Source organism: Ranitomeya imitator, chromosome 2 (assembly GCF_032444005.1).
Source record: "Ranitomeya imitator isolate aRanImi1 chromosome 2, aRanImi1.pri, whole genome shotgun sequence".
In the NCBI taxonomy this organism is placed as follows: Eukaryota; Metazoa; Chordata; class Amphibia; order Anura; family Dendrobatidae; genus Ranitomeya; species Ranitomeya imitator.
In genome coordinates, this window is record NC_091283.1 from 361,132,163 (window position 1) to 361,204,251 (window position 72,089).

General features: G+C 44.1%; 1 protein-coding gene across 1 annotated transcript; it reads left to right on the plus strand.

Annotated features, from left to right (window-relative positions):
* Positions 1 to 9,387: 9,387 nt before the first annotated feature.
* Positions 9,388 to 46,290, plus strand: LOC138663846 (oocyte zinc finger protein XlCOF22-like). The gene is made up of 6 exons (XM_069750198.1): positions 9,388 to 9,521; positions 9,650 to 9,829; positions 9,913 to 10,036; positions 10,120 to 10,217; positions 36,355 to 36,445; positions 41,029 to 46,290. The coding sequence occupies exons 1-6, from the start codon at positions 9,456 to 9,458 to the stop codon at positions 42,540 to 42,542; spliced, it is 2,073 nt and encodes a 690-aa protein (XP_069606299.1). The 5' UTR covers positions 9,388 to 9,455; the 3' UTR covers positions 42,543 to 46,290.
* Positions 46,291 to 72,089: the final 25,799 nt, after the last annotated feature.

A 72,089-nucleotide genomic window follows, 5' to 3' on the forward strand; every position in this document is an offset into this window, starting at 1 on the left:
CAAAATTGTGCTGATGTAAAGGAGACATGTGGGAAATGTTACTTATTAAGTATTTTGCGTGACATATCTCTGTGATTTAAGGGCATAAAAATTTAAAGTTGGAAAATTGCGAAATTTTCAAAATTTTCGCCAAATTTCCGTTTTTTTCACAAATAAACGCAAGTTATATCGAATAAATGTTACTACTAAAATGAAGTACAATATGTCACGAGAAAACAATGTCAGAATCGCCAAGATCCGTTGAAGCGTTCCAGAGTTATAACCTCATAAAGGGACAGTGGTCAGAATTGTAAAAATTGGCCCGGTCATTAACGTGCAAACCACCCTCGGGGCTTAAGGGGTTAATAACCTATGTTAATTCTCATTGTGATTATTCAATAATCATAATGCATATTCAAGCTAAAGGAGGGGTGGAAGACAAACAAAGAGATTAGGATAAAGAAGAGAATGGGGGGTAGAAAGAAGAGGAGAGGATTGGGTAGGGTAATGGGGTAGGTTGGGGAAAGGTGTGGCTATCATCCCATCCTAGCGGTCAGGACGCGGACTAATGGATGATCTAGTGGTAAACGAGAGCGAGTCATGCACTACATCAGGCTTCAGAAATCCAGAGATCCAGGTCAGGGGTTTCTCTGAAAGCTATCCAGGGGGCCCATGTGATATAAGTTTTATCTACATTGCCTAGAGATTGATTTATTAACTGCTCCATCCTATAGATGTCATTGAGTTCCGCCACAAACTCCGCACGTGAGGGAAATTTTTCTTGTTTCCAAAAGCGTGGAATCAAGTTCCTAACCGCGGTAAGAAAGTGTCTGAGGATGCTCTTTTTATATCGAGAAATCGACAAATCACATAGGGATAGTAATGCTATGTATGGAGAAGGTTGGATCTGAGTGATGGACATCTTGTTATGGAGCTCGAATATAGCCAACCAAAGGGCTTTTATGGGGGGGGCAATCCCACCAAATGTGCATATAAGAGCCAGTCTCCTTTAAGCATCTCCAACAAGTGTCAGGAGTAGTGGGGAACACAGTATGTACCATAGAGGGACATCTATACCATCTTGTCAAGATCTTGTAGCTCCTCTCCTGTGATACCGCGCATAATGACGATCTAAGCGTGAAGAGAAGAATTTTTTCTCTATCCTCAGGTGGTAATGGCCTTCCCAGGTCACCCTCCCACTTCGAGAAGAATATTGGTGATCCATGCAGTGGAGCCCTTCCCCCCTGGAAGATTTTATATAGCAGCGAGACAGTATGATCTGGAGGGCTTGTTGATGTGCAAAGCGTCTCAAAAGGAGTTAGCGGTCTGCCAATATTGGTTTGTTTAGAGATTGCGTAAATAAAACTTTTGAGTTGTTCATAGAAAAACCAATCAGCAGAGGGTGCTTCCTCCTCCGGAAATAATTCCTGGAGGGATTTCATCCTAGTCTCATTTAGATAGTCATGGAGAATGGGTTTGGAATCTTTTCTCTTGTTTAAATACATCTCTCTTTTTAGCCCCGCAGGAAAGGCAGGGTTGTCGTAGATTGGGATCAAAGGTCATGGGAGAGTTGTGATCTTAAGGTCTGAGTTTTTATTTTTAATGAGAAGCGATAAGTTTCGTGTAAGGAAGGGTAGATAGGCGCCTGGCCCCGATCTACCCCCGGACCAGAGAATAACCTGAGAGTCACAGCCATTCAGATCATTTTCTAGCTTTACCCATTTTTTACTATTTATGTTGTGATAGAGGTCCAGTATACATGTTCCTAATGAGGCGTAACTATAGACCGCAAGATCTGGGAGGCCCAGGCCACCCGTCAGCTTTGATCTGCTTAGTAACGTGTAGGAAATGCGTGCTCGATTATGAGACCATATGAACCGGGTGATTATTTGTTTAAGGCGAGAAAAGAAGGAAGCTGGCAAGTATAGAGGTATTGTTTGGAAAAGGTATAAAAGGCGCGGTAAGAGGTCCATTTTAACTGCGTTGATCCTGCCTAGCCAAGACAGCTGGAGCCTATGCCATTTTTCTAAATCTAGGTTAACCTTTTGTAGGGCTGTTGTAAAATTGGTCTCAAACAATTTGGATGTCTGGCTGGTAATCTTAACGCCTAAGTAGCAATTGACCATTTTTTGTTCAAAATTAAAAAAAGAAGGTTGAAAACTCTGCTGTGCATAATAATTTGGAACATGCATTTTAAGTGTTTATTTTTTTTTTTTAAAGATACAGTTTTCATAGGCCGTTTGTTCCAAAACATTGCAATTATACTAGAATAGTAGATGACTGGAAAATAACAATGACTGCAATTCAGATAGGTAATTTAGAGAAAATATGAGGAAATATTATTTGCATAATAAATTGGAACACACTGTGTATATATTGTGAGGCAGTGACCCCTGTAACAGGTAGGGGGCGCTGCATGGTCTCCCCAGTATGCGCACGGAGGCGTATTGAGGCCGTGAGAGTGCGTGGCAATTGTGTGCATGGATGTGATAGTGAGACAGTGTCTGGCATTGTGGTTAATGGGAGGTATGTGTCACAGGGATGGATGCTCCCTGCGATGCAACCCGGAGTATCTTGTCTTTAGAGCGCGTGAGCACTGAAGATGTTATTTAGTGCACCTGGGTCCGGGTTGCGGGTAGCTATGAGAGATGGGAGGGTCTGGCTACCCACATATCTCACTCTGAGTGGGGGGCTCACTGTATCTTTTTCCCTGCAGGAGTTTGAGGACCTGCAGTGATGTCATGGTCATGTGACCAGTGCATGTGATGTTACCTCACCTGTGGGTGTGGTTACAGGCTACCAAAAGGAGGTGTGTTAGCACATGGGGAGAGTGTTGGTGAGTCTGTCAGGATGGACAGACTTCCATGTGTCCAGGCAGGACACTACAGAGCAGTCCTGTATGCTCTCTGAGTGTGGACCTGAATGGTCTACATGCAAGGCCCTTGCAGATACCTCAGTTTTGCTTGTGCTAAGCCCTGAAGAGCACGTGGTGGGACTTTGCTTCTGGTGACCTGGGTATTGGACGGTCCCAGCTAGGGTTGGACGTCCTGCATTGTACCCGGACAGGCCACCTGTGTGATCCCGAGTAACCTGGGTGTTGGGAAGTCCTGGGAGGAGGACTGGATCCCTGAAGAGCACGAGGTGAGGACAGGGATCTGCAGAGCCAGAAACAGGTCCCGTGTGGTACTGCCAGTGGAAAACGTGCAGCACTGACGAGCAGGTAATACCAGACTGTGTGTTTGGCTCCAGAGCGAGCCGGAATATTAGACTCGACCAAGAGTGTATGGTCACCGTCCTGATGAAACAGAGTGACGCTGTGAACATTGTTACTTTGATTTACCGTGATATGAAGATTGTTGTCTTGTGTTTTCTGCCACTGGGGTTTATGGAGTAATAAACCCAGTTGAGTTTTTGAGGAGAAAACGTATTGCTGTGTCTTTTGTCGCTGCCAAGCGAGTATTCCCCAACCCGCAAGTAAGTGCAATCTTACTATATATATATATATATATATATATATATTCCTATGAATCTTTGCACAATGCAATGGCACTTTTGAGTTGACTATTTATTAAGTATTAGATGGTGGCCCGATTTTAACGCGTCGGGTATTCTAGAATGTGCATGTCCACATAGTATATTGGCCAGCCACGTAGTATATTGGCCAGCCACGTAGTATATTGCCCAGCCACATAGTATATTGCCCAGTGACGTAGTATACAGCACAGAGCCACGTAGTATATTGCCCAGTTACGTAGTATATTGCCTAGTGGCGTAGTATATTGCCCAGACACGTAGTATATTGCCCAGTTACGTAGTATATTGCCTAGTGACGTAGTATATTGCCCAGTGATGTAGTATACAGCACAGAGCCACATAGTATATTGCCCAGTGACAGGGTGGATAAAAATCAATGTTTTTTTAAAAAAAATAAAAAAAATCGGATTTTTTTTATTTAAATCGGATTTTTTTCAATAAACTGCTTTTTGAGGAAAATATTTTACCATCCAAAGGTTCTTCCATCATGAGATAAAGCTGAGTTGTTTAACTCAGTAGAATAAAGGCTGTATATGTGTAACATTCACAATGCCATGCTCTTCCAGAGGTTTCTGTAGGATTAGTGGGCAGTTTCTCTCCTATATTATCACAGACGCTCGCTTTACTTACGCAGTTCTCAAAACTGAATTTGACTCCGCAGAGGTCCCAGCCTCTTCTTCACGGCAAAAATGTTACAACATGAACAGAGTTGATAAAAAGACCTTAATCCTATTGTTCTACAAACCTATGAATACAGAATCAACCCCTTCAGTGCCAAGTCCAAGAAGTTAGACAATATGTTTCTGATTGTTTGGAGTGGAATAGATCTGCACAACACAAGAAGAATGTGAATCTAAAGGTACCTTCACACTCAGCGACGCTGCAGCGATACCGACAACGATGTCGATCGCTGCAGCGTCGCTGTTTGGTCGCTGGAGAGCTGTCACACAGACAGCTCTCCAGCGACCAACGATCCCGAGGTCCCCGGGTAACCAGGGTAAACATCGGGTTACTAAGCGCAGGGCCGCGCTTAGTAACCCGATGTTTACCCTGGTTACCAGCGTAAAAGTAAAAAAAAAAACACTAAATACTTACCTACCGCTGTCTGTCCCCGGCGCTCAGCTTACTCTGCACTCCTCCTGTACTGGCTGTGAGCACAGCGGCCGGAAAGCAGAGCGGTGACGTCACCGCTCTGCTTTCCGGCTGACCGACGCTCACAGCCAGTGCAGGAGGAGTGCAGAGAAGCTGAGCGCCGGGGACAGACAGCGGTAGGTAAGTATGTAGTGTTTTTTTTTTTTACCTTTACGCTGGTAACCAGGGTAAACATCGGGTTACTAAGCGCGGCCCTGCGCTTAGTAACCCAATGTTTACCCTGGTTACCAGTGAAGACATCGCTGGATCGGTGTCACACACGCCGATCCAGCGATGTCTGCAGGGAGTCCAGCGACGAAATAAAGTTCTGGACTTTCCTCAGCGACCAACGATCTCCCAGTAGGGGCCTGATCGTTGGTCGCTGTCACACAGAACGATTTCCTTAACGATATCGTTGCTACGTCACAAAAAGCAACGATATCGTTAACGATATCGTTATGTGTGAAGGTACCTTAAGTGTGAGGAGGAGAAAGGGCAAGCAGACAAGATAATGAAAGTGAAACTTTGAGCACAATACTGCAGCATAGCCACAGACAGACAAGTCTGGATCTATTTGTGTGTACGATCTGAGGTTTATTACATTCTTTCCTTATAATGGCAGCAGGCCGTAAAAGAGACCCAGTTTGGGAATATTTTCATGAAGCTCCTTCGCCTATCGGTAAGGCAGGCATGCGTGCAAAATGTAAACGATGCAAGAGATGCAAGGCCTGGTGGCGCGAATGAGGCAACATCATGAGAAGTGCGGTGATGAAGATGACCAAAGAAACACTTCTGAACAGGCAGGATCTTCAGGTTGGTAAACATTTTTATTGAATCCTATTTCTAGAGACTGAACTATCATGTGTGAGAAAAATTATATTTCTTATTATTACTACATGTTACTGTGATTTGATACAGTTATGAAGAAAAACAAATATTCCTTTTGGGGCAGGGGCAGTGATGTGTTGTGTACAATAAGCAGAAATTGTATAAACAATAAAATAACAGCATTGACTTTTTTTGTTTAGGGGTATTCGTGGATTCTGGAAACTATCCACCTCCAAGATCACCATCATCCTGTTCTACAGTTTCAGAGTTATCCATCCAGGATAGTGCTTCATTAGCAGCAGCATCATCATCAGACACCCACAGCCACATATCACCATCACCCAAAAGGAAGAAAAAACCTTTACCTCCTGGAACCACCATAGATAGGTTTGTGATAAGAACTAGTAGATTAGAAAAAGAGTTGATTGATGAAAAAATTGCCCAGTTTATTTATGCAACAAACTCTTCTTTCCGGCTGGCTGAGAACCCACATTTCATTAATATGGTTCAGTCACTGAGACCAGGATACAGTCCACCCAGCAGATCTGATGTTGCAGGGAAACTGCTGGATCAAGTGTATGACAGAGAAATGGAGCAATGTGCAACAGCTCTGGAGGGTAAAATTGTTAACCTAAGTATTGATGGATGGAGTAATGTCCACAATGATCCTATTGTATGTGCTTGTATAACAACTGAAGAAGGTAAAGTCTTCCTTGCACAAACAACTGATACGTCAGGAAATGCACACACAGCAGAATACTTACAAGAAGTGGCAGTAAAAGCTATTACAACATGTGAACAAAAATTCAAATGTCTAGTACGCAGTTTGGTCACTGACAATGCTGCAAACGTATCCAAGATGAAAAGAGATTTAGAAGAGCAGGGAGGGAATACAAAGCTGCTAATAACATATGGTTGCAGTGCTCATTTGCTGCACCTCTTAGCCAAAGACTTAAGTGTTCCAGAAATAAAGGCTAATGTTGTTGAAATTGCTAAATACTTCCGTAATAATCATTTTGCTGCAGCAGCTCTGAAAAGGATGGGTGGAACCAAGCTAACGCTCCCACAAGATGTTAGATGGAACTCTGTGGTGGACTGTTTTGAGCAGTATATCAAAAACTGGCCTATTCTGATGACACTTTGTGAAGAAAATCGAGATAAAATAGATGGCACTGTCACGGCCAAAATCCTCAACATTGGGCTTAAGAGAAATGTTGAACATGTGCTGAGCTTCCTGAAACCCATCTCTCAAGCTTTAAACAAAATACAGAAAAATAGCTGTTTTATTGCGGATGCTGTTGAAATTTGGAAGGAACTGAGTGAACACTTAAAAACAGAACTACACATGGACAGAATTAAATTACAAGCAGTAAACAAACGAATGGGATAAGCACTGACTCCAGCTCATTTTTTGGCAAATATTGTCAATATCCAATACCAGGGTCAAAACTTAAGTGCTGAGGAAGAGGAGTTAGCTATGACATGGGTATCCAGCAATCATCCATCTTTAATGCCAACTATAATAAACTTCAGAGCTAAGGGGGAACCATTCAAGAAATATATGTTTGCTGAAGATGTTTTAAGGAAGGTCACATCAGTAAACTGGTGGAAGTCATTAAGCGCTTGGATTTAGAGACTGTTCAAGTAATGATTTCACTTTTAACAGCAGTAGCTTCTTCTGCAGGCGTTGAAAGAATATTCTCTTCCTTTGGACTCATTCATTCTAAATTGAGAAATCGGTTGGGACCCAATAAAGCAGGAAAGCTTGTTTTTCTTTTCCAGATTATGAATAGGAACAAAGAAGAAGATGATGATGAAGATGATGACCAGTGAGCTACAGAGGACAGCAGGGACAGTAGTATTTAAGTTTTTCATGTGTCGGCTGGGCTGACAGTCTAAGTTTCTTATAATATATATATATTTTGTGTAGCCAAATTGGTTAACAAACATGGATGTTTGTTTAAGCAAATAACTTATGCTGTAATGTTGTTATTGTTTCAGTTGAATAAATCTATTTAAATTGTTATTAAGGTCAGGATTATTTTGCTCCTTCCTAAGTACAACAGAGCAGTGGTATCTAAATATGAATGATTAACCCATTAAACTGGGGAGAAAAAAGTAATATAAAAAGTGATTCTAAAAATCTTCATCTACTTGCATGTTAAAGTAGCAAGAACTAGTTTAGGTAGAAACTTTGATTTAAATCAGTGATTTAAATCAAGCCTTACTGACTAGTGATTTAAATCAGTTAGATTTAAATCAAATCCACCCTGCCCAGTGACGTAGTATACAGCACAGAGCCACGTAGTGTTTTGGCCAGTCACGTAGTATATTTCCCAGCCAGGTTTGTCACAGGTGAAAAAATAAAAAATAAACATATACTCTCCTTTCCGAGGGAGCCCTTGTAGTCCACGGTAGGTTCCAGTCCCAGGGTTGGTATTAGCACAGGACCTGTGATGATGTCGCGGTCACATGACCGTGACGTCATGGCAGGTCTTTGTAGCGCAGCGCGCAGGGCCTCTGATGACGTCACGGTCACATGACCGTGATGTCATGGCAGGTTTTTGTCCGCAGGGCCTGTGATGACGTCGCGGTCACATGACCGTGACGTCATGGCAGGTCCTTCTGCCACTGGAACCTGCAACGGAAGATGGCCGGCGCGAGCTGCAACGGAGGGTGGGTATAGCAGGTTTTTTTTTTTTTTTTTATTATTATTATTTTTTAACATTACATTTTTTACTATTGATTCTGCATAGGCGGCGTCGATAGTAAAAAGTTGGGGACACACAGGGTTAATAGCGGCGGTAACGGAGTGCGTTACCCAGGGCATAACGCGGTCCGTTACCGCTGGCATTAACCCTGTGTTAGCGGTGACTGGAGGGGAGTATGCGGGCGACAGGCACTGACTGCGGGGAGTAAGGAGCGGCCATTTTCTTCCGGACTGTGCCCGTCGCTGATTGGTCGCTGCAGCCATGACAGGCAGCTAGCGAGACCAATCAGCGAATGAATAACCGTGACAGACAGAAGGACAGACTGAAGTGACCCTTAGACAATTATATAGTAGATTTGTTATTGATTGCCTGTTGGGTACTGTTTTGCCACCACTTTTGGTGAGTCTTTGTCTTCTCCCTGCTATCTCTATTATTTTACCTTGTTATGTTTTGTTTGAGTTAATAAAATTGTTACTTTTATAAAACTTGGTTGTTTTGGTGCTCTTGTTCTTTTTTGGTTGTTCTTTACATAATAAGTGAGTACAGTATATTTCAAGGGACTGTGCTATGAGATAATAAGTGAGTACACTATATACTAAGGGACTGTATTAGACATAATAAGCGATAATAACGTCTTCCTTCACCTCTCCCTGTTCCAAAGTCCATTATAAATCCCCCTTCCTCCCATTCCAATCCCGCACAACCGTCATTGTCCTCCTCCCCCGCTTATCATTATTGCCCTCTCCTCCTCCCCACCACCTCCATTATTGCCCCCTACCCCCACCCCCATCATTGCCCTTTCCACCACCTCGATCATTGCTTTCTCCCCCCACCACCCAGTCATTGCCCATTCCACCACCTCCATCATTTCCTTCTCCCTCATCACTACCCTTTCCACCACCATCATTGTCTTTTCCACTACCACCATCAATGCCTTTTCCCCCACCACCCCCATCGTTGCCCATTCCACCAACTCCATCATTTCCTCCTGCCCTGGTTGAATGGACAAGTGAGTGTGAGAAACAGAGTCCTACTTTACGTTTTCATCTGAGTCAGGAGTGCAGCAAGTGGGTGATGTTTATGACATTCCAGCTTATACAATCTGAGAATACAACATCTACACATTATATATCATTATATGTTCCCCTTATTTTCTCCAGTAATTGTATTATTACACATGATACTTTACTTCCCATTCAGGTCCCTACGATATCGAATCCTCTTAGTGGAGAGCTTCTATATAAAAGAATTTTCCTGATTGACCCATCAAGGATGGATAAGAGTTACAACAAGATATTACACCTCACCCTAGAGATCCTCTTCCGGCTTACTGGAGAGGTGAGAGATTCTGATAACGTCACGTTACATCATTCTTATCTATGGCAATAACAGAAGGACCGAAAGGAGAGGTGAGGACTCTGGAAACGTCTGTAGTGGGATTTATTAATGTGTCTCTCCATAACCAGGATTACACAGTGGTGAAGAAGACCTCTGGTGAGCGCGGCCAGGCCCCTGTGTCTGAGGAATGGGGAAGACCCCTGAGCCCAATCACAAGACCTCCACCTCAATTCCTAATACATGACGACATCAATGACCAGAAGATCCTAGAACTCACCTACAAGATGATTGAGCTGCTGACTGGAGAGGTGACACTGCTGAGAATGCTGGGGCATTATACAGTAATGCTATAATGGGATGAGAGGGGTGATGCTATTATTGTATGTGTCAGGTCCCCATAAGGTGTCAGGATGTCACGGTATATTTCTCCATGGAGGAGTGGGAGTATTTAGAAGGACATAAAGATCAGTACAAGGACGTCATGATGGAGGTTCCCCAGCCCCTCACATCACCAGGTAAAAGACAGGACTAAATACTCACAACCTCTAATGATCTGTATGTAAAGAATTAATTCATCCCCTGTATGTGTTTCCTCCAGTTCTATCCAGTAAGAGAACAACGCCAGAGAGATGTCCTCGTCCTCTTCTTCCACAGGACTGTATACAAGAAAATCCCGCTGTTCCTCAGGATCATCAGGTAGATGGAGAGATGTCATGAATAGTGATGAGCGAATATACTCGTTACTCGAGATTTCGTGAGCATGCTCGGGGGTCCTCTGAGTATTTTTTAGTGCTTGGAGTTAGTTTTTTAGCGCTGCAGCTGAATGATTTACATCTGTTAGCCAGCATAAGTACATGTGGGGGTTGCCTGGTTGCTAGGGCATCCCCACATGTACTTATGCTGGCTAACAGATGTAAATCATTCAGCTGCGGCGCTAAAAACAAAATCTCTGAGCACTAAAAAATACTCGGTGGACCCCCGTGCATGCTCGAGAAATCTCGAGTAACAAGTATATTCGCTCATCACTAGTCATGAAATCTCCAATAAGATGTGTAGAAGGCTGTAAGGGTCTTGTGTTCGGTCTTGTTTTATCCACCAGTATTGTCACAATTCCACCACTCAGTGTCAAGGAAGCAGGGAGTGTGTGACAGCTCAGTCATGCAATTTGAGGCAGGGGCATGATTAGCTGTCAGTATTGTAAGTTACAGTCCAACCGCAAATCATGGCAGTGGAGTGCTGGGTTTCTTCCAGGTGTCACCTGTTCTAGGTGATTACCTGGCTATTTAGGTGGCTGTTAGTAACTGATTATTAACAGTCATAGCCTTAGATCGGTGGTGTGTGTGTGTGCCTTGTTTATCAGGGCTTTTTTCTTGATCTTTTGCTGCCCGATCTTGAACCTTGTCTTTTGCTTAACCACTTTGTCTTGATCCGCTATCTTCCTGGAATTCTGACCTCAGACTGTGACCTGACTATGCCTTTTTTATCCCCTTTTGACTAATAGTGATTCAGCATCACATTTGTGACTCAGTGTCACATTATGACTGGCCTTGTACTTTTTTCCAAGCAGTATGGATACAATTCATACACTTTGCGATCAGGTGCCAAGGAACACTAGAATTGTTCTGGGACTGTTTTCTAGCGTTTTGAGTGCTTCCCAGAGCTCTACTCTACCATCAGTAGCTTACAATGAGATTTATACAAACGTCGCCGACTGTCATGGCGGCATCTGGGTCTGTGGAATCTCTAGATTCTTGCACTTTTCCTTGTAACTTCACTAATGGCTGTAATCGGCACAGTGAGGCTCGGGCGTCGATATAGAGACTTGTAGCTTCCAGACTGGTTACCAGGAGATAAATCTCTGCTGGGCAAGGTTGGTAATACTTTTTGGTCTCATGTTCTGGGAGAACCAATTATATCTTCTTTTAACCTATATATATGAGCTGGACTATTCAGTAAGTGCCTACTATACCTCATCTTAACCTGGTCTGGAGAGGTGGTGATATCCAGGCATTTCTGGTAATTGTTCTGCGATATTGGTGTGCAGTTTTTGGTGAAAACCTTCCCTTCTCCTTTGATGTTTTATGTAATTTCTTTGCCTCACTGGATTTCCACTTTTATCCTTAGTGTTTATTCCTGTGTGAGTTTTGTGTGACTAAGCTTCTGTTTCCCGTCTGTCTGTGTTAACCCATACAATTTTGTCCCCTTGTTCCCAGGGCGAGGGAAGGGGATCAGATTAGGGTGGTTTCACACTTGCGTTTTTGTCTGCAGCGTTTTTTCCCCCTATCTTTAACATTAAAAACGCATGCGTTTTTGTTTGTACGGGTTTGGTCGCGTTTTGCAACGCATGCGTTTTTTTCCTGCATGCGTTTATTTGCAGAAATGCAACATGTAGTATTTTTGAGAGGCGTTTTTTGGACTCATAAAAACGCATGCGTTTGTATGCGGGGTTTTTTTTGCATCAAAAAATGCATTATAGTCAATGGAAACGCATGCGTTTTTTGTGCATGCGTTTGCATGCGTTTTTGAACGCATGCGTTTTTTTAAGATAAGGTTGTCTAGACACTGATAAGCCATCCCCTAGCAGCAAGATGATAAAAGGGACCTTGGGGGAAGTTTCAGGACACTTCTCATCATACTCCCAAGAAGACAAGACACTTCCTGGACGCATTTTGGTGGACAAGACCCAGAGCAATGTGAGTATATCCTAGCCAATGCCTTTATTTTCAATTTTTTGGATCTACATGTCCTAATTTTTGCAATTTTTTTCTTTCAACATGCATCAGAATGTCTTCTGCGGAGTCGTCATCTGGTGATGAGTTTGAGCCACGTCAATCTGAAGTGGATCTTGTCAGTGAGGTGAGTTTTTGGCCCATCAGCTTGGTAAGTATTCACTGTCACATCGACACATGTGACAATTTGATTTTTCTATTTTTTTTAGAGCACTTCTACTGAGGGACAGACAGGGACGGAGCAGCGGAGTCAAGGTCCGGTGGGAAGACTGCAGCGGGTATGTATACAAGGCTGACTGTCCTCATTGTAATATTCTTGAATCTTCCTTTCTTTACACTTTATTTCTTTTAATTTTTCTTCTGGAATCCTTTACTAAGTTGACTTTCATATTCATGCCATTTCTCATCATCTGTAATTTTATTTTCCTAATGTGATTGAGCAAACTTAAATGATTTTCTTGTAATTTTAGGTTTCACAACGGGACGATGACCGGATCGATATTGACCTCCTGATAACACTGGTCCAGGAGCGAGTCCCGTTGTGGGACGGACGGGATCCACAGCATTCTGTAAACAGTACACTACGCCGCTTATGGAGTGAGGTGGCACAAGCGTTGTGGGATGGCTGGGAGAATTCCCCGCCACGGGTCCGTAATGCATTTGGTAAGTATTGCACTGCAGTGTGAAGCAGCAGACCTTGGCCGTGCTCTCTTGACTGTGTGTGATGAAAGAAATTTTTTGTTTCTTTCATCACACACAGTTGTCTTTGCACGGCCAAAAGTCCATTTTCTGACCATTATATATTTTTTTTATTTAACAGTGGAGAAAATAAGAACACGTTGGCGTTCCATGAAGGACCGCTTCAATAAGGACCTGCGTGAAGAGAATCGTGCTGCAAGTGGTTCCGGAGCAAGGCACCGGCTCTACAAGTACCAAAGAGTGCTGTCCTTTTTAAGACCGGTCCTTCTCCAGAGAGCGTAAGTATTTCTCACATGCTTCAGGTTGTATTGCATTGACATAATATGTAATTTTCTGTTTCCTTTTTTCACAGCACACACAGCACGACTGTCGCCCCAGGTTCTGGAGCGGTCCTTCAGCCGGCAGCCACGGACCCGTCCCAGCCATCCAGCAGCGCAGCAGCAGGTGGGCCTTCCACACTCACTGGAGACCAGGGAGCTGGCCCATCAGGTATTCCCCTTTCGCAGTCCTCTGTCACTGCACCCTTTTTTGCGGGCTCATCCCGGCAGCGACAGAGGGCTTCGGATAGGTCACTCATGCCCGAGTTTTTGCACTTGAGCTCGGTTTTACACGAAGCAATCAAGGCTTTAGGTGACAGAATGGATGTGTCTCATAACCTCTTAAATTGCCGGATCCAGGATGTCACCAAAAGCCTTGATCAAGTTAAAGCCGACCTCCAGAGGCCAGCTCATCATTTTTTTAATCAAATAGAGCAGGGCATGTCGGAACACCTTAGCCCTGATCTCCAGCTGAGTGTGATGCAGGCCTGCAATGTTGCTTTTGTGCAGGCTATGCAGCAGAGTCGCAATGTACAGCAGACAGTGGTGGCATATCCAACTGTGCCGTCACTGTCAGGATTAACCTCCATTCCTACCTCTGCTGCATACCACTGCACGGCCACCTCTATTCCATCCACAGGTGTAGTCCACTACAGCGCCAACACGATGACGAGTGCTGTTGGACATCCCACCGCCACCACCGTGACAACCGCTGCTCCGGATTGGACCTCCTCCACTGACACCTTGATGCCGCAGGACCCTGGCGTGGCTTTTCGGCCCGGCCCCCTCCCGATGCAGCAAGACCCAGTCATGGCGTATCGGACCGGGCCCCCCCCCGATGCAGCAGGACCTAGGCATGGCTTTCCGGGCAGGGCACCCCCCGATGCAGCAGGACCCAGGCATGGCGTATCGGACCGGCCCCCCCCTGATGCAGCAGGACCTAGGCATGGCTTTCCGGGCAGGACCCACCCCGATGCAGCAGGACCCAGGTATGGCGTATCGGACCAGCCCCCCCCCGATGCAGCAGGACCCAGGCATGGCTTTCCGGGCAGGACCTACCCCGATGCAGCAGGACCCTGGCAGGGCTTTCCAGGCAGGATCCACCCCGATGCAGCAGTACCCTGGCAGGGCTTTATGTTCCCCCCACCAGCAATGCAGCAGGACCCTGGGAGGGCATTGTGTTCCCCCCCTCCAGCAATGCAGCAGGACCCTGGGAGGGGTTTATGTTCCCCCCCCCCAACGATGCACCAGGACCCTGGCAGGGCTTTATGTTTCCCCCCCACTACGATGCAGTTGGACTCTGGCGTGGCTGAGCGACCCACAATCGAAATGGACTGTGAGATAGTAGAACCGGACCCTGACGTGTCTCCCTGCACCACGCAACAACATATGAGCCCACCAAGACTTCCCCCTACCAGGTAAACACAAATGAAAGCTCAGAAACCCCCCAAAAAACAAAAAACTCTTACTATTCCTCCCCCATCACCTACCGATGTGTCTGTATTGTCAGTTTTGTCTCACCCTTCCAGTGCGTCTCAAGCCTCTCATGTGTTAAGCCCCATCCCCGAACTTCCAGACCCTTCCAGTTTCATTGCCCCTTCTCCTGCCACCTCTGCCTCTTCGATGGTGAGCCAGGCTTCAGTTCTTAACACCCCCTGTTTACATCACTCTACCCCAAGCCGTCGCGGTACAACCCGTCGCGGTAAAAAAAAAAAAAGTTTTTACATTTGTTTGTTAACTAAATAAAAAAAATTTAATTTGCCACAATTATGTTTGGTTTATTGTGTTTATCGCCGCCGTCAATACACACCAATAAAGTTCGCCACACACTTATTGTTTGGGCCAAAACATATCTCCAGTAGTTTAAAATACAAGACTACATCTATATGTGTGTCTTTAGTATACAGATATGAGGTGGTCCAAAAAATAAAACATTTATTTCCATACTCTGTTTTTGTACCTAGTGTGACAGTACAAACAAAGAAAAAATGGTGGAAATCAATTTCAGTACTCTACTGAACAGGTCAGGTGTTCAAAAACTCCTAAGTTAAGACACCTGACCTATTGAGTTGATAACTGCTTAGTATATTCACCATATTCTCTTAGACCTAATCTATTACGCAACAAATGAGGTGACAATGGTTGTCACACGCTACATATCTATGCTCACCAGGCCATGTGTAAGAAATTGTGAATTCATGAGCATGTATATGTTTATCATGAATTCATTATTTCTGACACTTGACTCGATGGGTATAGATAGCGTGACAGTGATTGTCTCAGTCTTGACGCAATGACGTCAACAAGATTACCAATAAATCAACATGGTTACCAATAAATCAACATGGTTACCAATAAATCAACATGGTTGCCATTATTAGAAATATGCGGCCAGTGTTTTATATCATTATTTGTAAACCGAAATAGGGAGTGCAACAATATAAGAGGTCAATTATGATATTAAAATAATAACTATTACCTCATCATCTATCACCCACTCCTGGTTTTGGATTACAAAATGATATACATACATATCCACTGACCGTCTTTGGTAAACCTTTGTTTAGAGAGGAAAAAGATAGGAGACACGGTCAACACAACCAACACTCAAGTTTATTAATTTGAAATATTTTTATCAGTATATAATTATTGGTAAAGATAAAGATACAACAGGACATTTACACAACATTGTCCTGCCATGACACCCGTCCAATATCGGAAACAAAATAGGCTGCAAATTGGTCCCGCATAAGACCAATGGCTGCAGTTGACCGCATCGGGTGATGCTGAAAATCGGGCAGTGGGTGTGCAACTGGTTCATCCAGTTCAATGTGGGGTCGCTCCTTAGCAATTAGGTAATTGTGGAGAACCACACAGGCTTTGACCACCTCGTCCACTGTTTCCACTTTTAGATTTATGGCTGTTGCAAGAATGCGCCCTTTAGCAACCAGAATGCCAAAGGTGCACTCTACTGTTCTTCGGGCCCTGGTCAGTCTGTAGTTAAAGATCCTTCTAGTGTGGTCCAAGTCCTGACTAGAATATGGCTTCAGGAGATTTTCACACATCTGGAAGGCCTCATCCCCAACCATAGCAAATGGCAGCGGTGGGCCTTGAGTGTTGGGGAGAGGCTGTGGAGGGGGAAAATTAAAATTGTTGCCATATACCCGACGGCCCATATCCGAGCTCTTGAAAGTCTGGGAATCATTGCCACGGCCAAAAGCTCCAATGTCCACGGCGATGAAGCGACAGTCCGCATCCGCTATTGCCATGAGCACTACCGAAAAATATTTTTTGTAGTTAAAAAACTCCGATCCTGTTCTGGCACCAGAAACCAGCCCCAGTAGCATGGAACATTAAACCAAGAATTCGTGGATCGAGATAAAAGAACAGCCCTAGGTTAAATTATATATTTAATCTCCCTAAGGGCACACTAGACAATACTCTAGATACACAATGGTTATACATATATAAGGGTCAGATATCCAAATACAACAGTGGTAGGACAAAAGATAAAAGCAGAATATATGGGTCAGTTATCAGTAGACAAAAGGCCTTGCTTGCGGCGAACGGGCTGTCACATGTCAGGCTTATGGTCCCTACTGCTAGTGGACTTCTCGCAACCCTGGAAGGAATTCGGTCCGGTCCAGATATCTCGGAAATATACACCAATGTATGCTATAGAAAATGTACTAGGGGTTTTACTCAGATCGTAAAACCTCTTACTGATCCCACATATAAAGTGGCGGATCTTAAGATTTCGTCACCGGATAGGATACTATTGGGGTTTTTTTTTTTTAATTGAGAGTGTTCATGTCCGCTCCAGTTTTAATCGAACCTGATTTCCAGGAACCATTCCTTGTGGAGGTGAATGCTTTGGTGTAGAGGATGTATTATCTCAAGGTTCTAAAACTTTAATTTGCGGCCATGTGCATTTTATTTCTAGGAAATTGAGTCTAGTGGTTGGCCCTTTCTGCTACTTCAGGGACCAAATTATTCGTACCTGTGTACCTAAGATTGTGTCTTTTACAAGAGTTTAATGATTTCATTTTGAGTGGTCACCCTTGGTAACAGCTACGTGAAAGCCATTGCTAGGTTTTCTTCATAGCCATCAATGTATAGTGAAATTAGAGATTTCGTTTCTGCCTGTGAAGTTTGTGCATGCGCTAACGTTTGTCATAACCGGCAGGCCATGGAATTGGCTCCATTGTCAAATGGAGAAAAAACGTGGAAATAATTGCGTTTGTCTGATGGGAGAACTGTTATTTTGGTGGTGGTTGACTGATTCAGCAAAAAAGGCTACAGTAATTTTGTTCATTTATCATGGTTATCGAATGCTGAATCACTTTCTAGGTTGTTCAATAGTCATGTTGTGACATTGCGTGGAATTCCTCTTAACAATGTATCTGATAGAGGGAGGGGTGGTATTTTGTCTCCTTATTATGGAAAGCTTTTGTAAGAAATTGGGGATTGACTTGTCATTTTCCTCTGCTTACCACCCTAATATAAAACGGTCAGACAGAAAGGACAAATCAACTATTGGAAGAGATTTTAAAGTGTTATGTTGCGGCTCAGCAGAAGGACTGCTCCTCATTTTTACCTCTAGCTGAATTTGCCTTTAAAACAGTTGGGTTAATGAGTCTACTGGAACCTCCCCTTTTTTGTAATCATGGCTTTCATCCCCATTTTGGTGAATTTTCTAGGATGAGTTCTCCATGTCCTGGTGTGGAGGTGTACAGAAACTTGGGGATGTTTGGAGGGAGGTTCAAAATAATATCGGGGTGGCTCGGCTTTGACAAAGAAAGTAAAGCCATAGGAAACGTTCGACAGGTCCTATCTTCAAAGTAGGTGATACAATTTGGATGTTATCTAAAAATATTAAGCTGAGAATACCATCAGCAAAGTTGGGTCCTAAATTTATTGGCCCTGATGAGATTCTGGAAGAAGTCAATCCAGTTTCCTGTAGATGAAAACTTCTTCTGTCTCTTTGCATTCCGAATTGTTTTCCACAGATCCCTGTTAAAAAGAGTTTGTCTCTTGGGTATTGTCTCCCTCGTCTTTGCCTCCTCCAGTTTCTGTCGATGAAGGCTTGAATCATGAGGTGCAGAGCATCGTGGATTCTCGGACGTTCCGAATTTCCATCAAGTATCTTGTTCATTAGAGGAGATGTGGACCCGAGGAGAGATCCAGGTTCCCGCTCATTCTGTAAAGGTTGACCACTTGGTCAGGGCCTTCCATCTTAGGTTTCCTGGGACATCTGGGAGTCCAGTGGCCCCTCTACAACCCTTGGCAAAAATTATGGAATCACCGGCCTTGGAGGATGTTCATTCAGTTGTTTAATTTTGTAGAAAAAAGGAGATAACAGACATGGCACAAAACTACAGTCATTTCAAATGAAACTAAAAGTAATGGTTACTTTTTTTTAGAACAAGCAGAGGGATACAATTATGGAATCTCCCTCTAAATTTTCATTCCCAAAACTGACACCTGCATCAAATTAGATCTGCTCGTTTTTCTGCATCTAAAAGGGAGGACAGCTGTTGCACCAAGTGGACTGACATGAATCATGGCTCCAAGATGAGAGATGTCAGTGTCATGATATGTACTTTTGCCCTGTCCTGTATTTGAATAATATGCCATTTGATGTATGTAACTGTTCTCTGGTTTCTATTAGCTGTAATTTATGTATGTGCTGGGAGTTCACCTGTAACAATATGTCTCCTTCCCCCAATACTTGCAGCCCTAAGCTATAATGTAATTAAAGGGGTTGTCCACTACTTTCAATTAACCCCCCAATGTATTACCCCGGGGCCCCTAATGAATTGTGCCATTACCTTCTGTTGACGTTTTCGCCTGTGAGCGGCGCTATGGCTGCAGCTGGGTACGGGTCACATGACCCCCAGACTGCAGCCGCCGCTCATTTCCGCCGACGTCACATCAATTTCCAGGCTCTAGAAATTGACGTGACGTCAGCAGCAGGCGTGACCAGCCCCCACAGTCTGCAGTCACTCAGCAAGAGTGACTGGGCTGGGGGCGGGGCTGGGGGCTGCCTGCAGGGCTGTGCTGAGGGCGGGCGGGGCTCTGTGTGTGCTCACTGCTCAGTGGCATGCTGGGATCTGAGGACGGGGCTGTGCTGCGGTCGCCGGGGGTCTGCCCGCCGGCGCTGGTGTTTCTGCCCGCCGGTGCCGGTGCTTGTGCCCGCCGGTGTTTCTGCCCGCCGGTGCTTGTGCCCGCCGGTGCTTGTGCCCGCCGGTGTTTCTGCCCGCCGGTGCTTGTGCCCGCTGGCGCCGGTGCTTGTGCCCGCCGGTGTTTCTGCCCGCCGGTGCTTGTGGGCGCCGGTGTTTCTGCCCGCCGGTGTTTCTGCCCGCCGGTGCTTGTGCCCACTGGCGCCGGTGCTTTTGCCCGCCGGTGTTTCTGCCCGCCGGTGCTTGTGGGCGCCGGTGCTTGTGCCCGCCGGTGCTTGTGCCCGCCGGTGCTTGTGCCCGCCGGCGCTTGTGCCCGCCGGCGCTTGTGCCCGCCGGCGCCGGTGTTTCTGCCCGCCGGTGCTCGCCGGTGCTTGTGCCCACCAGTGTTTCTGCCCGCCGGTGCTTGTGCCCGCCGGCGCTGTGCGTGTGTGTGTGTGTGCCGGCGCTGTGTGTGTGTGTGTGCCGGCGCTGTGCGTGTGCCGGTGCTGTGTGTGTGTGCCGGCGCTGTGCGTGTGCCGGTGCTGTGTGTGTGTGTGTGCCGGCGCTGTGTGTGTGTGTGTGCCGGCGCTGTGTGTGTGCCGGCGCTGTGCGTGTGTGTGTGTGCCGGCGCTGTGCCGGTGCTGTGTGTGTGTGCCGGCGCTGTGTGTGTGTGTGCCGGCGCCGTGTGTGTGTGCCGGCGCTGTGCGTGTGTGTGCCGGCGCTGTGCGTGTGTGTGCCGGCGCTGTGCTTGTGTGTGTGTGTGTGCCGGCGCTGTGCGTGTGTGTGTGTGCGCCGACGCTGTGTGTGTGTGCCGGCGCCGTGCGTGTGTGCCGACGCTGTGCGTGTGTGTGCAGGCATCGTCCGATGGGACTACAAGTCCCATCGGGCTCTGCCTGCTACACTGACAGTGAGTGACACATTAGCCAATGATGGGACAGTAGTAGTCCCATCATCCGGCTAATGTGTTGAATGTAAAAAAAAAAAAAAAACACAGTACATACATACATACAACACACACCATGCGACTACATGCACCATGCGACTACATGCACCATGCGACGACATGCTGCATGCACCATGCGACGACATGCACCATGCGACGACATGCACCATGCGACGACATGCAACATGCACCATGCGGCGACATGCTACATGCACCATGCGCCGACATGCGACATGCACCATGCGACATGCACCATGCGACGACATACGACATGCACCATGCGACATGCACCATGCGACGACATACGACATGCACCATGCGGCGACATGCACCATGCGGCGACATGCACCATGCGGCGACATGCGACAACATGCACCATGCGGCGACATGCACCATGCGACAACATGCACCATGCGACAACATGCGACATGCACCATGCGGCGACATGTTACATGCACCATGCGCCGACATGCACCATGCGACATGCACCATGCGACGACATGTGACATGCACCATGCGCCGACATGCACCATGCGACGACATGCACCATGCGGCGGCATGCTACATGCACCATGCACCGACATGCAACATGCACCATGCGACGACATGCACCATGCGACAACTTGCGACATGCACCATGCGCCACCATGCACCATGCGACGACATGCACCATGCGACGACATGCGACATGCACCATGCGGCGGCATGCGACATGCTACATGCACCATGCGCCGACATGCACCATGCGCCGACATGCACCATGCGACGACATGCGACATACAGTACATACATACTACAGACATACAGTACATATAACATAGAGTACATACTCACCATCACTTGTCACTTTGTTCCCCGAAGCCATTGTCACCTGTAAAAAATATTAAAATAATAAACAAACAATATACTCCCTGTCCACAGAAATCCAATTAAAACGAGTGTCCCACGACGATCTCCCGTGGAGAGCAGGAGCATCAGTTGATGCGACCATTCTCCAGAGGCTCCAGGAACACAATGATGGAAGGTATCCTTCCATCATGTATTCCTACGCCCCTGTGAGAAAATAGTCCCTAGTCTCACTATTGGCATTGCTGGGTGAGACATTTTCCCACGCAGCAATTGCCATAAAGTGAGACCAGTGAACTAGAGTAACCTCAGTGATGCACTGCAGGAGCCATTGTCTCCTGTCAGTGTGTCACTGAAGGTCCTATAGAGCAGTGACATCACCCGATGTCACTGTTCTATAGGGGAGATCGTCGTGGGACACTCGTTATTAATTGGACTACGGCGGACAGGTAGTATACAGTTTATTATTTTACTTTTTTTTGCAGGCGCTGAAGTATGGTAAGTATGGTTAAATGAAGAATATTAAAATACTTTTTTCCAAATGTGTGTGTTTTATTAACCCTTTCTTACTATTGGATTAGTAATGGATAGGCGTCTTATTGATGCCTCTCCGTTATTAACCCGGCTTAATGTCACCTTACAATAGCAAGGTGACATTAACCCCTTATTACCCCATATCCCACCACTACTCGGGAGTGGGAAGAGAGGGGCTAAGTGCCGGAATTGGCGCATCTTACAGATGCGCCATTTCTGGGATGGCTGCGGACTGGTATTTGTAGCCGGGGGGGCCAATATCCATGGCCCCTCTCTAGGCTATGAATATAAGCCCGCAGCTGTCTGCGTAGCCTTTCTGGCTATAAAATATAGGGGGACCCCACGTCATTTTTTGGGGGGGTCCCCCTATTTTAATAGCCAGTAAAGGCTACGCAGATAGCTGCGGGCTGATATTCATAGCAGGCTACAAATATTGGCCCCCGGCCGTCGGCTTTCCCCCTCTGGCGCAGAGAATTGCGCGGGAGCCCACGCCGTTTTTTTCTTTATTTTTAAAAAATTCAACGCTCATTAAGGCCTCTTTCACTCTTGCGTCGGTACAGGTCCGTCGCTATGCGTCGGGCCGACGTACCGACGCACGTTGTGAAATTTGTGTACGAAGTGGGCAGCGGATGCAGTTTTTCAACGCATCCGCTGCCCATTCTGAAGTGCGGGGAGGAGGGGGCGGAGTTTCTGCCGCGCATGCGCGGTAGAAAATAGCGGGCGCAACGGCCAAAAAAACGTTCACTTGAACGTTTTTTCGTGCCGACGGTATTCCAAAACATGACTGATCCGTAGCACGACGGACGCGACTTGTGGCCATCTGTCGCTAATACAAGTTTATGGGTGAAACGCATCCTGCCCTGCGAGCACATTTGCAGGATCCGTTTTTTTCCGCCGGATCCGTTTTTTTCCGCCGGATGTTTTTTTTTTTTCCACCAGATCTGTTTTTTCCACCGGATCCGTTTATTTTCGCCGAATCCTTTTTATTACGCCAGATCCGTTTTTTCTCATAGAGTTGTATTAGCGCCGGATTACACCTGATGGCCACACGTTTCATCCGTTTTTTGCAGGATACGTCAAAAAAGCTGTTTCCGCCGGATGGAAAACACATACAGAGAAATGGTTTTTCGGTACGTCGAAAAAATGTACAGCGACGGATCTAGCAAAAAACGGATGAAACGTGTGGCCATCAGGCGCACTCCGGCGCTAATACAACTCTGAGAAAAAAACGGATATGGCAGAAAAAAAAAAGATCCGGCGAAAAAAAACGGATCCTGCAAATGTGCTCGCATATAGTATATAAGACAGCCTCCCCCATAGAATATAATATACCCCCCATAGTATATAAGACAGCCTCCCCCATAGAATAGAATATACCCCCGCAGTAGTATATAACACAGCCACATCTATAATATAACACTGGGAGCGTCACTCTGTCCGAAGCCTTTATAGACTGCGCAAGCGCCGGCGCAGTCTGGACCCCACAGAGTGACGCTCCCAGGAGATCGAGGTATGCGTAAACACTGAACGCACACCGCGATCTCCAACAGAGAGGCAGGGACGCGCCAGGAGGGTAAGTATAAGCTATATTCACCTGTCCCCCGTTCCAGCGCTGCGTGCGGCTCCGTCTCCCGGGTCCTCTGCCTGTGATTTTCACAGTTCAGAGGGCGCGATGACGCGCTTAATGCGCGCCGCCCTCTGACTGAACAGTCACAGCCAGAGGACCCGGAAGAAGTGGCGTGCAGCGCTGGAACAGGGGACAGGTGAATATAGCAAGTGTCGGGGGCCTGAGCTAGCGGCAATACCGGCACCTGACCCCCACAGCGCGCCGGTGTCCCCGCCTGCTAAGGCCCCCCAGCACTCGGCGCCCAGCGACGATAGGTGAGTATGTTATTTTTTTTTTATATATATATCGCAGCAGCATGCGGGGCATATAATACTATGGAGCATCTTATGGGGGCCATCAACATTTATGGAGCAGAGTACGGGGCATATACTATGGAGCATGTTATGGGGGCCATGAACCATAATGGAGCAGTGTACCGGCCATATGCATGGGAGCAGCAAATTACAGAACGGTGGCGCAGGATGGGAGCACATGACAGAACGGGGGCGCAGGATGGGAGCAGCGCATGTCAGAATGGGGCTGCAGGATGGCAGCAGCACATGACAGAACAGGGGTGCAGGATGGGAGCAGCACATGACAGGATGGGGGCGCAGGATGGAGCAGCACATGACAGGATGGAGACCATATACCAATATAAATGCTCGCCACCTGGGCGTAGAACGGGTTCAATAGCTAGTAGTATATAACACGGCCTCCCCCATAGAATATAATATACCTCCCATAGTATATATCAAAACCCGCATATAATATAGCACAACTTGCATAGTATATAGCACAGCCCGCATAGTAGTATACAGCACAGCCCATGTAGTAGTATACAGCACAGCGCGGGTCGTAGTATATGCAGCACAGCCCGCATAGTAGTATACAGCACAGCACGTGTAGTAGTATACAGCACAGCACGTGTAGTAGTATACAGCACAGTCCGGGTCGTAGTATATACAGCACAGCCCGCGTAGTAGTATATACAGCACAGCCCGCGTAGTAGTATATACAGCACAGCCCGCGTAGTAGTATACACAACACAGCCCACACAGTGGTATATACACAGCACAGCCCACACAGTGATATATACACAGCACAGCCCACACAGTGGTATATACACAGCACAGCCCACACAGTGGTATATACACAGCACAGCCCACACAGTGGTGTATACACAGCACAGCCCACACATTGGTACATGCACAGCACAGCCCACACAGTGGTATATACAGCACAACCCACATCTCATCCCCCCGATAATGGCTCCACACTCTCCTCACCTTTCCTCTTGCCTGCGCTGCTCCTGTCTCGGCGTCTGAAGTCTGCCCGGGACACAGCAGGTCTGTGATGATATGACGTCATCGCGCACTTGCAGTATCAGAGGCAGAGCGGGGAATGATGGGAGAGGGAGGGAGCTCTCCTCCATCATTGCATTGAACTATACCGGCGTCATAGACGCCGGTATAGTTGAATGCGGCGGCGGCACTGGCGGGAGTAGGGGGGAAAGAGTGCAGCGGCCCACTACTGGCACCGGCCCTTCTGGCATTTGCCAGAAGTGCCCGATGGCCAGTCCGGCCCTGGTCACCGCCCACACACTTCCCTCCTCCTGAACTGCAGCGTTTCTCAGACCCACATCCGCAGCAAAACTGCAGATATTTTTTACATCTCAATGAAAGTCTAAGGCCGGAGTCACACTACAGCGAGATACGGCCGAGTCTCGCAGGTTAAATACAAGCTCTGGCACCAGCACTCCGGAGCGGAGCGTGCAACTCTATGTATTGCTATGCGGCCGCACGCTCCGCTCCGGAGTGCCGGTGCCAGAGCTTGGTTTTAACCTGCGAGACACGGCCGTATCTCGCTGTGTGTGATCCCGGCATAAGCGTGCAGAAACGCTGCAGTTCGGCACAAAAGAAGTGACATGCTGCGGAGAAAAAAAAAAGCTGCGTTTCGGCGCGGCCTTTTCCGCAGCATGTGCACATCAAGTCTGCGGCTCCCATAGACTTACATTGGTTGTGCGCTACACTGAGGATTTGATGCAATTCCGTGCGGCAAAAAACGCTGCGGATCTGCAACGTGTGCACACAGCCTTAGCATTTAGTGAACCTAGCAAAAAGCCAAGCAGAAAACAAGTGTGGGATTGCAGTTTTTTTGCAATTTCATCATACTTTGAATTTTTTTCACATTTTCTACTACACGATATGGTAAAACCAATGGTGTCGTTCAAAAGTAGAACTTGTCCCGCAAAAGATAAGCCCTCACATGGCCATATTGACAGAAACATTATGGCTCTGGAAAGAAGGGGAGCGATAAACGAAAAAAGCTCCAGGGGTGAAGGGGTTTAGAAACATGGATATGGACATATCTATGGAAATAGGTATATAGATATATCTGTATGTATTTATCCCATATCTATCTAATTCTATCTATCTGTCTGTCTGTGTCTATCTATCTATCCCATATCTATCTATCTTTTATCTGTCTGTCTATTATCTATCTATCCCATATCTATCTATCCCACATCTATCTATCTATCTATCTATCTATCTATCTATCTATCTATCTATCTATCTATCTATCTATCTATCTATCTATCTATCTATCTATCTATCTATCTATCCCATATCTATCTCTCTCTATCTAATATCTATCTAATATCTATCTATCTATCCCACATCTATCTATCTACCTATCTATCTATCTATCTATCTATCTATCTATCTATCTATCTATCTATCTACCTTTCTATGTGTAATGGAGTGTGGGTTGGACAAATGTAAAAGAGGAGTTGGACAGAAATGACACCACAAATCTTTTTGAAGAGAGAGGAGGGAGGGGTTTGGGTGTGTTTTTGGAGTGGGTGTGCTAGGTTCGGGCTTAGTGGCAATGCAAAGCATCATGGAACTTGTAGTATTAGGTCACAATAAGGAAGTTGTCGATTAACCCCATGAGAGCTGAATCCAGCACTGAAGATGTGCTGCTACAGCATGATAACAGCTAATATTGCTAAAATAAACACAGTAGATGTTTTCAGTGGCACATAATAGCAAGATTTATGAAAAAAAAAAAAAAACTTTATAGTAGTGGATAACTTCTTTAACCCCTTTACCCCCAAGGGTGGTTTGCACGTTAATGACCAGGCCAATTTTTACAATTCTGACCACTGTCCCTTTATGAGGTTATAACTCCGAAACGCTTCAACGGATCCTGGTGATTCTGACATTGTTTTCTCGTGACATATTGTACTTCATGATAGTGGTAAAATTTCTTTGATAGTACCTGCGTTTATTTGTGAAAAAAACGGAAATTTGGCGAAAATTTTGAAAATTTCGCAATTTTCAAACTTTGAATTTTTATGCAATTAAATCACAGAGATATGTCACACAAAATACTTAATAAGTAACATTTCCCACATGTCTCCTTTACATCAGCATAATTTTGGAACCAATTTTTTTTTTTGTTAGGGAGTTATAAGGGTTAAAAGTTGACCAGCAATTTCTCATTTTTACAACACCATTTTTTTTTAGGGACCACGTCTCATTTGAAGTCATTTTGAGGGGTCTATATGATAGAAAATGCCCAAGTGTGACACCATTCTAAAAACTGCACCCCTCAAGGTGCTCAAAACCACATTCAAGAAGTTTATTAACCCTTCAGGTGTTTAATAGGAATTTTTGGAATGTTTAAATAAAAATGAACATTTAACTTTTTTACACAAAAAATTTACTTCAGCTCCAATTTGTTTTATTTTACCAAGGGTAACAGGAGAAATTGGACCCAAAAAGTTGTTGTCCAATTTGTCCTGAGTACGCTGATACCCCATATGTGGCAGTAAACCACTGTTTGGGCGCATGGGAGAGCTCGGAAGGGAAGGAGCGCTATTTGACTTTTCAATGCAAAATTGACAGGAATTGAGATGGGACGCCATGTTGCGTTTGGAGAGCCACTGATGTGCCTAAACATTGAAACCCCCCACAAGTGACACCATTTTGGAAAGTAGACCCCCTAAGGAACTTATCTGGATGTGTGGTGAGCACTTTGACCCACCAAGTGCTTCACAGAAGTTTATAATGCAGAACCGTAAAAATAAAAAATCATATTTTTTCACAAAAATTATATTTTTGCCCCCAATTTTTTATTTTTCCAAGGGTAAGAGAAGAAATTGGACCTCAAAAGTTCTTGTCCAATTTGTCCTGAGTACGCTGATACCCCATATGTGGCAGTAAACCACTGTTTGGGCGCATGGGAGAGCTCGGAAGGGAAGGAGCGCAGTTTGACTTTTCAATGCAAAGTTGACAGAAATTGAGATGGGACGCCATGTTGCGTTTGGAGAGCCACTGATGTGCCTAAACATTGAAACCCCCCACAAGTGACACCATTTTGGAAAGTAGACCCCCTAAGGAACTTATCTAGAGGTGTGGTGAGCACTTTGACCCACCAAGTGCTTCACAGAAGTTTATAATGCAGAACCGTAAAAATAAAAAATCATATTTTTTCACAAAAATTATATTTTTGCCCCCAATTTTTTATTTTTCCAAGGGTAAGAGAAGAAATTGGACCTCAAAAGTTGTTGTCCAATTTGTCCCGAGTACGCTGATACCCCATATGTGGCAGTAAACCACTGTTTGGGCGCATGGGAGAGCTCGGAAGGGAAGGAGCGCCGTTTGACTTTTCAATGCAAAATTGACAGGAATTGAGATGGGACGCCATGTTGCGTTTGGAGAGCCACTGATGTGCCTAAACATTGAAACCCCCCACAAGTGACACCATTTTGGAAAGTAGACCCCCTAAGGAACTTATCTGGATGTGTGGTGAGCACTTTGACCCACCAAGGGCTTCACAGAAGTTTATAATGCAGAGCCATAAAAATAAAACAAAATTTTTTTCCCACAAAAATTATTTTTTAGCCCCCAGTTTTGTATTTTCCCTAGGGTAACAGGAGAAATTGGACCCCAAAAGTTGTTGTCCAATTTGTCCTGAGTACGCTGATACCCCATATGTGGGGGGGATTCACCGTTTGGGCGCATGGGAGGGTTCGGAAGGGAAGGAGCGCCATTTGGAATGCAGACTTAGATGGAATGGTCTGCAGGCGTCACATTGCGTTTGCAGAGCCCCTAATGTACCTAAACAGTAGAAACCCCCCACAAGTGACACCATTTTGGAAAGTAGACCCCCTAAGGAACTCATCTTGATGTGTTGTGAGAGCTTTGAACCCCCAAGTATTTCACTACAGTTTATAACGCAGAGCCATGCAAATAAAAAATATTTTTTTTTCCACAAAAATTATATTTTAGCCCCCAGTTTTGTATTTTTCCAAGGTTAGCAGGAGAAATTGGACCCTAAATGTTGTTGTCCAATTTGTCCTGAGTACGCTGATACCCGATATGTGGGGGGGAACCACCGTTTGGGCGCATGGGAGGGCTCGGAAGGGAAGGAGCATCATTTGGAATGCAGACTTAGATGGATTGGTCTGCAGGCGTCACATTGCGTTTGCAGAGCCCCTAATGTACCTAAACAGTAGAAACCCCCCACAAGTGACCCCATATTGGAAACTAGACCCCTCAATGAACTTATCTAGATGTGTTGTGAGAACTTTGAACCCCCAAGTGTTTCACTACAGTTTATAACGCAGAGCCGTGAAAATAAAAAATCTTTTTGTTTTCCCACAAAAATTATTTTTTAGCCCCCAGTTTTGTATTTTCCCAAGGGTAACAGGAGAAATTGGTCCACAAAAGTTGTTGTCCAATTTGTCCTGAGTACGCTGATACCCCATATGTTGGGGTAAACCCCTGTTTGGGCACACAGGAGAGCTCGGAAGGGAAGGAGCACTGTTTTACTTTTTCAACGCAGAATTGGCTGGAATTGAGATCGGACGCCATGTCGTGTTTGGAGAGCCCCTGATGTGCCGAAACAGTGGAAACCCCCCAATTATAACTGAAACCCTAATCTAAACACACCCCTAACCCTAATTCCAACGGTAACCCTAACCACACCTCTAACCCTGACACACCCCTAACCCTAATCCCAACCCTATTCCCAACTGTAAATGTAATCTAAACCCTAACCCTAACTTTAGCCCCAACCCTAACTGTAGCCCCAACCCTAACCCTAGCCCTAACCCTAGCCCTAACCCTAACCCTAGCCCTAACCCTAACCCTAGCCCTAACCCTAGCCCTAACCCTAACCCTAGCCCTAACCCTAGCCCTAACCCTAGCCCTAACCCTAACCTTAACCCTAGCCCTAACCCTAGCCCTAACCCTAGCCCTAACCCTAGCCCTAACCCTAGCCCTAACCCTAGCCCTAACCCTAACCTTAATCCTAGCCCTAACCCTAGCCCTAATGGGAAAATGGAAATAAATACATTTTTTTTTATTTTTCCCTAACTAAGGGGGTGATGAAGGGGGGTTTGATTTACTTTTATAGCGAGTTTTTTAGCGGATTTTTATGATTGGCAGCCGTCACACACTGAAAGACCCTTTTTATTGCAAAAAATATTTTTTGCAATACCACATTTTGAGAGCTATAATTTTTCCATATTTTGGTCCACAGAGTCATGTGAGGTCTTGTTTTTTGCGGGACGAGTTGACGTTTTTATTGAAAACATTTTTGGGCACGTGACATTTTTTTATCGCTTTTTATTCCGATTTTTGTGAGGAAGAATGACCAAAAGCCAGCTATTCATGAATTTCTATTGGGGGAGGCGTTTATACCGTTCCGCGTTTGGTAAAATTGATAAATCAGTTTTATTCTTCGGGTCAGTACGATTACAGCGATACCTCATATCATTTTTTTATGGTTTGGTGCTTTTATACGATAAAAACTATTTTACAGAAAAAATAATTATTTTTGCATCGCTTTATTCTCAGGACTATAACTTTTTTATTTTTTTGCTGATGATGCTGTATGGCGGCTCTTTTTTTGCGGGACAATATGACGCTTTCAGCGGTACCATCGTTATTTATATCTGTCCTTTTGATCGCGTGTTATTCCACTTTTTGTTCGGCGGTATGATAATAAAGCGTTGTTTTTTGCCTCGTTTTTTTTTTTTTTTTCTTACGGTGTTTACTGAAGGGGTTAACTAGTGGGACAGTTTTATAGGTCGGGTCGTTACGGACGCGGCGATACTAAATATGTGTACTTTTATTGTTTTTTTTTTTTATTTAGATGAAGAAATGTATTTATGGGAATAATATTTTTTTTTTTTTTTCATTATTTTGGAATATTTTTTTTTATTTTTTTTTACACATTTGGAAAAATTTTTTTTTACTTTTTTACTTTGTCCCAGGGGGGGACATCACAGATCAGTGATCTGACAGTTTGCACAGCACTCTGTCAGATCACTGATCTGACATGCAGCGCTGCAGCCTTCACAGTGCCTGCTCTAAGCAGGCTCTGTGAAGCCACCTCCCTCCCTGCAGGACCCGGATCCGCGGCCATCTTGGATCCGGGGCTCGAGCAGGGAGGGAGGTGAGGAGACCCTCGCAGCAACGCGATCACATCGCGTTGCTGCGGGGGGCTCAGGGAAGCCAGCAGGGAGCCCCCTCCCTGCGCGGTGCTTCCCTGCACCGCCGGCACATCGCGATCATCTTTGATCGCGGTGTGCCAGGGGTTAATGTGCCGGGGGCGGTCCGTGACCGCTCCTGGCACATAGTGCCGGATGTCAGCTGCGATAAGCAGCTGACACCCGGCCGCGATCGGCTGCGCTCCCCCCGTGAGCGCGGCCGATCGGCTATGACGTACTATCCCGTCCAGGGTCAGATAAGCCCAGGGCACCTCGACGGGATAGTACGTCTAAGGTCACAGAGGGGTTAAGCTTTGTCAACATCACTAGTGAAAGAATAGCCATTCTTCCTCACAGCAGGTGGCTAGTCAAATGTACATACTACATAGACTGCCTGGAGCCCACCAGTCTAGAATCTTCTGGTGGACCCAACCATTGAATAGAAGGTGTAACCCCTACCCCCTTCATGGGCGGATCCCAGGAGCTCAGACAATCCATTCTTATTTTGAGATCAGATGTGAGTTGATCCTTGAAGGAGAAGGAGTGGGGATTCTTAGCTGAGGCAAGACCCCATGTCCATCTGTGACTGCGGAAGCGAACGGGGCGAGACTTGAGCTGAGGGCATATGTCGTCGTTCGTGAGATTGTTTTGGGATCCATTGGACTAATGGACTAATTGTGGACTATTGCTTTGTTACCTGGCACAAGGATTATCGGGAGGTGCCCCCGAACCTGTTCCGTTGGACTAATTGTGGACTCTGTAGATCTACCTGCATGTGTTGTTCCAGCGTTCTTGATAATAAATCTGTGAAATAATCCCTTGGCCTGTTGTCCCTTCTTGCTCTGCCGTACACCCCGTCACAGACTGGTGGCAGCGGTGGGATCAGAGCAGAAGGAATGGAGGACAACGGCCCATCAACATCGAGAACCAGCACCACAGAGTACAAGAACTGGAGTTTGGGGAGCCTACAATCAAAGGCCCGGGAAGTAGGAGTCCGTTTTAAAGGACTCTCCAAGGAGCAGCTTATTGAGGCTTTGGAAGGAGTTCGCCTGCAAGATGACGCTGAGGAAGGATCCTCACAGCAAATGGAGGAAAGAAGGCAGCCGGAGGTAAATACCCAAAAAAGTCAGTGGGTTGTGTGGTACGAGGAGGAGTTGGCATTGCTGGGAGAAGAGGCCACCATAGACTATAAGATGGAGGCCATTCACAGAGCTCAGGAGAGGGAGGCCATTCACAGAGCCGAGGACAGAGCTCGGGAGATGGCATTGGTGGAGAGGCAGATCGCTTTGGAAGCAGCTAGAAGCTCCAGACAGACTCTAACTCCAGCACCCACCATGAGGGAACTCCCCAGAGTGTCCCGCAAAGACTTCAAGCCCTTTAATGAGGCTGCAGGCGACATTGAGGGCTTCTTCCAGGACTTTGAGCATCAGTGTCGATTAATGGAAGTCCCGGAAAGGGACCGAGTCCGACATCTGGTGGGGCTCTTAGAGGGTGGAGCTGCCGCAGCCTATAGAGCTATGGACCCTCAGGGGAACTGTGAGTATGCGGAGATTAAACGGACTATTCTAGAACATTATGCTGTTACCCCAGACACTTACAGGACTCAGTTCCGTACTTTAGCCTGTGATGAGGAAGTGTCTTTCAAGATGTATGCCCACAGACTCAAACAGATATGTCATCGCTGGCTGGAGGCAGATGAGGCCTTAACCTGGGAGACCTTCCTCCAGGTTATCCTAAAAGAGCAGTTTTACTTCAAGTGCCCTGCTGAGATCCGGGAATGAGTGCGTGAAAGGAGACCAGCTACTGTGGAGGAAGCTGCAGCTCTAGCTGATGAGGCTCTCACCATCAAGCCTCAGTGGAGGATTCTGTTGGAGGATGGAGAGAGGCCTACCAGCTCCACAACACTGGTGGCCCCCTGTTCTTCTGTCCCCATTGTTCCCCGTTCCTCTAAGCCACCACCTCATGCTGATACCCGTGTAAATGTGCCTCCAGTTGCTTCTACTGCGTTTTCTGGAATACGACGAGGAGAGGAAGTAGCAGAGCGCAGGTGTTATGGCTGTGGGCATCCGGGGCATCTGCAGGCCTCATGCCCAGCCAGCCCATGGAGGAGTCGTCCTCAAAACCCTACAGTACCTTCAGGTGGGGGCCGGCCTCCAGGTTCTCTTACCCCTCGCCCAAGAGGACGCCTTGGATGGAGTGAGACCCAGCACAGATGCTATCGATGTGGACAGCCGGGGCATCTGCAAGCCTCCTGCCCAGCTGTTCAAATGAGGATTGATCCTGTACCCAGTCATATTATTAATTATGTACAGCCAAGTGCCATGGAGGACGACGTGTCACCACTACGTGAGGGCCTTGTGCCTCACCCACCCATGTTGCACCACTAGGAGTTTATGGTGTGCGACCTGCAGCTATGACAACTTCTGCTCATCGAGGTAAGCACTTGCAGGAGGTCGTGCTGGATGGACAGAGACTTATTGGATTTTGTGACTCAGGGGCTTTCCTCACACTGGCTGATCCCCGAGTGGTTCGGCCTGAGGCAATCCATCGAGGACCTGGGATTGTCATTGAACTGGCTGGTGGACAATGGAGGACTATTCCCACAGCCACTGTGGATCTGAACTTTGGTTTTGGGGTCAGGCGATGTGTGGTTGGGGTGATGGGTGGTCTGCCTGCAGATGTTCTCCTGGGCAATGATGTGGGAGAACTGCGATGCCAATTCGTGGCTGCATGAAGCCACATGTAAGTTACGCTCTGCCTGTGTGTACTTAACCAGCGACCTGTAGAGGTCCCTGGTACGTACGCAAATTGGGAGGGGAAGGGATTGTCATGATATGTACTTTTGCCCTGTCCTGTATTTGAATAATATGCCATTTGATGTATGGAACTGTTCTCTGGTTTCTATTAGCTGTAATTTATGTATGTGCTGGGAGTTCACCTGTAACAATATGTCTCCTTCCCCCAATACTTGCAGCCCTAAGCTATAATGTAATTAAGCTTTGTCAACATCACTAGTGAAAGAATAGCCATTCTTCCTCACAGCAGGTGGCTAGTCAAATGTACATACTACATAGACTGCCTGGAGCCCACCAGTCTAGAATCTTCTGGTGGACCCAACCATTGAATAGAAGGTGTAACCCCTACCCCCTTCATGGGCGGATCCCAGGAGCTCAGACAATCCATTCTTATTTTGAGATCAGATGTGAGTTGATCCTTGAAGGAGAAGGAGTGGGGATTCTTAGCTGAGGCAAGACCCCATGTCCATCTGTGACTGCGGAAGCGAACGGGGCGAGACTTGAGCTGAGGGCATATCTCGTCGTTCGTGAGATTGTTTTGGGATCCATTGGACTAATTGTGGACTATTGCTTTGTTACCTGGCACAAGGATTATCGGGAGGTGCCCCCGAACCTGTTCCATTGGACTAATTGTGGACTATTGCTTTGTTACCTGGCACAAGGATTATCGGGAGGTGCCCCCGAACCTGTTCTGTTGGACTAATTGTGGACTCTGTAGATCTACCTGCATGTGTTGTTCCAGCGTTCTTGATAATAAATCTGTGAAATCATCCCTTGGCCTGTTGTCCCTTCTTGCTCTGCCGTACACCCCGTCACATACAGTTGAAACAAAGGAGAGGATTATCAACCTCTTAAGAGAGGGTAAATCATTACACAATGTTGCAAAAGATGTTGGTTGTTCACAGTCAGCTGTGTCTAAAATCTGGACCAAATACAAATAACATGGGAAGGTTATTAAAAGCAAACATACTGGTAGACCAAGGAAGACATCAAAGCGTCAAGATCGGAAACTTAAGGCAATATGTCTCCAAAACAGGAAATGCACAACAAAACAAATGAGGAACAAATGGGAGGAAACTGGAGTCAACGTCTGTGACTGAACTGTAAGAAACCGCTTAAAGGAAATGGGATTCACATACAGAAAAGCCAAACGAAAGCCATCATTAACACCTAAACAGAAAAAAACAAGGTTACAAGGAAAAGCAGTCGTGGACTGTGGATGACTGGATGAAAGTCATATTCAGTGATGAATCGCAAATCTGCATTGGGCAAGGTGAGGATGCTGGAACTTTTGTTTGGTGCCATTCCAATGAGATTTATAAAGATGACTGCCTGAAGAGAACATGCAAATTTCCACAGTCATTGATGATATGGGGCTGCATGTCAGGTAAAGGCACTGGGGAGATGACTGTCATTACATCTTCAGTAAATGCACAAGTTTATGTTGATATTTTGAACCCATCAATTGAAAGGATGTTTGGGGATGATGAAATCATTTTTCAAGATGATAATGCATCCTGCCTGCCATAGAGCAAAAACTGTTAAAATATTCCTTGAAAATAGAACGCATAAGGTCAGTGTCATGGCCTGCAAATAGTCTGGATCTCAATCCAATTGAAAATCTTTGGTGGAAGTTGAAGAAAATGGTCCATGACAAGGCTCCAACCTGCAAAGCTGATCTGGCAACAGCAATCAGAGAAAGTTGGAGCCAGATTGATGAAGAGACTGTTTGACACTCATTAAGTCCATACCTCAGAGACTGCAAGCTGTTATCAAAGCCAGAGGTGGTGCAACAAAATACTAGAGATGTTTTGGAGTGCTTGTTTGTTTGTTTTTCATGATTCCATAATTTTTTCCTCAGAATTGAGTGATTCCATAATTTTTTCCCTCTGCTTGTTCTTAAAAAGTAACCATTACTGTCTACAACATTTTTTGTTCTTGATTTCTTGTAGTGTTTATTAAAGCCAGAAAGTTGCAATTTGAAATGACTTTCATTTTGTACCATGTCTGTGATCTGTTTTTTTCTACAAAATTAAACAACTGAATGAACATCCTCCAAGGCTGATGATTCCATAATTTCTGCCAGGGGTTGTAGAAAAAAGGGTATTGTCATGATTGCACCATTCACTCTGTCCTGTACGCAGTAAGTGACAGCCCAGCCGCCCTATAGGATCAGGGTATTCCCGAGTTGTCAGTATTGTGAGTGACAGTCCAAACACCAATCAAGGCAGGGGCATGCTTGGTTTCTTTCAGTTGTCTCCCATTGTGGTTGAATATCTGGATATTTAGATGGTTGACAGTAACTAACCTTAGCTCGGTGGTATGCATGTGTTTTTCAGGGCTTTGTTTCTGTTCTTTGCCTGCCTGACTTTCGTCCTTGCCTTTGACCATTTATATATTTGCCTAGCCCATTTGTCTCACTACCTTCCTGGAATTCTGACCTGGGACTGTTACCTGACTAAGCCATTCTCTTACCCCAATAAGTTATGATGAGCTCTCTTGGTATCTGACCCTGGACCTTTTAACTACCCTTTCTCACAACTTGTCCATGTGTAATGACTCATCATCACATTTTGTGGCTCAGCGTCCTAAGTATTATATGTTTTATACTTGTGTAATGAAAACAGTAGAGATTGCAGGATTAGAGATGATCGTAGATGTGACTTCTCCATCTGTGACTTTTACAATATTTGTTTCAGGGTGAAGATCTGACCCATATTAATACTACAGAGACATATGTGAGGGGTGATGAGCGGTGTGAAGAGGAAATTCCCATAGATAACCGCCCAGGTGAGTAGTAACCACTAAATGCAAAGAAGTCACAGAATCTTTTCATTACTATTATTACTTCATCACTAGTTGGCACTGCTTTATCAGTGGTGTTTGTAACACAAACCGACACTGAGGACGTAATCAGGGGTAACAAAATCCCTTCTATAGGACGTGCACTCCAATGGGGAAAAGAAGGGGGCAAAACTCCCCTATAGTATAGACCTATAAATTCTAGAGAGCATACTGCCCCATACCAAAAATACGTGACATAATCCGTTTGAATGTAAAACCAATAAATTTTATTCACCAAGATACAAACAGATAAAACCACAAGTGTTGAGGGTAAGGTGTATGACTATAAAGGACACAAACACAGGAATGCGCACATAAAACGGAGTACAGGTGCAAAAATCACACTGTATAGGGTATGTACCAAGTAACATGCGGCTGGTAAAAGTGCATGAAGTGTATGCACAAATACAGGGTGGAGACTGGGGACAAAGGGTTAAGTAAGACAAATAACCCTATAATAGGGATAAACTCTGTCCATACTGACGCCCACCCATATTGCGCAGGCTCCTAAGTGGAGTGTTCTAACGGTAGCACCGACGCGCGTTTCGCGTTTTAGTGCTTCCTCGGGGGGCTGTGTGGATGCTAGTAAATGCCCGGTTTATATATCATTAAAGCAGCTGTTGCTGATTAGCCGCAGAAGTGCTGTGGCGCATCTGGGCGGATCAGACAGCCGGCATCGCACCACTTCCGGATCTGCTCTGCGGATGAGATCTTCGAGAGGCAGGCTCTTGACCTTGCCAGTCGGTTCCAGGATCGGGGCTATAGTAGAAGAGTCATCAAGAAGGGTTACCTACGTGCCAGGAGCTTGCCCAGAAATCAGTTGCTTTGTAGACCCCCTAGGCCCGCCTCTGTCAAAAGAACCCAGCCGCTGCGATAGGAGCCTGCGCACATGGGAAAGCATTATGCACGGTCTGGGGTTGTGGCTTTACTGTAGATCTTTGTCTGGGCAGGTTGCAATATGGGTGGGCGTCAGTATGGACAGGGTTTATCCCTATTATAGGGTTATTTGTCTTAACCCTTTGTCCCCAGTCTCCACCCTGTATTTGTGCATACACTTCATGCACTTTTACCAGCCGCATGTTACTCGGTACATACCCTATACAGTGTGATTTTTGCACCTGTACTCTGTTTTATGTGCGCATTCCTGTGTTTGTGTCCTTTATAGTCATACACCTTACCCTCAACGCTTGTGCTTTTATCTGTTTGTATCTTGGTGAATAAAATTTATTGGTTTTACATTCAAACTGATTATGTCACGTATTTTTGGTATGGAGCAGTATACTCTCTAGAATTTATCAGTGGTGTTGTCTGGTAATATCACAATTAAAGGTCACCATTCTCCTGCTAGACCACTGCATGCTCCTCCACCCCAAACTGTCCCCATTAGTTTGAACATTTACTGGAGTCATTCATTGTTGACTCTATGGGACCAGAACATAAAAATTCCTCCTTATTAGTAGAGTAAATTACATTTAATAATTTTTAATCTTGACCAAATGCGAATTTCTGTACAATAACAGAAGAGTATCCCATTAATTTTACTTTTCAGTTTCTATAAAACAAGAGGGGATTATAGAGAGAGAAAGGGGAAGCGCAGGCTTCTGAGTGTTGTAGTTAGTCTCTAAAGGTATATAAAGGTATACTGTGAATTGACTCATTTTTTGGTGTCTTGAGATACTGCGTATAGATCCAATCCATGGATCACTCCATTCCTCTTTCCTTGTTTAATAATTTTTAATCTTGGCCAAATGCGAATTTCTGTACAATAACAGAAGATTATCCCATTAATCTTACTTTTTAGTTTCTGGGAGAAAAGAACTGTCTAACTTCAGAGGTTCACGATAAACTATGTGAAAAAAAACTTACACCTATTGCATATGTCTCTAAGATGTGCTTGGTTAATGGCTCTAATGACTCCATATCATAAATTTAATGGTGTTTTTGATCCTAAGGAATGCAAATTACTGCACAATCTCTTCTGAAACGGGGAGCACTAATACTTTTTCTACCTTTCTAGACAGGACTTCTATGAGCTCCAATGGTCCTTCATAAATGAGTGTAACTCCGGTTTAGTGCACTATGTTGAAAAGTTCTCTCTAAATGTCTAATATTTCTTAAAGAAACTCATCTGACATAAAATACTGCTCCCTACAACAGTTTGGATTGCTGAGAGCTACCAGGTCACACACAATAATTACCTAGATATGTCACAGTTTTTGTGTACAGTAGTTATTGCACAAGATCCTCTCATTTAATCGCTTTCTGCCTTTCCAGTTTTGTTCCTAACCAGGCCCCCATATTTCACATCTGACATGAGTCACTTTATGTAGTAATAATTTTAAATTTTTTAACCTAATACAAGTGATTCTGAGAGGGTTTTTCTGTCACACATTGTATTTTACATTAGTGGTAATTTTAGGTTAATATGTTTTGAGTTTATTTATGGAAAAAATTTAAATTTGGTATTTTTTTTTTAAGAATTAGAAAATTTAAACGTTGAATTTACACACCATTAAAACAAATATTTAGACTGCACACAATATTTAATATACAGCATTTATTGTATTTCTACTTTACGTTGACGGCATTTCTCAAGTATCATTTTTTTTAGGTCTTTAAAAGGCTTAAACAACCCATTATCATATGTTCAATGACATTTATAAAACCAATTTTTTTTTTTTACTGCCACATCACTTTTGGAGTTACTTACAAAATCCAAATTCAGGAAGTTTAACTCTTTAGGTGAATCAATTTTTTTCAATTTTAAAAGGGGAAATAGAAAACAAAATAGACACCGCAATATATTTTCCAACTTCTCCTAAATCAGACAGTATTATACTGTTTGGGCACATGGCAGGGCTCAGAAGGAATGCCATTTGACTGTGAGAGCACAGATTTTGCAGGAAGTTTGTCACCATTTGTAGATCCAAACACGTTTTAAGGTACCGTCACATTTAGCGACGCTGCAGCGATCTAGACAACGATGCCGATTGCTGCAGCGTCGCTGTGTGGTCGCTGGAGAGCTGTCACACAGACAGCTCTCCAGCGACCAACTATGCAAAGTTCCCTGGTAACCAGGGTAAACATCGGGTTACTAAGCGCAGGGCCGCGCTTAGTAACCCGATGTTTACCCTGGTTACCAGTGCTAATGTAAAAAAAAAAAACAAACACTACATAATTACATTCCGGTGTCTGTCCCCCGGCGCTGTGCTTTCCTGCACTGACTGTGAGCGCCGGCTGGCCGTAAAGCACAGCGGTGACGTCACCGCTGTAATCTGCTTTACGGCTGGCCGGCGCTGACGGTGCAGGGAAGCAGAACGCCGAGGGACGCGACAGACACCAGAATGTAAGTATGTAGTGTTGTTTTTTTTTTACATTTACACTGGTAACCAGGGTAAACATCAGGTTACTAAGCGCGGCCCTGCGCTTAGTAACCCGATGTTTATCCTGGTTACCAGTGAAGACATTGCTGAATCGGCGTCACACATGCCGATTCAGCGATGTCTGCGGGAGATCCAGCGACGAAATAAAGTTCTGGACTTTCTGCTCCGACTAACAATGTCACAGCAGGATCCAGATTGCTGCTGCGTGTCAAACACAACGATATCGCTATCCAGGATGCTGCAACATCACGGATCGCTAGCGATATCGTTGTGAAGTTGGTCAGTGTGACGGTACCTTTAGCCATATCAGTGATTAGAACCCCTGTCAGTAGTGAAGTTATACCTTCTGAGGCCAAGGAGTAATCACCAAGAAAAGTGATCACCCCCTACACTGGGCATCTACAAGCGCTATCTCTGGGTGTTCATTCCTCGGCATTAGAAGGTATGACGTCACTACTGACGAGGGTTCTAATCACTGATAGCACCTTATGACTATGTTTTTCTTTATTTTGATGGATCTCTTCCTTTTTTGGTCACAAATGTGTGGCTAAAACTTGTTTTGTAATTGTTTGAGAATGACCTTTTTTGGACTTTTTTGATTAGCAATTTTCAGATCACCTAAGGTGTCAAGATGGCAGGAAAAGCAGTGGAAGACTGCATAAAATTGACTAATTTTCCCTCACTGAATTCATCTTTAGGGGTAGTGACTATTTTGACTCCACAGGTATTCTCTGCAAACTAGCACACAGTGGATGTTGGAGAATGACAATTGCAAATATGCCATTTTTGCATTCAATAAGTGGTGCCCAACTAGTGCTTCTGAGGGCATGCATACTGTAAATGTTTAAGTGGGTTCTTCCCATTACTGCAATGCTAAACATGTGGACGCTAACAGTTTTTTGGCACATTGTAAGGCTCAAGATCAAGGGGCACATTTGGCTTTGGGAATGCAGATTTTGCTGGATTGATTTATTTATAGAAGCCATGTTGCTTTTCAAGGTTTACTGTTAGATTTTTTAAAATGTTTTTGTTTTAGTAAATAATGGAATTTTCCTTCATAACTTACAATATCTTTGGGTATTTTAAAAATGTAATAAAAAATAAATTCATCATAATTAATTCAAAAATAATCTTTATTCTTGGCAGATGACTGTAAAGGGAGATCAGAGGAACAATTGAAATCTTCAACTTTTAAATTAGATGACCTTGATCTAAATCAAGATATGACTAATGTATATGCGACTATTCCAGATATAGCCTCATCCTTTCCCAACAAAGATCTATTATCTGATCCTTTTAAACAAGTCCCATCTTCTGATTCATCACAGACTATTAGGAGAAATAAAAGTCACAAAAGAGGCATTAAAAATCTAACTGTTCTTACAGCAAACAAGCAATTTTCGAGTTTAGAATATGAAAAAAGTTTCTCCCTCAAAATGTCTTTTGTTACACATCCAAAAATTCACATAGAGAATAGATTTTCTTCTTCAGAGTATGGGAAAAATTTTAGCAAGAAATTAGAGCATGTTAGCCAAAAAACAGTTCACACAGGGAAGAAGTCATATTCATGTTCAGAATGTGGGAAATGGTTTGCAAGTAAGACATATCTTGTTACGCATCAGAGATATCACACAGGGGAGAAGCCATTTTCATGTTCAGAATGTGGGAGATGTTTTTCAGAGAAATCAAATCTTTATAAACATCAGAGAACTCACACAGGGGAAAAGCGATGTTCATGTTCAGAATGTGGGAAATGTTTTGCAACTAAGCCAAATCTTGTTGCGCATCAGAGAACTCACACCGGGGAGAAGCCGTTTTCATGTTTAGAATGTGGTAAATGTTTTGCAAGTAAGTCAAATCTTGTTGAGCATCAGAGAACTCACACAGGGGAAAAGCCATTTTCATGTTCAGAATGTGGTAAATGTTTTGCAAGTAAGTCAAATCTTGTTACACATCAGAAAAGTCACACAGGGGAGAATCCATTTTCATGTTCAGAATGTGAGAAATGTTTTGTAAGTAAGTCAAATCTTATTACACATCAGAAAAGTCACACAGGGGAGAATCCGTTTTCATGTTCAGAATGTGAGAAATGTTTTGCAAATAAATCACATTTTGTTATGCATCAGAGAAGTCACACGGGGGAGAAACCATATTCATGTTCAGAATGTGGGAAATGTTTTACATATAAATCTCATTTTATTATACATCAGAAATTTCACACAGGGGAGATGCCATTTTCATGTTCAGAATGTGGGAAATGTTTTGCAATAAAATCACAATTTGTTGCACATCAGCGATTTCACACAGGGGAAAAGCCATTTTCATGTTCAGAATGTGGGAGATGTTTTTCAGAGAAATCAAATCTTTATAAACATCAGAGAACTCACACAGGGGAAAAGCGATTTTCATGTTCAGAATGTGGAAAATGTTTTGCAACTAAGCCAAATCTTGTTGCACATCAGATAACTCACACTGGGGAGAAGCCCTTTTCATGTTCAAAATGTGGAAAATGTTTTACAGATAAATCAAATCTCATTAGACATCAGAGAAGTCACACAGGGGAGAAGCCATATTCATGTTCAGAATGTGAGAAATGCTTTACCAACAAAAGGAGTCTTTCTAATCATCAAATATCTCACATAGAGAAAAGTAATATTTAGAAGGTGGGTCATATTTTACTGAAAAATCACATTTTGTTAACCACAAAAGAAAAGTCACACAAGGCGAAATCATATTTTTGACAAACTTTACAAGAAAGCACATAACTGAGAGTTAAAGTAATGACAAAGAGGTAAATGAGAAAGCAAGTGAGAACTTACATTTGAATTAAAACATGCAGTTACCAACAAACATCTGTTATCTAATAAGCAAATGAAATGCAATATCGCATGTTCATTGAATATTTCTCAGTTATATATTTATATATTCACTACCGTAATTGGATAAGAGTAATCCTACACCTGCACACGTTGGAGCTTTGCCTGTGGAATTTTCTGTGCAGATTCTGCATCTCTTGGCAGAAAACGCAGGTAAAAATCCGTGCGGTTTTGGTGCGGATTTTCATCCATTTTTTCATTCGGATTTGTATGCGTTTTTGTAGGCTAACTAAAGATCTATTGTTTAACAAAAAAAAAGAATTGTGATGCCATTTCTTGTCCAACCTCTTAATTTACATACTCCATTGAAGAATACTGTTAACACTCAGATTGATAATAGATAACAGATATTAGATGGATGAATCGATCTAATATTTATCTATTCCGCATGTTTTTTTCCACAGCATGTGCACAACAAATGTCAATTTTCCATTGACTAACATTGCTTGTGCTCTACACTGTGGATTTGATGCAATTCTGCGCATCCAAGAACGCTGTGGATCCGCATCTAAATCCGCAACGTGTGCACATAGCATAAAACCTCCCCAAAATACCCAGCATTTCTTCCTCCCTCTTCTTCCTAACTCCCAATTTCCGCAATCTGCCATTCATCAATCTCTTTCAATTCACAATCAGTATCTGTCAACAAACATAGTAACATAGTAACATAGTAACATAGTTAGTAAGGCCGAAAAAAGACATTTGTCCATCCAGTTCAGCCTATATTCCATTATAATAAATACCCAGATCTACGTCCTTCTACAGAACCTAATAATTGTATGATACAATATTGTTCTGCTCCAGGAAGACATCCAGGCCTCTCTTGAACCACTCGACTGAGTTCGCCATCACCACCTCCTCAGGCAAGCAATTCCAGATTCTCACTGCCCTAACAGTAAAGAATCCTCTTCATGTTGGTGGAAAAACCTTCTCTCCTCCAGACGCAAAGAATGCCCTCTTGTGCCCGTCACCTTCCTTGGTATAAACAGATCCTCAGCGAGATATTTGTATTGTCCCCTTATATACTTATACATGGTTATTAGATCGCCCCTGAGTCGTCTTTTTTCTAGACTAAATAATCCTAATTTCGCTAATCTATCTGGGTATTGTAGTTCTCCCATCCCCTTTATTAATTTTGTTGCCCTCCTTTGTACTCTCTCTAGTTCCATTATATCCTTCCTGAGCACCGGTGCCCAAAACTGGACACAGTACTCCATGTGCGGTCTAACTAGTGATTTGTACAGAGGCAGTATAATGCTCTCATCATGTGTATCCAGACCTCTTTTAATGCACCCCATGATCCTGTTTGCCTTGGCAGCTGCTGCCTGGCACTGGCTGCTCCAGGTAAGTTTATCATTAACTAGGATCCCCAAGTCCTTCTCCCTGTCAGATTTACCCAGTGGTTTCCCATTCAGTGTGTAATGGTGACATTGATTCCTTCTTCCCATGTGTATAACCTTACATTTATCATTGTTAAACCTCATCTGCCACCTTTCAGCCCAAGTTTCCAACTTATCCAGATCCATCTGTAGCAGAATACTATCTTCTCTTGTATTAACTGCTTTACATAGTTTTGTATCATCTGCAAATATCGATATTTTACTGTGTAAACCTTCTACCAGATCATTAATGAATATGTTGAAGAGAACAGGTCCCAATACTGACCCCTGCGGTACCCCACTGGTCACAGCGACCCAGTTAGAGACTATACCATTTATAACCACCCTCTGCTTTCTATCACTAAGCCAGTTACTAACCCATTTACACACATTTTCCCCCAGACCAAGCATTCTCATTTTGTGTACCAACCTCTTGTGCGGCACGGTATCAAACGCTTTGGAAAAATCGAGATATACCACGTCCAATGACTCACCGTGGTCCAGCCTATAGCTTACCTCTTCATAAAAACTGATTAGATTGGTTTGACAGGAGCGATTTCTCATAAACCCATGCTGATATGGAGTTAAACAGTTATTCTCATTGAGATAATCCAGAATAACATCCCTCAGAAACCCTTCAAATATTTTACCAACAATAGAGGTTAGACTTACTGGCCTATAATTTCCAGGTTCACTTTTAGAGCCCTTTTTGAATATTGGCACCACATTTGCTATGCGCCAGTCCTGCGGAACAGACCCTGTCGCTATAGAGTCACTAAAAATAAGAAATAATGGTTTATCTATTACATTACTTAGTTCTCTTAGTACTCGTGGGTGTATGCCATCCGGACCCGGAGATTTATCTATTTTAATCTTATTTAGCCGGTTTCGCACCTCTTCTTGGGTTAGATTGGTGACCCTTAATATAGGGTTTTCATTGTTTCTTGGGATTTCACCTAGCATTTCATTTTCCACCGTGAATACCGTGGAGAAGAAGGTGTTTAATATGTTAGCTTTTTCCTCGTCATCTACAACCATTCTTTCCTCACTATTTTTTAAGGGGCCTACATTTTCAGTTTTTATTCTTTTACTATTGATATAGTTGAAGAACAGTTTGGGATTAGTTTTACTCTCCTTAGCAATGTGCTTCTCTGTTTCCTTTTTGGCAGCTTTAATTAGTTTTTTAGATAAAGTATTTTTCTCCCTATAGTTTTTTAGAGCTTCAATGGTGCCATCCTGCTTTAGTAGTGCAAATGCTTTCTTTTTACTGTTAATTGCCTGTCTTACTTCTTTGTTTAGCCACATTGGGTTTTTCCTATTTCTAGTCCTTTTATTCCCACAAGGTATAAACCGCTTACACTGCCTATTTAGGATGTTCTTAAACATTTCCCATTTATTATCTGTATTCTCATTTCTGAGGATATTGTCCCAGTCTACCAGATTAAGGGCATCTCTAAGCTGTTCAAACTTTGCCTTCCTAAAGTTCAATGTTTTTGTGACTCCCTGACAAGTCCCCCTAGTGAAAGACAGGTGAAACTGCACAATATTGTGGTCGCTATTTCCTACATCTTTCACTTTTCTGTACTGCGATAATATACATGTATGTATTGTGAATTACTATTTGCATATATGATCCATTCCTTCTTTGTTGGAACATCTGCTGTGATCTATTCCAATTAAAATATAATGTCTCCTTCTCCTTGTCTCCATTATCTCAATTTGTAACTCTGGGGCAAGATGATATATTCAGAGACCCCCTGTATGGAAATATTAGGGCTACAGCAACATCACATATTTTATACAGAAGTATAGCGTTATCTCCATAGTTCTTTATACAAGGACATATAGATCAGACAAGGTCCTCATATTTAGGCAGTTTCTATTATTCTCCCACGCTCTTTATATGAACAAGATCTGAGTCTCATTATACCGAGCAGAGAAGCTCCAGGGACAAAGACCCCATCTGGTCCTAACACGCTGGGGGCCAGGCGTGGAGTATCCAGCCACAGGGCCTGGATTCTCTCATTTTTGGCTCTAGCTTTTCTTTTAGAATAAATCACTGTATCATACAGTCCTGTAGTTATGACTTTATCACGTTTTCTAGGAGGGTTCGTCTGAATCCATCTAAATGTTAAAAATGTATGTGCAAGAAACAATAAATGTCCTACCGAAGTTAAATCGTGTGTGTCCAGTGTCAGTTCTTCTACAAATAAAAAAACACATGGAGTCTCCAGCAAAACCTGCTGATTATGATTTTATAATTGTAATGACTTTACTCCATAAAATCCTGTTCTGTGCATCAAAGTTGTGTTGGACCTGGATATACAGTACTGATAAAAACATCTATGAGGGAGGTAAAATTCCTTCAGAAAAGGAGGGCAACCAGAGCACAGACGAATGACTCTAGCTGGTCAGAGGCTGACCACACACCCTGATCTCACACTAAATGTTATCGGGTCTGTGTTATGACCTGGTGGTTAGGACAATAATGAACCTGGTGGTTAAGAGCACACGGAATGACCTTACAAATAATATAGGACGAGCTCTGAGACGTGAGAACTCTGCTGACCGCAATCCCTAATCCTATCACACACACTAGAAATAGCCGTGGATTGCTCCTAACGCTCCCTATGCAACTCGACACAGCCTAAGGAACTAGCTAGCCCTGAAAATAGAAAAATAAAGCCTACCTTGCCTCAGAGAAATTCCCCAAAGGAAAAGGCAGCCCCCCACATATAATGACTGTGAGTAAAGATGAAAATACAAACACAGAGATGAAATAGATTTAGCAAAGTGAGGCCCGACTTACTGAACAGACTGAGGATAGGAAAGGTAACTTTGCGGTCAGCACAAAAAACTACAAAAAGACCACACAGAGGGCGCAAATGACCCTCCGCACCGACTCACGGTGCGGAGGCGCTCCCTCTGCGTCCCAGAGCTTCCAGCAAGCAAGACAAAAATCAAAATAGCAAGCTGGACAGAAAAATAGCAAACAAAAGAAAAACAAGCAGGAACTTAGCTTCTGCTGGGAAGACAGGTCACAAGAACGATCCAGGAGTGAACTAGACCAATACTGGAACATTGACAGGTGGCATGGAGCAAAGATCTAAGTGGAGTTAAATAGAGCAGCCAGCTAACGAATTAACCTCGTCAACTGTGGAAGGAAACTCAGAAGCCGCAGCCCCACTCCCAACCAACAGAGGAAGCCCATGGACAGAACCAGCTGAAGTACCATTCATGACCACAGGAGGGAGCTTGACAACAGAATTCACAACAGTACCCCCCCTTGAGGAGGGGTCTGTCATGATATGTACTTTTGCCCTGTCCTGTATTTGAATAATATGCCATTTGATGTATGTAACTGTTCTCTGGTTTCTATTAGCTGTAATTTATGTATTTTCTTGGCTGGGAGTTCACCTGTAACAATGTCTCCTTCCCCCAATACTTGCAGCCCTAAGCTCTAATGTAATTAAGCTTTGTCAACATCACTAGTGGAGGAATAGCCATTCTTCCTCACAGCAGGTGGCTAGTCAAATGTACATATTACATAGACTGCCTGGAGCCCACCAGTCTAGAATCTTCTGGTGGACCCAACCATTGAATAGAAGGTGTAACCCCTACCCCTTCATGGGCGGATCCCAGGAGCTCAGACAATCCATTCTTATTTTGAGATCAGATGTGAGTTGATCCTTGAAGGAGAAGGAGTGGGGATTCTTAGCTGAGGCAAGACCCCATGTCCATCTGTGCCTGCGGAAGCGAACGGGGCGAGACTTGAGCTGAGGACATATCTCGTCGTTCGTGAGATTGTTTTGGGATCCCTTGGACTAATTGTGGACTATTGCTTTGTTACCTGGCACAAGGATTATCGGGAGGTGCCCCCAAACCTGTTCCATTGGACTAATTGTGGACTCTGTAGATCTACCTGCATGTGTTGTTCCAGCATTCTTGATAATAAATTTGTTGAATCATCCCTCGGCCTGTTGTCCTTTCTTGCTCTGCCGTACACCCCATCACAGGGTCACCGAACCCTTACCAGAGCCCCCAGACCGACCAGGACGAGCCAAATGAAAGGCACGAACCAGATCGGCAGCATGAACATCGGAGGCAAAGACCCAGGAATTATCTTCCTGACCATAACCCTTCCACTTGACCAGGTACTGGAGTTTCCGTCTCGAAATACGAGAATCCAAAATCTTCTCCACCACATACTCCAACTCCCCCTCAACCAACACCGGGGCAGGAGGATCAACGGATGGAACCACAGGCGCCACGTATCTCCGCAACATCGACCTATGGAATACATTATGGATGGCAAAAGAAGCTGGAAGGGTCAAACGAAACGACACAGGATTGAGAACCTCAGAAATCTTATACGGACCAATGAAACGAGGCTTAAACTTAGGAGAGGAAACCTTCATAGGAACATAACGAGAGGACAACCAAACCAAATCCCCAACACGAAGTCGGGGACCCACACAGCGCCGGCGGTTAGCGAAACGTTGAGCCTTCTCCTGGGACAATGTTAAATTGTCCACCACATGAGTCCAAATCTGCTGCAACCTATCCACCACAGTATCTACACCAGGACAGTCCGAAGACTCAACCTGCCCTGAAGTGAAACGAGGATGGAAACCAGAATTGCAGAAAAATGGCAAAACCAAAGTAGCCGAGCTGGCCCGATTATTAAGGGCGAACTCAGCCAAAGGCAAAAAGGACACCCAATCATCCTGATCAGCAGAAACAAAGCATCTCAGATATGTTTCCAAAGTCTGATTAGTTCGTTCGGTTTGGCCATTTGTCTGAGGATGGAAAGCTGAGGAAAAAGACAAATCAATGCCCATCCTAGCACAAAAGGCTCGCCAAAACCTCGAAACAAACTGGGAACCTCTGTCCGAAACGATGTTCTCAGGAATGCCATGTAAACGAACCACATGCTGGAAAAACAATGGCACCAAATCAGAGGAGGAAGGCAATTTAGACAAGGGTACCAAATGGACCATCTTAGAGAAGCGATCACAAACCACCCAAATGACCGACATCTTTTGAGAGACAGGGAGATCCGAAATAAAATCCATAGAGATATGCGTCCAGGGCCTCTTCGGGATCGGCAAGGGCAAAAGCAACCCACTGGCACGAGAACAGCAGGGCTTAGCCCGAGCACAAGTCCCACAGGACTGCACAAAAGAACGCACATCCCGCGACAAAGACGGCCACCAAAAGGATCTAGCCACCAAATCTCTGGTACCAAAGATTCCAGGATGACCAGCCAATACCGAACAATGAACCTCAAAGAAAACTCTACTAGTCCATTTATCAGGGACAAACAGTTTCTCCGCTGGGCAACGGTCAGGTCTATCAGCCTGAAATTTTTGCAGCACCCGCCGCAAATCAGGGGAGATGGCAGACAACATTACCCCCTCTTTGAGAATACCCGCCGGCTCAGGAACACCCGGAGAGTCGGGCACAAAACTCCTTGACAGGGCATCAGCCTTCACATTCTTAGAGCCTGGAAGGTATGAAACCACAAAATCAAAGCGGGAGAAAAATAGCGACCAACGAGCCTGTCTAGGATTCAACCGTTTGGCAGACTCGAGATAAGTCAAATTCTTGTGATCCGTCAAGGCCACCACGCGATGCTTGGCTCCTTCAAGCCAATGACCCCACTCCCCGAATGCCCACTTCATGGCCAACAACTCTCGATTGCCAACATCATAATTGCGCTCAGCAGGTGAAAACTTTCTAGAAAAGAAGGCACATGGTTTCATCACCGAGCCATCAGAACTTCTTTGCGACAAAACAGCCCCTGCTCCAATCTCAGAAGCATCAACCTCGACCTGAAACGGGAGCGAAACATCTGGCTGGCACAACACAGGGGCAGAAGAAAAACGACGCTTCAACTCCTGAAAAGCTTCCACAGCCGCAGAAGACCAATTGACCACATCAGCACCCTTCTTGGTCAAATCAGTCAACGGTTTAGCAACACTAGAAAAATTACTGATGAAGCGACGATAAAAATTAGCAAAGCCCAGGAACTTTTGCAGACTCTTCACAGATGTCGGCTGAGTCCAATCATAAATGGCCTGGACTTTAACAGGGTCCATCTCGATAGTAGAAGGGGAAAAAATGAAACCCAAAAATGAAACCTTCTGAACTCCAAAGAGACACTTTGACCCCTTCACAAACAAAGAATTCGCACGAAGGACCTGGAACACCATTCTGACCTGCTTCACGTGAGACTCCCAATCATCTGAAAAGACCAAAATATCATCCAAATATACAATCAGGAATTTATCCAGGTACTCTCGGAAGATGTCATGCATAAAGAACTGAAATACTGATGGAGCATTGGAAAGCCCGAATGGCATAACCAGGTACTCAAAATGGCCCTCGGGCGTATTAAATGCTGTTTTCCATTCATCGCCCTGTTTAATACGCACAAGATTATACGCACCACGAAGATCTATCTTGGTGAACCAACATGCCCCCTTAATCCGAGCAAATAAATCAGACAGCAGCGGCAAAGGATACTGAAATTTGACTGTGATCTTATTAAGAAGGCGGTAATCAATACAAGGTCTCAAAGAACCATCCTTCTTGGCCACAAAAAAGAACCCTGCTCCCAATGGTGACGACGACGGTCGAATATGCCCCTTCTCCAAGGATTCCTTTACATAACTCCGCATAGCGGCGTGCTCTGGCACAGATAAATTGAACAGTCGGCCCTTAGGAAACTTACTACCAGGAATCAAATTGATAGCACAATCGCAATTCCTATGAGGAGGTAGGGCACTGGATTTGGGCTCATCAAATACATCCCGGTACTCCGACAAAAACTCCGGGACTTCAAAAGGGGTGGATGACGAAATAGACAAAAATGGAACATCACCATATACCCCCTGACAACCCCAGCTGAACACAGACATTGATTTCCAATCCAATACTGGGTTATGGACCTGTAGCCATGGCAACCCCAAAACGACCACATCATGCAGATTATGCAACACCAAAAAGCGAATATCCTCCTGATGTGCAGGAGCCATGCACATGGTTAATTGGGTCCAGTACTGAGGCTTATTCTTGGCCAAAGGCGTAGCATCAATTCCTCTCAATGGAATAGGATACTGCAAGGGCTCCAAGAAAAAACCACAGCGCCTAGCAAACTCCAAGTCCATCAAATTCAGGGCAGCGCCTGAATCCACAAATGCCATAACAGAATAGGACGACAGAGAGCAAATCAGAGTAACGGACAAAAGAAATTTCGACTGTACCTTACCAATGGTGGCAGACCTAGCGAAACGCTTAGTGCACTTAGGACAATCGGAGATAGCATGAGTGGAATCACCACAGTAAAAACACAACCCATTCCGACGTCTGTGTTCTTGCCGTTCAGCTCTGGTCAAAGTCCTATCACATTGCATAGGCTCAGGTCTATGCTCAGATAATACCGCCAAATGGTGCACAGCTTTACGCTCACGCAAGCGTCGATCGATCTGAATGGCCAAAGACATAGACTCATTCAGACCAGCAGGCATGGGAAATCCCACCATGACATCCTTAAGGGCTTCAGAGAGACCCTTTCTGAAAATTGCTGCCAGGGCACATTCATTCCACTGAGTGAGTACAGACCACTTCCTAAACTTCTGACAATATATCTCTACCTCATCCTGACCCTGACACAGAGCCAGCAAGATTTTCTCTGCCTGATCCACTGAATTAGGTTCATCATAAAGCAATCCGAGCGCCAGAAAAAACGCATCAACATCACGCAATGCCGGATCTCCTGGCGCAAGGGAAAATGCCCAGTCTTGAGGGTTGCCACGTAACAAAGAAATAATGATTTTCACTTGTTGAACAGGGTCACCTGAGGAGCGAGGTTTCAAAGCAAGAAACAATTTACAATTATTTTTGAAATTCAGAAACTTAGATCTATCCCCAAAAAACAAATCAGGAATTGGAATCCTAGGCTCTAACATCGGATTCTGAACCACAAAATCTTGAATGTTTTGTACCCTTGCAGTGAGATTATTCATACAAGAGGACAGACCTTGAATGTCCATATCAACACCTGTATCCTGAACCACCCAGAGGTAAAGGGGAAAAGAGAGACAAAACACACTGCAAAGAAAAAAAAATGGTCTCAGAACTTCTCTTATCCCTCTATTGAGATGCATTAATACTTTGGGCCACCTGTACTGTTATGACCTGGTGGTTAGGACAATAATGGACCTGGTGGTTAAGAGCACACGGAATGACCTGATAGTTGCAAATAATATAGGACGAGCTCTGAGACGTGGGAACTCTGCTGACCGCAATCCTTAATCCTATCACACACACTAGAAATAGCCGTGGATTGCTCCTAACGCTCCCTATGCAACTCGACACAGCCTAAGGAACCAGCTAGCCCTGAAGATAGAAAAATAAAGCCTACCTTGCCTCAGAGAAATTCCCCAAAGGAAAAGGCAGCCCCCCACATATAATGACTGTGAGTAAAGATGAAAATACAAACACAGAGATGAAATAGATTTAGCAAAGTGAGGCCCGACTTACTGAACAGACTGAGGATAGGAAAGGTAACTTTGCGGTCAGCACAAAAAACTACAAAAAGACCACACAGAGGGCGCAAAAGACCCTCCGCACCGACTCACGGTGCGGAGGCGCTCCCTCTGCGTCCCAGAGCTTCCAGCAAGCAAGACAAAAATCAAAATAGCAAGCTGGACAGAAAAATAGCAAACAAAAGAAAAACAAGCAGGAACTTAGCTTCTGCTGGGAAGACAGGTCACAAGAACGATCCAGGAGTGAACTAGACCAATACTGGAACATTGACAGGTGGCATGGAGCAAAGATCTAAGTGGAGTTAAATAGAGCAGCCAGCTAACGAATTAACCTAGTCACCTGTGGAAGGAAACTCAGAAGCCACAGCCCCACTCTCAACCAACAGAGGAAGCCCATGGACAGAACCAGCCGAAGTACCATTCATGACCACAGGAGGGAGCTTGACAACAGAATTCACAACAGGTCTGCCTCTTACTAGAAGCCAGGAGGAGACTTTAACAGTGTCCTCCCCAGCCTGTACACATGGACCATACTGTAATCAGGCTTACATTAGCATTCCTTGTCCTGTATCTGGTGGGGACATGCTTGTCTTTGTTCCTCTCTGCAGGGGGCGTCTCCTATACACCAACCTGTAGACAGACTGCCGACAGAGTTTCTGGAACATTCTAAAGGTACCGTCACACTCAGCGACGCTGCAGTGATATAGACAACGAGCCGATCGCTGCAGCGTCGCTGTTTAGGTCGCTGTAGAGACGTCAAACACAGCAATGCCAGAACGATGCAGGAGCGATCCAGTGACGTAACGGCGACTCACTTATCTGTTGTGAATTCTGCTTGTTTCTTTTTCTGTGGCACACATGCAGTGTGCTTTTATTCTGTGCTGTTCATTTGTTTTTCTCTTGTCCAGTTGTACTGTTATGATCAGGTGACCTTGGAGCAACATGAAAACTTTCACTGGAGTAGGTGGTAACTATACTGACCGCAAACCCTGATGTAAACACCGCAACTAGAAGTAGCCGTGGGGTGTGCCTAACAAACAAAGAAACAGACACTTATCTTTGTTGAATTGCCAGCTAAGCAGGAGAGCCAGAAAGTGATCCAACACTTCACAAGAAACATTGACAACTGGGAAGGACTAATGAATCCTGCACACTTAAATATCCCAGTCAGAACTGCAATTAGCAGATACACCTGGCCAGGACTGCGACTCAGAGACAACTGCATTCCCACCTACAACCACTGGAGGGAACCCAAAAGCAGAATTCACAACACTTATTCGTTCTCGCTGGTTGTTAGCTCCATGTAAAACGTTGCTGGCATTGTTGCTTTTGATGTCAAACATGACGATACACGCTGACCTGACGACCAAATAAAGTTCTGGACTTCTAGCTCCGACCAGCGATGGCACAGCGGGATCCAGATTGCTGCTGCGTGTCAAACACAACAAGATCGCTATCCACAACGCTGCAACATCACGGATCGTTGTCGTTCTCGTTGTAAAGTTGCTGAGTGTGAAGGTACCTTTAGTCATTGAAGCTATGTTTCACCCCTTTCTGCCATTGGACATAATATTCCGTCCATGTGGGATGGGCCCTAATTCCCATGGACGGAATAGTAAGTCCAGCGCGATCAGCCACGCTCACGGGGGGAGCGCAGCCGATCGTGGCCGGGTGTCAGCTGACTATCGCAGCTGACATCCAGCGCTATGTTCCAGGAGCGGTCACGGACCGCCCCTGGCACATTAACCCCCGGCACACTGCGATCAAACATGATCGCAGTGTTCCGGCGGTATAGGGAAGCATCGCGCAGGGAGGGGGCTCCCTGCGGGCTTCCCTGAGACGATCGGTACAAGGCGATGTGCTCACCTTGTACCGAACATCTCCTCCCTGCCGGCTCCGGATCCAAAATGGCCACGGGGCTACTTCCGGGTCCTGCAGGGAGGTGACTTCACAGCGCCTGCTCAGAGCAGGAGCCGGGAAGTCTCCCTACTGTGCATGTCAGATCGCTGATCTGACACAGTGCACAGCAAAGTGTCAGATCAGCGATCTGTCATTTTAGTGTGATGTCCTCCCTTGGGCAAAGTAAAAAAAAAAAATTACATGTATGGAAAAAAAAAGCAAACCTAAATAAATAATAAAAAAACAAATATTGTTCCAATAAATACATTCTTTTAACTAAATTAAAAAAAAATAAAAGTATACATATTTAGTATCACCGCGTCTGTAACGATCCGACCTATAAAACTGTCTAGTTAACACCTTCAGTGAACACCGTAAAAAAAAAAAAAAAGGCAAAAAACAACACTTTATTATCATACTGCCGAACAAAAAGTGAAATAACACGTGATCAAAAAGACGGATATAAATAACCATGGTACCGCTGAAAACGTCATCTTGTCCTGCAAAAAATGAGCCGCCATACAGCATCATCAGCGAAAAAATAAAAAAGTTATAGTCCTCAGAATAAAGCGATGCAAAAATAATTATTTTTTCTATAAAAGTTTATCTTATAAAAGCGCCAAAACATAAAAAAATAATATAAGTGAGGTATCGCTGTAATCGTACTGACCCGAAGTATAAAACTGCTTTATCCATTTTACCAAACGTGGAACGGTATAAACACCCCCCCCCCCCTAAAGAAATTCATGAATAGCTGGTTTTTGGTCATTCTGCCTCACAAAAATCGGAATAAGATGATCAAAAAATGTCACGTGCCTGAAAATGTTACCAATAAAAACGTCAACTCGTCCCGCAAAAAACAAGACCTCACATGACTCTGTGGACCAAAATATGGAAAAATTATAGCTCTCAAAATGTGGTAAAGCGAAAAAAATATTTTTGGCAATAAAAAGCGCCTTTTAGTGTGTGATGGCTGCCAATCATAAAAATCTGCTAAAAAACCCGCTATAAATAGTAAATTAAACCCCCCTTCATCACCCCCTTAGTTAGGGAAAAATTTAAAAAATGTATTAATTTCCATTTTCCCATTAGGGTTAGGGCTCGGGTTAGGGTTGGAGCTACAGTTAGGGTTAGCACTACAGTTAGGGTTAGGGTTGGCGCTACAGTTAGGGTTAGGGTTTGGATTACATTTACGGTTGGGAATAGGGTTGGGATTAGGGTTAGGGGTGTGTCAGGGTTAGGGGTGTAGTTAGGGTTACCGTTGAGATTAGGGTTAGGGGTGTGTTTGGATTAGGGTTTCAGTTAGAATTTGGGGGTTTCCACTGTTCTGATCTCAATTCCAGCCAATTCTGCGTTGAAAAAGTAAAACAGTGCTCCTTCCCTTCCGAGCTGTCCCGTGCGCCCAAACAGGGGTTTACCACAACATATGGGGTATCAGCGTACTCAGAACACATTGGACAACAACTTTTGGAGTCCAATTTCTCCTGATACCCTTGGGAAAATACAAAACTGGGGGCTAAAAAATAATTTTTGTGGAAAAAAAAGGATTTTTTATTTTCACGGCTCTGCGTTATAAACTGTAGCGAAACACTTGGGGGTTCAAAGCTCTCACAACACATCTAGCTGAGTTCCTTAGGGGGTCTTCTTTCCAAGATGGTGTCTCTTGTGGGGGGTTTCAATGTTTGGGCACATCAGTGGCTCTCCAAACTCAACATGGCGTCCCATCTCAATTCCAGTCAATTTTGCATTGAAAAGTCAAACGGCGCTCCTTCCCTTCCGAGCTCTCCCTTGCGCCCAAACAGTGGTTTACCCCCACATATTGAGTATCAGCGTACTCAGGACAAATTGTAGAACAACTTTTGGTGTCCAATTTCTTCTTTTACCCTTGGGAAAATAAAAAATTGGGGGCGAAAAGATCATTTTTGTGAAAAAATATATTTTATTTTTACAGCTCTGCATTATAAACTTCTGTGAATCACTTAATGGGTCAAAGTGCTCACCACACATCTAGATAAGTTCCTTAGGGGGTCTATTTTCCAAAATGGTGTCATTTGTGCGGGGTTTCAATGTTTAGGCACATCAGTGGCTCTCCAAACGCAACATGGTGTCCCATCTTAATTCCTGTCAATTTTGCATTGAAAAGTCAAATGGCGCTCCTTCCCTTGTGAGCGCTTCCATGCGCCCAAACAGTGGTTTACCCCCACATATGGGGTATCGGTGTACTAAGGATAAATTGTACACCAACTTTTGGGGTCCATTTTCTCCTGCTACCCTTGGTAAAATAACAAATTGGAGCTGAAGAAAATTTTTTGTGAAAAAAAAGTTAAATGTTCATTTTTTTTAAACTTTCCAAAAATTCCTGTGAAACACCTGTAGGATTAATAAACTTCTTGAATGCGGTTTTTGAGCACCCTGAGGGGTGCAGTTTTTAGAATGGTGTCACACTTGGTTATTTTCTATCATATAGACCCCTCAAAATGACTTCAAATGTGATGTGGTCCCTAAAAAAAATGGTGTTGTAAAAATGAGAAATTGCTGGTCAACTTTTAACCCTTCAAACTCCCTAACAAAAAAAATTTTGGTTCGAAAATTGTGCTGATGTAAAGTAGACATGTGGGAAATGTTACTTATTAAGTATTTTGTGTGAGATATCTCTGTGATTTAAGGGCATAAAAATTCAAAGTTGGAAAATTGCAAAATTTTCGCCAAATTTCCGTTTTTTCACAAATAAATGCAGATAATACCAAATAAATTTTACCACTATCATGAAGTACACGATAAAACAATGTCAGACTCATCAGGATCCGTTGAAGCATTCCAGAGTTATAATCTCATAAAGGGACAGCGGTCAGAATTGTAAAAATTGGCCTGGTCATTAACGTGCAAACCACCCTTGGAGCTTAAGGGGTTAAAATTAGGACCATCCTGGTTACGGTCACCGTGAATTGGTAGGATGGCTTTTGCATTTCTTATTAATCAAAATTATGTTAGCGAAGTACCCTATATTATGTTCATGTATTTTTGCTGTTTATTTACTGCAGAGTATTTGCTTATTATGTTTCTGTCTTTGGTTTTTAGTGTGTAAATGTACTATTAGGCTACATTAACATGTTCAGTATTTGGTCAGTATTTTATATCCGTACTAGCTGAAGAGCCCGGCGTTGCCTGGGCATAGTAAATATCTGTGGTTAGTTATAGCACCTCACTTCTCTTATTTTCCCATGACGCCTCTCATTTTCCCCCTCACATCTCTCATTTTCCCCCTTACACCTCTCATTTTCCCTCTCACTCCTCTCATTCCCCCTAACACTTGTCATTTTGACCTCACATCTGTCATTTTCCTATCACTCCACTATTTTCCCTCACTCCTCTCATTTTGCACTCACATCTTCTCTTTTTCACCTCACACCCCTCATTTTCACCTCACACCTCTCATTTTCCCGTCAGTATATACATGTTTGTGATCTCCCTTATATATAGTATACACCTGTATGTAATCTCCTGTATGTAGTATATACCTGTATGTCATCTCCCCTGTAAATAGTATACCTGCTGTATGTCATCTCCTGTATATAGTATATACCTGTATGTCATCTCTTCTGTATATACTATATACCTGTATGTCATCTCCTGCTATATATAGTATATACCTGTATGTCATCTCCTGTATATAGTATATACCTGTATGTCATCTCCCCTGTATATAGTATATACCTGCTGTATGTCATCTCCTCCTCTATATACCTATGTGTCATCTCCTCTTTTATATAGTATATACCTGTATGTCATCTCCTGTATATAGTATATACGTGTGTCATCTCCTGTATATAGTATATACCTGTAAGTCATCTCCTCCTGTATATAGTATATACCTGTGTGTCATCTGCTCCTGTATATAGTATATACCTGTGTGTCATCTCCTGTTGATAGTATATACCTGTATCATCTCCCCTGTATATAGTATATACCTGTGTGTCATCTCCCCTGTATATAGTATATACCTGTGTCATCTCCCCTGTATATAGTATGTACCTGTATGTCATCTCCCCTGTATATAGTATATACCAGTGTGTCATCTCCTCCTGTATATAGTATATACCTGTGTCATCTCCCCTGTATATAGTATATATGTGTGTCATCTCCTCCTGTATATAGTATATACCTGTGTCATCTCCCCTTTATATAGTATATATCTGTGTGTCATCTCCTCCTGTATTAGACCTCGTTCACACGTTATTTGCTCAGTATTTTTACCTCAGTATTTGTAAGCTAAATTGGCAGCCTGATAAATCCCCAGCCAACAGGAAGCCCTCCCCCCTGGCAGTATATATTAGCTCACACATACACATAATAGACAGGCCATGTGACTGACAGCTGCCGGATTTCCTATATGGTACATTTGTTGCTCTTGTAGTTTGTCTGCTTATTAATCAGATTTTTATTTTTGAAGGATAATACCAGACTTGTGTGTGTTTTAGGGCGAGTTTCATGTGTCAAGTTGTGTGTGTTGAGTTGCATGTAGCGACATGCATGTAGCGACTTTTGTGAGATGAGTTTTGTGTGGCGACATGCGTGTAGCAACTTTTTGTGTTGAGTTGCATGTGACACGTTAGTGTATCATGTTGTGTGCAGCAAGTTTTGCGCGTGTCGAGTTTTATGTGCGGTTCTTTTTGAGTATGTGCAAGTTTTGTGTGAGGCAACTTTTGCATGTGTTGCAACTTTTCTGCATGTGGCAATTTTTCCGCGTGTGGCGAGTTTTCCATGAGGTGAGTTTTGCACTTGTGGCGAGTTTTGCGTGAGCCTAGTTTTGCACGGGGCTTGTTTTGCGCGTGGCAAGTTTTGAGCGGCGACTTTTGTGTTTCGACTTTTATGTGGTGAGGTTGGTGTATGTGTGGTGAAATGTGTGTTGAGGGTGGTATATGTGTTCAAGCACGTGGTAGTGTGTGGCGCATTTTGTGTGTGTTCATATCCCCGTGTGTGGTGAGTATCCCATGTCGGGGCCCCACCTTAGCAACTGTACGGTATATACTCTTTGGTGCCATCGCTCTCACTCTTTAAGTCCCCCTTGTTCACATCTGGTAGCTGTCAATTTGCCTCCAACACTTTTCCTTTCACTTTTTCCCCATTATGTAGAAAGGGGCAAAATTGGTGAATTGGAATGCGCGGGGTTAAAATTTCGCCTCACAACATAGCCTATGACGCTCTCTGGGTCCAGACGTGTGACTGTGGAAAATTTTGTGGCTGTTGCTGCGACGGTGCAGATGCCAATCCCGGACATACACACACACATACATACACACACACATTCATCTTTATATATTAGACTAGCTGAAGAGCCCGTCGTTGCCTGGGCATAGTAAATATCTGTGGTTAGTTATAGCACCTCACTTCTCTTATTTTCCCATCACGCCTCTCATTTTCCCAATCACATCTTTAATTTTCCCCCTCACATCTCTCATTTTCTCCCTCACACCTCTTATTTTCTCCCTCACGCCTCTCATTCCCCCCTAACACTTGTCATTTCAACCTCACATCTGTCATTTTCCGATCACTACACTATTTTCCCTCACTCCTCTCATTTTACACTCACACCTTTTCATTTTCACCTCACACCTCTCATTTTCACCTCAGTATATACATGTTTGTCATCTCCCTTATATATAGTATACACCTGTATGTCATCTCCTGTATATAGTATATACCTGTATGTCATCTCCCCTGTATATAGTATATACCTGCTGTGTGTCATCTCCCCTGTATATAGTATATACCTGTATGTCATCTCCTCCTATATATAGTAAATACGTGTATGTCATCTCCTATATATAGTATATACCTGTATGTCATCTCCTATATATAGTATATACCTGTATGTCATCTCCTCCTGTATATAGTATATACCTGTGTGTCATCTCCCCTGTATATAGTATATATCTGTGTGTCATCTCCCCTGTATATTGTATATATCTGTGTGTCATCTCCTCCTGTATATAGTATATACCTGTATGTCATCTTCTATATATAGCATATACCTGTATGTCATCTCCTCCTGTATATAGTATATACCTGTAGATTATCTGCTCCTGTATATTATTATTATTATTATTATTATTTATTTATATAGCACCATTGATTCCATGGTGCTGTACATGAGAAGGGGTTACATGCAAGTTACAAATATCACATACAGTAAACAAACTAACAATGACGGACTGATACAGAGGGGCGAGGACCCTGCCCTTGCGGGCTTACATTCTACAGGATTATGGGGAAGGAGACAGTAGGTTGAGGGTTGCAGGAGCTCCGGTGTTGGTGAGGCGGTAGCTCCGGTGTTGGTGAGGCGGTAGCTCCGGTGTTGGTGAGGCGGTAGCTCCGGTGTTGGTGAGGCGGTAGCTCCGGTGTTGGTGAGGCAGCAGCGGTGTCAGTGCAGGCTGTAGGCTTTCCTGAAGAGATGAGTTTTCAGGTTCCGTCTGAAGGATCCGACTGTGGTTGATAGTCGGATGTGTTGGGGCAGAGAGTTCCAGAGGATGGGGGATATTCGGGAGAAGTCTTGGAGGCGATTGGATGAGGAGCGAATAAGTGTGGAGGAGAGAAGGAGGTCTTGGGAGGACCGGAGATCACGTGAGGGAAGATATCGAGAGATTAGTTCAGAGATATATGGAGGAGACAGGTTGTGGATGGCTTTGTAGGTCAGTATTAGCAATTTGAACTGGATACGCTGGGGGAATGGGAGCCAGTGAAGAGATTTGCAGAGGGGGGAAGCGGAGGAGTAGCGAGGAGAGAGATGGATTAGTCGGGCAGCAGAGTTAAGGATGGACTGGAGAGGTGCAAGGGTGTTAGCAGGGAGGCCACAGAAAAGGATGTTGCAGTAGTCAAGGCGGGAAATGATGAGGGCGTGCACAAGCATTTTAGTAGATTGGGGGTTGAGAAAAGGACGGATTCTGGAGATATTTTTGAGCTGGAGGCGACAGGAGGTGGAAAGAGCTTGGATGTGTGGTTTGAAGGACAGGGCAGAGTCGAAGGTTACTCCAAGGCAGCGGACTTCGGGTACAGAGGAAAGCATGATGTCATTGACTGCGATAGATAGGTCAAGTAAGGAAGATTTGTGGGATGGAGGAAAGATGATGAGTTCAGATTTGTCCACATTGAGTTTGAGGAAGCGAGAGGAGAAGAAGGAGGATATGGCTGATAGGCACTCTGGGATTCTGGACAGCAGAGCGGTGACGTCTGGGCCAGAGAGGTGGTACTGGAATCCATGGGACTTTATGAGTTGTCCCAAGCCAAGTGTATAGATTGAGAAGAGTAGGGGTCCTAGAACAGAGCCTTGGGGGACTCCAACAGAGAGAGGGTGGGATGAGGAGGTAGTATGGGAGTGGGAGACGCTGAATGTGCGGTTGGAAAGGTACGAGGCGATCCAGGATAGATGCCAAAGGAGGAGAGCATCTGCAGTAGGAGGCAGTGGTCAACTGTGTCGAAAGCAGAGGACAGGTCTAGAAGGAGGAGTACAGAGTATTGTCCAGTAGCTTTGGCGGTAAGTAGGTCGTTAGTGATTTTGGTCAGGGCAGTCTCAGTTGAGTGATGGGGCGGAAACCAGATTGTAGATTGTCGTACAACAAGTTAGATGAGAGGTGGGAGGAGAGTTCAGCATGGACGTGCTGCTCCAGGAGTTTAGAAGCAAATGGGAGCAGCGATATTGGGCGATAGCTGGACATAGCAGTTGGATCGAGGGTTGGCTTTTTAAGGATAGGCGTGATTGTGGCATGTTTGAACGCAGAGGGGAAGGTGCCAGAAGTTAGTGATAGGTTGAAGAGGTGGGTTAGGGATGGGATAAGTGTGGTGGTGAGGTTGGGGAGGAGGTGGGATGGGATGGGGTCGAGCGCACAGGTGGTGAGGTGGGATTTGGAGAGGAGACAATTAAGTCCCCCTTCAGTGATGTTGGATAGGGAGGTTATGGGGTTTGGGCATTGGTCTGGTATACAAAGGGGTTGTGGTGGTTGAACAATAAAGTCTTGCCTTGTCTGGTCGATCTTATTTTTAAAGTGTGTGGCAAAGTCCTCAGCAGAGATGAGGGAGGTTGGAGGGGGCAGTGGGGGGCGGAGGAGGGAGTTAAATGTTTTGAATAACTGTTTGGGGTTGTGGGATAGGGAAGATACGAGGGTTGTGAAGTAGGCCTGTTTAGCAGAGGTGAGTGCAGATTTAAAAGCGAATGTTGCTTGTTTGAATACAGTGAAGTCGTCTTGCGAGTGTGTTCTCTTCCAACGCCGCTCCGCAACCCTGGACACTTGCCTTAGCTTTTTGGTGGTGTTATTATGCCAAGGTTGTCTATTGATACGTCGCGCTCTGCCATGGACGAGAGGGGCAACCGTGTCAATAGCTGATGCGAGAGTGGCATTGTAGAAAGCAGCGGCACTGTCTGTGTCGTGGAGTGAGGATATGGATGCCAGTGGTAGGATGGAGTCAGAGAGTGTGTGGGTGTCTAGGTGTGCAAGGTTTCTGCGTGGGTGCGCATGTTGCTGGATATGGATGATTGGTGAGGAGGACAGGGATGAGAAGGTGAGCAGATGGTGGTCGGATAGCGGGAGAGGGGAGGTGGTGAAGTTAGATAGAGAGCAGAGACGGGTGAATACCAGGTCTAGTGTATGCCCATCCGTGTGGGTGGCTGCGGAGGACCACTGAGTAAGTCCAAAGGATGAGGTAAGGGACAGAAGTTTGGAGGCTGTTGACTGAAGGGTATCAATGGGGATGTTGAAGTGACCCATGATGATGGTGGGAGTGTCAGCAGAGAGAAAGTGAAGAAGCCAGGTGGAGAATTGGTCAATAAAGACAGTGGCCGAGCCCGGAGGTCGGTATACGACGGCCACTTGGAGGTTGGAGGGAGAGTAGATGCGGACAGAATGGACTTCAAAAGAGGGGAGGATAAGGGAGGGAAGAGGTGGGATTGGGTTAAAGGTGCAGTTTGATGAAAGGAGAAGACCCACTCCTCCACCATATTTGTTGCCGGGTCGAGGGGTGTGGGTGAAGTGGAGGCCTCCGTAACACAGCGCAGCAGGGGAGGCGGTGTCAGAGGGTGTTAGCCATGTTTCTGTGAGGCCAAGGAAGGCAAGATTGCGGGAGAGAAAAAGGTCGTGAATCACATGAAGCTTATTGCAGATTGAGCGGACATTCCAGAGTGCTCCAGAGAGAGGGAGCAGGGGGGTGGGCGTCAGGGGCACGGGTTTTATGTTGGAAAGATTGCGGAAGTTCATGTTGGATAGGGAGTGATAGGAGGGAGTAGTAATGGGAGGTATGAGGTGTGGGGGTCCAGGGATGGGAGATATGTCTCCAGCAGTGAGGAGAAGGAGAGAGAGAGAGAGCAGGTGGGAGAAAGAGAGTGGCCGACTTGTTTTATGTGTTTGTTGGACAGATTTGAGGTTGAGGAGCAGGTCAGCAGGGGAGGACAGGTGGGGAGGTAAGAGGGAAGGGGAGATGATTATTAGGTTAGGGAGTGCTGGGATTTGTGATAGCGAAGGAGAGAGAGGACTAGAGGAGCAAACACTGTAGGGGCATAGGTAAACATGGCGGAGTAGTAAGATGGGTTAATAGAAAAGCTAGATCCAAGTAATAAGAAGTGCTTACTCGGAAGACACACCCAGAAGAAACAGAACATAGAGTGGGGTCCTGACTCCTGCCGTGACTAACTGCTGTTGAAATAACTGCGGCGTCTGCATGCTTAGCTGCCGTGATGCTTTAGTATATACCTGTGTGTCATCTCCTCCTGTATATAGTATATACCTGTATGTCATCTCCTCCTGTATATAGTATGTACCTGTATGTCATCTCCTCCTCTATATAGTATATACCTGTGTGTTATCTCTCCTGTATATAGTATATATCTGTGTGTCATCTCCCCTGTATATAGTATATACCTGTGTGATCTACTGTATTAGACCTCGTTAACACGTTATTTGCTCAGTATTTTTACCTCAGTATTTGTAAGCTAAATTGGCAGCCTGATAAATCCCCAGCCAACAGGAAGCCCTCCCCCCTGGCAGTATATATTAGCTCACACATACACATAATAGACAGGTCATGTGACTGATAGCTGCTGTATTTCCTATATGGTACATTTGTTGCTCTTGTAGTTTGTCTGCTTATTAATCAGATTTTTATTTTTGAAGGCTAATACCAGACTTGTGTGTGTTTTAGGGCGAGTTTCGTTTGTCAAGTTGTGTGTGTTGAGTTGTGTGTGGCGACATGCATGTAGCGACTTTTGTGAGATGAGTTTTGTGTGGCAACATGCGTGTAGCAACTTTTTGTGTGTCGAGTTGCATGTGACAGGTTAGTGTAGCAAGTTGTGTGCAGCAAGTTTTGCGCATGGCGAGTTTTGTGCGTGGTGAGTTTTATGTCTGGTGCCTTTTGAGTATGTGCAAGTTTTGTGTGAAGCAACTTTTGCATGTGTTGCAAATTTTGTGCATGTGGCAATTTTTCCGCGTGTGCAAGTTTTGCGTGTGGCGAGTTTTCCATGAGGTGAGTTTTGCACTTGTGGCGAGTTTTGCATGAGCCTAGTTTTTGCATGTGGCGAGTTTTGCGCGTGGCGAGTTTTGAGCGGCGACTTTTGTGTTTCGACTTTTATGTGGCGAGGGTGGTGTATGTGTGGTGAAATGTGTGCTGAGGGTGGTATATGTGTTCAAGCACGTGGTAGTGTGTGGCGCATTTTGTGTGTGTGTTCATATCCCCGTGTGTGGTGAGTATCCCATGTGGGGGCCCCACCTTAGCAACTGATCGGTATATACTCTTTTGCGCCATCGCTCTCATTCTTTAAGTCCCCCTTGTTCACATCTGGCAGCTGTCAATTTGCCTCCAACACTTTTCCTTTCACTTTTCCCCATTATGTAGATAGGGGAAAAATAGTTTGGTGAATTGGAAAGCGCGGAGTTAAAATTTCACCTCACAACATGGCCTATGACGCTCTCAGGGTCCAGACGTGTGACTGTGCAAAATTTTGTGGCTGTAGCTGCGACACCTCCAACACTTTTCCTTTCACTTTTTTCCCCATTATGTAGATAGGGGCAAAATTGTTTGGTGAATTGGAAAGCGCGGGGTTAAAACTTCACCTCACAATGTAGGCTATGACGGTCTCAGGGTCCAGACGTGTGACTGTGCAAAATTTTGTTTCTGTAGCTGCGACGCCTCCAACACTTTCCCTTTCACTTTTTTCCCCATTATGTAGATAGGGGCAAAATTGTTTGGTGAATTGGAAAGCGCGGGGTTAAAATTTCACCTCACAACATAGCCTATGACGCTCTCAGGGTCCAGACGTGTGACTGTGCAAAATTTTGTTGCTGTAGCTGCGACGCTTCCAACACTTTAACTTTCACTTTTTTCCCCATTATGTAGATAGGGGCAAAATTGTTTGGTGAATTGGAACGCGCGGGGTTAAAATTTCGCCTCACAACATAGCCTATGACGCTCTCGGGGTCCAGATGTGTGACTGTGCAAAATTTTGTGGCTGTAGCTGCGACGGTGCAGATGCCAATCCCGGACATACACACATACACACACACATACACACATTCATCTTTATATAGTAGACTAGCTGAAGAGCCCGGCGTTGCCTGGGCATAGTAAATATCTGTGGTTAGTTATAGCACGTCACTTCTCTTATTTTCCCATCACGCCTCTCATTTTCCCAATCACATCTTTAATTTTCCCCCTCACATCTCTCATTTTCTCCCTCACACTTCTCATTTTCTCCCTCACTCCAGACACTTGTCATTTCGACCTCACATCTGTCATTTTCCGATCACTACACTATTTTCCCTCACTCCTCTCATTTTGCACTCACACCTTTTCATTTTCACCTCACACCTCTCATTTTCACCTCAGTATATACATGTTTGTCATCTCCCTTATATATAGTATACACCTGTATGTCATCTCCTGTATATAGTATATACCTGTAATCTCCCCTGTATATAGTATATACCTGTATGTCATCTCCTCCTATATATAGTATATACCTGTATGTCATCTCCTCCTATATATAGTATATACGTGTATGTCATCTCCTCCTATATATAGTATATACCTGTATGTCATCTACTTCTATATATAGTATATACCTGTATGTCATCTCCTCCTGTATATAGTATATACCTGTGTGTCATCTCCCCTGTATATAGTATATATCTGTGTGTCATCTCCCCTGTATATAGTATATATCTGTGTGTCATCTCCTCCTGTATATAGTATATACCTGTATGTCATCTTCTATATATAGCATATACCTGTATGTCATCTCCTCCTGTATATAGTATATACCTGTATGTCATCTTCTATATATAGCATATACCTGTATGTCATCTCCTCCTGTATATAGTATATACCTGTAGGTAATCTGCTCCTGTATATAGTATATACCTGTGTGTCATCTCCTCCTGTATTTAGTATATACCTGTATGTCATCTCCTCCTGAATATAGTATGTACCTGTATGTCATCTCCTCCTCTATATAGTATATACATGTGTGTTATCTCTCCTGTATATAGTATATATCTGTGTGTCATCTCCCCTGTATATAGTATATACCTGTGTGATCTCCTGTATTAGACCTCGTTAACACGTTATTTGCTCAGTATTTTTACCTCAGTATTTGTAAGATAAATTGGCAGCCTGATAAATCCCCAGCCAACAGGAAGCCCTCCCCCTGGGAGTACATATTAGCTCACACATACACATAATAGACAGGTCATGTGACTGACAGCTGCTGTATTTCCTATATGGTACATTTGTTGCTCTTGTAGTTTGTCTGCTTATTAATCAGATTTTTATTTTTGAAGGCTAATACCAGACTTGTGTGTGTTTTAGGGCGAGTTTCGTTTGTCAAGTTGTGTGTGTTGAGTTGTGTGTGGCGACATGCATGTAGCGACTTTTGTGAGATGAGTTTTGTGTGGCAACATGCGTGTAGCAACTTTTTGTGTGTCGAGTTGCATGTAACAGGTTAGTGTAGCAAGTTGTGTGCAGCAAGTTTTGCTCATGGCGAGTTTTGCGCGTGGTGAGTTTTATGTCTGGTGCCTTTTGAGTATGTGCAAGTTTTGTGTGAGGCAACTTTTGCATGTGTTGCAAATTTTGTGCATGTGGCAATTTTTCCGCGTGTGCAAGTTTTGCGTGTGGCGAGTTTTCCATGAGCTGAGTTTTGCACTTGTGGCGAGTTTTGCGTGAGCCTAGTTTTTGCATGTGGCGAGTTTTGCGCGTGGCGAGTTTTGAGCGGCGACTTTTGTGTTTCGACTTTTATGTGGCGAGGTTGGTGTATGTGTGGTGAAATGTGTGCTGAGGGTGGTATATGTGTTCAAGCACGTGATAGTGTGTGGCGCATTTTGTGTGTGTGTTCATATCCCCATGTGTGGTGAGTATCTTATGTCGGGGCCCCACCTTAGCAACTGTACGGTATATGCTCTTTTGCGCCATCGCTCTCATTCTTTAAGTCCCCCTTGTTCACATCTGGCAGCTGTCAATTTGCCTCCAACACTTTTCCTTTCACTTTTCCCCATTATGTAGATAGGGGAAAAATAGTTTGGTGAATTGGAAAGCGCGGAGTTAAAATTTCACCTCACAACATAGCCTATGACGCTCTCAGGGTCCAGACGTGTGACTGTGCAAAATTTTGTTTCTGTAGCTGTGACGCCTCCAACACTTTTCCTTTCACTTTTTTCCCCATTATGTAGATAGGGGCAAAATTGTTTGGTGAATTGGAAAGCGCGGGGTTAAAATTTCACCTCACAACGTAGCCTATGACGCTCTCAGGGTCCAGACGTGTGACTGTGCAAAATTTTGTTGCTGTAGCTGCGACACCTCCAACACTTTTCCTTTCACTTTTTTCCCCATTATGTAGATAGGGGCAAAATTGTTTGGTGAATTGGAACGCGTGGGTTTAAAATTTCGCCTCACAACATAGCCTATGACGCTCTCAGGGTCCAGACGTGTTACTGTGCAAAATTTTGTGGCTGTAGCTGCGACGGTGCAGATGCCAATCCCGGACATACATACACACATACACACACACACACACATTCAGCTTTATATAGTAGATTTATAAGCCAAAATCGGGAGTGGAACAATCATAGTAACATAGTAACATAGTAACATAGTTAGTAAGGCCGAAAAAAGACATTTGTCCATCCAGTTCAGCCTATATTCCATCATAATAAATACCCAGATCTACGTCCTTCTACAGAACCTAATAAATAGTAACATAGTTAGTAAGGCCGAAAAAAGACAAAATATATATAGAATAAAATATATATATAAAATATATATATAAAATATATATACATATATATATATATATATTATATATATATATAATATATATATATATATAAATTAATTATATAAAATATATAAATTATATAATATATAATTATAAAATATATAAATTATATATAAATTAATATATATTATATATATATATATATATATATATATATATATATATATATATATATATATAAAATAAAATATATATATAAAACTAGGCTCACGCAAAACTCGCCACAAGTGCAAAACTCAGCTCATGGAAAACTCGCCACACGCAAAACTTGCACACGCGGAAAAATTGCCACATGCACAAAATTTGCAACACATGCAAAAGTTGCCTCACACAAAACTTGCACATACTCAAAAGGCACCAGACATAAAACTCACCACGCGCAAAACTCGCCATGAGCAAAACTTGCTGCACACAACTTGCTACACTAACCTGTTACATGCAACTCGACACACAAAAAGTTGCTACACGCATGTTGCCACACAAAACTCATCTCACAAAAGTCGCTACATGCATGTCGCCACACACAACTCAACACACACAACTTGACAAACGAAACTCGCCCTAAAACACACACAAGTCTGGTATTAGCCTTCAAAAATAAAAATCTGATTAATAAGCAGACAAACTACAAGAGCAACAAATGTACCATATAGGAAATACAGCAGCTGTCAGTCACATGACCTGTCTATTATGTTATATATATATTTATATCAGAGGAAAAGTATAACAGAAACACGTTACCACTTCTGTATTTTACACCCACTCCTGGTTTTGGCTTACAAATTCTGAGGTCAGAAACTCACCAAATACTCAACGTGTGCATGCGCCGTTAGGATTCGGCTGTTTTCATACTCTCTGAGCTCCTTATATTACTGGCCCATATGCTAATTGCATAGAAACAATAACATGTCATCCACTTTCTCTTCTGCTTCTCTCATTATTTCAGTGGAGAAACTGAGAAGAGAAAGAGGTTGGCGTGATTTTAACTAGGCAAACTGTATATAACATGGTGATATGACGAGCGCAAAGGGTGTGAAAACAGCTGAATCTTAATAGTATTGTTAAACTAAATCAGAATATATTTTTTTGAGGGATTTTGCTGTTTGTTTTACTAAGGTAGTGTGCAAAAGGATCTCACTATATAACTTTTGTAGTGTTCAGCTTTTGTTAACATAATTTGCAGTATGATGAGTTAGGCAAATCTATGACAATAACATGCAATTTCTAATTCACAGAGTTTTTATTCTGACATTGTGTTCTGTTAACCCCTTAGCGACACAGCCAATTTGGTACTTAATGACCGAGCCAATTTTTAAAATTTTTAAATCAGAGAGATATGTCACGAAAAATAGTTAATAAGTAACATTTCCCACATGTCTACTTTACATCAGCACAATTTTGGAAAATTATTTTTTTTTGTTAGGGAGTTATAACGGTTAAAAGTTGACCAGCAATTTCTCATTTTTACAACACCATTTTTTTAGGGACCACATAACATTTGAAGTCATTTTGAGGGGTCTATATGATAGAAATTAACCAAGTGTGACACCATTCTAAAAACTGCACCACTCAAGGTTCTCAAAACCACATTCAAGAAGTTTATTAACCCTTTACGTGCTTCACAGGAACTGAAATAATGTGGAAGGAAAAAATGAACATTTAACTTTTTTTTGCAAACATTTTACTTCAGAACCATTTTTTATATTTTCACAAGTGTAAAAACAGAAATGACACCATAAATGTTGTTGTGCAATTTCTCCTGAATACGCCGATACCCCATATGTGGGGGTAAACCACTGTTTCGGCGCACCGCAGAGCTTGGAAGTGAAGGAGCGCCGTTTGACTTTTTCAATGTAGAATTGGCTGGAATTGAGATTGGACACCATGTTGCGTTTGGAGAGCCCCTGATGTGCCTAAACAGTGGAAACCCCCCACAAGTGACCCCATTTTGAAAACTAGACCCCTTAAGGAACTTATCTAGATGTGTGGTGAGCACTTTGAATGCCCAAGTGCTTCACAGAAGTTTATAATGCAGAGTCGGGAAAATAAAAAATATTTTTTTTTTCCACAAAAAAGATTTTTTAGCCCCCAAGTTTTTATTTTCACAAGGGTAACAAGAGAAATTGGACCACAAAAGTTGTTGTCCAATGTGTCCTGAGTATGCTGGTACCCCATATGTGGGGGTAAACCACTCTTTGGGCGCACGGCAGAGCTCGGAAGGAAGGAGCACCGTTTTGGTATGCAGACTATGATAGAATGGTCTGCGGGTGTTATGCTGCGTTTGCAGAGCCCCTGATGTACCTAAACAGTATAAACCCCCCACAAGTGACCCTATTTTGGAAACTAGACCCCCCAAGGATCTTATCTAGATGTGTGGTGAGAACTTTGAATGCCCAAGTGCTTCACAGAAGTTTAGAATGCAGAGTCGTGAAAATAAAAAATATTTTTTTTCAACAAAAAAGATTTTGTATTTTCACAAGGGTAACAGGAGAAATGGGACCCCAAAAGTTGTTGTCCAATTTATCCCGAGTATGCTGATGTCCCATATGTGGGGGTAAACCACTGTTTGGGCGCACGGCAGAGCTCAGAAAACAGGGAGCACATTTGACTTTTTGAGCGCAAAATTGGCTTTCGTGTTTGGAGACCCCCTGATGTACTTAAACAGTGGAAACCCCCAATTCTAACTCCAACCATAACCCCAACACACCCCTAACGCTAATCCCAACCCGATCCATAATCCTAATCACAACCCTAACGATAATCACAACCCTAACCCCAAAATAACCCTAATGTCAACCCTAACCATAACCCTAATCAAAACCCTAAATCCAACACACCCCTAATCCTAATCTCAACCCTAACCCTAATCCCAATACACCCCTAATCCCAACCCTAACCTCAACCCTAATCCCAAATCTAACCCTAATCCCAAGCGTAACCCTAATGCCAACCCTAACCCTAATTCCAACCCTAATCCAAACCCTAACCCTAATCCCAACTCTAACCCTAACTTTAGCTGCAACCCTAGCCCTAACTTTAGCCCCAACCCTAGCCCTAACCCTAAATTTAGCCCCAACCCTAACCCTAGCCCTAACTTTAGCCCCAACCCTAACCCTAGTCCTAAGGCTACTTTGACACTTGCGTCGTTTGGCATCCATCGCAATCCGTCATTTTGGACAAAAAACGGATCCTG

Bases quoted from the DNA above. Each gene is read 5' to 3' on its own strand.
- LOC138663846 (XM_069750198.1), top strand. From the start codon at position 9,456: ATGGATAAGAGTTACAACAAGATATTACACCTCACCCTAGAGATCCTC. The intron at 9,522-9,649 runs GTGAGAGATTCT...CTCCATAACCAG, and splicing joins TCTTCCGGCTTACTGGAGAG to GATTACACAGTGGTGAAGAA. The intron at 9,830-9,912 runs GTGACACTGCTG...TGTATGTGTCAG, and splicing joins TTGAGCTGCTGACTGGAGAG to GTCCCCATAAGGTGTCAGGA.